The sequence below is a fragment of the Lampetra fluviatilis genome, chromosome 50, assembly GCF_964198595.1.
Source record: "Lampetra fluviatilis chromosome 50, kcLamFluv1.1, whole genome shotgun sequence".
Classification (NCBI taxonomy): Eukaryota; Metazoa; Chordata; class Hyperoartia; order Petromyzontiformes; family Petromyzontidae; genus Lampetra; species Lampetra fluviatilis.
In genome coordinates, this window is record NC_136324.1 from 8508060 (window position 1) to 8580148 (window position 72089).

At 48.0% G+C, this 72089-nt stretch overlaps 1 protein-coding gene across 1 annotated transcript; it reads right to left on the reverse strand.

Moving 5' to 3' along the window:
• Positions 1-18297: 18297 nt before the first annotated feature.
• Positions 18298-56527, reverse strand: LOC144948576 (PR domain zinc finger protein 1-like). Its single transcript, XM_078878146.1, has 8 exons — positions 56444-56527; positions 56076-56137; positions 34986-35231; positions 30091-30210; positions 26190-26427; positions 21263-22764; positions 20654-20782; positions 18298-19374 (listed from the first exon to the last, which is right to left on the reverse strand). Exons 3-8 carry the CDS (start codon positions 35217-35219, stop codon positions 18547-18549), a joined length of 3051 nt encoding a protein of 1016 aa, XP_078734272.1. The 5' UTR covers positions 35220-35231; positions 56076-56137; positions 56444-56527; the 3' UTR covers positions 18298-18546.
• Positions 56528-72089: the final 15562 nt, after the last annotated feature.

Here is a 72089-nt window from a genome sequence, read left to right on the forward strand (position 1 = left end):
CACGACCTTTACATCAGAAGTAAATCATTCTAATCATTACCATAGTGTCAGGAGGAGGGAGTTGTTCGGCAATAGACATCACAGCTCATAACACAGGGGGGTGATAGCTGGAGCAGAATACGCAGAGGGGAAAGGGTAGGCCATATCAGTAGTACTCATTCTGTTTGAGCAATTTGTCATTCGTTCAAGATTCGTTTTTTTTTTAGCATTCACTGCATGATGCCTGCCCCGAGTTTTTATATAGCACCCTTTAGACGTGGCCACACTGCAAGGTTGGTTCTAACATTTGTAAACGCTGTTGACGTAAGCGGACTGTGTGTCCTCCTCTTTTTGTACGCATTCCACTCACTCTCCGCTCAAAAGTCGGAATCGCCACTGAATGTGATGCCACCCTGCCACCGATTGCGCACCTGCCAACCAAGGTCATGTCCTGAAATTTCGCGCGGACTTCAATTGTGCGCTGCTGCGGGCCATTGCAGGCACCGTTATGGGCAATCCGTAACGCTCCGGCGGCCCCGGAACAATGGGTTTGTGTACAATATTGCTGCTTGTTGAAATGCGGTGCTCGTGCCAATATTTGGTAACCCATCAGCATTTGTTTAACAAGCCTGACTGTTGACGGGACCCAGAATGTCCAACATCAGTCGGGGAGTTTTCTTGCTTTATCAAATGCCGCCAGTGAATAATGACGGTCTGGAAAGCCAATAGGCCACTGTACTACTATGCTTTTTTTTGCATTTACGTGTGGAAATACAAAACAAAGTTATGCTTACGCATGCACGTGCCCTGAAAGAAGATCCCTGGCTTCCTTGTTCCGCAAAGGTTTACGGGCAACCCTAAACCGCACCCGCACAATCCCTGGCAGATGCAAACACTGCATGGACGAGTGGAAAATGAAACCCTACTGGTGTGCCACTGTGGTCGCGCGTAGCAGGCCACGGGAGACAGATTCACGCACGTGGAGTGGTGCATCGTCGCAGCGATGCAGTCATCTGGCTCATCAACCGCCACAATGCAATATTAGAGTTGATGCTCTGCATCAACATCAGCAACCATACGAAGAAGAAGAAGACGGATCTATAGAGACCCATACACTCATGTAGAAACCCGTAGACTCATATACAAACCCGTAGACTCATATCGAGAACCGTAGACTCACAAAGAGACCCATAGATTCTTTTAAAAATCCATACCCTCACATAGAGACCCATAGACTCATATAGAGACCCATAGACTCACAAAGAGACCCATAGACTCATATAGAAACCCATAGCCTCACATAGAGACGCTTAGACTCATATAGAGACCCATAGACTCACATAGAGACCCATATACTCATATAGAGACTCATAGACTCATATAGAGACCCATAGACTCACAAAAAGACCCATAGACTCATATAGAAACCCACACCCTCACATAGAGATGCTTAGACTAATATAGAAACCCATAGACTCATATAGAAACCCATAGCCTCACATAGAGACCCATATACTCATATAGAGACCCATAGACTCACATAGAGACCCATATACTCATAAAGAGACTCATAGACTCATATAGAACCCCATAGCCTCACATAGAGACCATAGACTCGCATAGAGACCCATAGACTCACATAGAGACCCATTTACTCATATAGAGACACATAGACTCACACAGAGATGTATTGATTCACACTCGGACCCATAGACTCACATAGAGACCCATAGACTCATATAGAGACCCATATCGACTCATATAGAGACCTATAGACTCACATAGAGACCCATAGACTCATATAGAGACCCACCGACTAATATAGAGACCCATATACTCATATAGAGACCCATCGACTCATATAGAGACCCATAGACTCACACTGAGACCCATACTCACACAGATATATATGAAGGAGGCATCATCGCAGTGAAACACCGCTCCACCACTTCTGACGTTGTTCTCTGGCTCAACCAACCACAATGTAAAATCGCAGTTGTTGCCCTCCATCAGCGTCTCAGCTATCCGGAGGAGAAGAAGACGATGCCCTTAAAGCACTGTAACTAAATTTACCGAAAACCGCGTTTGTAAAAGTGTCCGCTCAGAAAGTAAAAACCACGCCGCAGGTTAAGAAGTTGAAGCCTCTCAAATCCAAAATTGGCATGAGCAGCCAAGGGGAGCGTGTGGGGGGTATTAGCACTGGCGCTGGGAGTGCGGGGGGGGGACGAACACGTGGCGGGGGCAGCCGTGAACGCGCGCGTGTGCCAACAGTGACCTCGACTGAGTCTGCTCATCACTTCTTGCAAGCCAGCACCCACCCCCCCCAAATCCCCCATCCTCCAACCAACCCCCTGCTAGTTGCTAGTTGCAGGGGGTCAGGGGTCACGGGTCGGGTCACCCGGCATGCCGCCGCACGCGTGCACACCCAAAAGCGTCCCGCCGGTGCATTCCTCTCGGCCCGCTTGTCGGCACAGCGGCACACTCCCCACGTGCCCTGTTTACTCAGAGGTCGGCACTGCCACCCCGGGGCCGCCTCGTACCGCCGTGGCCATTGGGGCTTGGCTTTAACAAAAAAAATGTCGCTGGGCTCCGGTTTTTGGCACACGTGTGCACAATCCAAATGGGGAACGGGGCGGGGTGGGTCAAGGAAGCCCGTGCCACGTTTCGTGAGTTATCGCCCGTGCAGGTGTTATTGGCTTAACCCTTTCACTTGTCGGCGTCGGGGTGCGCCGATTGTTCGTCGATGGTGGCGCTGCAGCAGCGGCGGCCATCGTTATTTTGCGCCACCCTGCGCCATCGACGATTCAACGACGGCGGTGATTCGTGTTCATTTTTCGCGAATGGCTTTGGATGGCACGTTCAAAAAAGCCCACGCCCCAGGTCAAGGAGCCAAAGGGACAACTTGGGGTGAAGCTGAGTGTATCAGCTCCGTACCTACGCTGAATTACTGAGGTTCACGATGGCTCGCAGTCCGATCCACAGACTGCTCAGGGTGCTGAGCTTTTACTGATTTTGTGCGCAAACTACGGTCCCGGGAAGTGGAGCGGTGGTGTAGTGAAACGCGCGCACTGCACGACATACCTGGCAATTTGAGTTTGATTCCATGCGGTGGCTGACATCCGTGGTGAGTGATATCAGAACTGGTCCTGCCGCTCCCCGCTGATCAGCGTGGTGGTGAAGTATGATAGAACAACCCCCTCAACCTATGTATGTGGAAGCCTTTATCTTGCACTGGATTAACAAAGGGCTCTGGGTTGTCATGACAGTTTTCTATGCATCGAGGCTTGTAATATATTTGTGATACGTGTGGCATTGTTTTTGTACTGTTCACCTTTTGACGTTCTCTGGTCTGACACTGGTGAGACTAGGCCCGAAAGAAGGCCGTCTCTCGTGTAGGCCAAACAGTTTCAAAGACAATGCATATATAATTATCAGAGTATGTTTTTTGCCTGTTCACCACAAGTATGTGTGGTTAATGCAGACTTGATGCCTTGCAAAAAGGTTTCTATTTTATGTTGGAACATCTTAACACCTCCTGTTTTATTAGCCAAAAAGGGTAAAACCCATTCTTATTTTTTCATACTTTTATACTGGCAAAAAAGGTTTCATTTTGTAATATATTTGTTGGAAGTGGAATCATATGATCATGCTGCGGTATGTTTCTTAAGCGATGTAGAATTTTGGGCTCTAATAATAGTCACACAGTACTGTGGGTTCTTGTCCAACATATACACAAGTTAGTCTATAAACAATCTGCCTCTCGGCAAAGGCCTTCTGCACCAACGTTACATAATAGTTTTAATTTAAGCAGGCAAACACTGGAATGGTTTTGACATTCTGGGTATCATTTGCAATTTGACAGTCAGAACTGGTAACACAGTTATAACGTGTTCATTTTGTAAAATTACAAAACTGTGCTGGTGTTCTTCCTTGACTTTGTTCATAGATTGTTTAGCGAGTAACGGTTTTTTATTTATTTCATGAATGCAATGTAAAAAGTTTTTTTAATAAAGATCTGATGCTGCCAATCAGGTTGTGAGACGTTGTCCATCCCTCTCCCCTATCCACCATTTGAGGTCTCGCCTTTCAAATGAAGCCACTCGCGACCTCATTAAATTATTAAGGAGAGTTCAAATGGAGGCACCAGTAATTACATGTCGTTTAGATGTTCCAGCTATGTGGTTAGCATTATACTGTATGGAAAAACTATATCCTGCGAACACACCCCCGCACTCCACCTCTACCGAACGACGACCACCGTTGCTTCACGTCTGAAAACCAAGCAACGAACACTGACAAAGCCTCCGTGCAAGGTTTCAGATTAATGTGCACGCTTACAATTGTGTTGCAGCTTCTTTAAATAGAGTGAAACCGCGATACAGCCGCTCCTCCAATGGACAGCCAAGTTGAGCGTTAGTTGAGGGCAAAACGCTCACGGTTCACGGAACATTTGTATCGAGTTTTAGGGCTTTATGATTATTATTTTCTTATTCACCCTAAATTCTATCCTGATTTCGCGATCCGCAGCAAGTCACGAGACGAAATATCCGTTAGGATCCCTTGGAAGTGGATGTCGCAGAGCCACTTCTGAGATCCCTTTCAGGTGACCTCTGTTAGAAGGCCAGCACTCTCCCACCAAAACCAATCGTTTGAATTCTCAGGGATCGAATTTGGCCAAATTACGTGTCGAACCAAATCGAATGTCGTTTTTTTTACATGGATACATATATACCGTATACAGTCAGTGGTGGCCGGCCCGAGACCATCGACTCGCTTGAGTTGAGAACCCAGTTTAGTGACGGGCGGCTGCCTTGACTTGAAGTTAGGATCGCAGCGATGACAGCCAGCTCTGACCTCTCAGTCACCCCGGCCACCTCCTTGTTGTACTTAAAACGTGGGATGGTAGATGTGGGAAAACGCGCGAGGCAGGCAACGTTACCGTGAGGATTCCCTCTTTATTTTAGGGTGCCACGGTGGAAAGATGATTACTACTTCGCCTGGTAATACAGTAGGGCGTGGGTTTGAGTTAGCGTGTCTCTCCCCGTGGTCGGGTGGATTTTTGCCTGGGTCCTCCGGTTTTCCCCTCCACATTTAGTAACATGCGTTTCGAGTATCTGGCTCCTATAAATGTCCACGCAATAAGCCACTTCGTTGAGCTATCATTATTACCAGGTGGCTTCTGAAAAAGAGCTACACAGCTCAGTGGGCCTCGCCTGGTAAAATAAAACATATTTTATAGTTTTAAAATAGTTTGAAGTTTCCACGTTAATAAAACATTTTTATTTTGCTTGGGATACATTTGCTTTTAATTCTTCTTGGGGTTTCTGTCTTATTTTGTTTGATAGGAAAAGCAGGCTACCTCTAGAAAACCGGCGTATACAGGAGAACAACAATAAGATAAGATTGATAATCATCAGAGTAGTGAGGAGAATACCCAATAAGATAAGTTTGATCATTTTAGTAGTGAAGAGATAAACAATGAGATGAGAATGATAATCATCATAGTAGTGAGGGGGGGGATGAGATAAGAATGATAATTATCTTAGGAGGGAGGAGAAAACCAATGAGATCAGAATGATAATCATCATAGTAGTCAGGAAAAAAACAATGAGATCATAATGATAATCATCATATATGTCAGGAGAAAAACAATGAGAGCTGAATGATAATGATCATAGTAGTGAGGGGAAAAACAACGAGATGAGAATGATAATCATTATCAAAGTGGTGATACTCATTTTTGTACATTTGGTATTTTACCATTCTTCTAGCACAAAGTTCTTATTTTTATGAACTGATACTCATTTAACAATAGTAAAATCTTGACTTAAAGCTTTCGTGACTGCAGGAATACATATTCTATGGGTCTTTAGGTAAAGCCACGTCGATAGAAAAGAAATATCATGACGTTTCAATCGGTAACACAAGCAATCGTCTTCAGGTGAGAGAGAAAGCTGCTGAGACAAGGTCTTATATAGGCCTGAGATGGGTGCATCAAACATTAACAAGTGTTCTGAGATGCCAACCAAAGGTATCAATGTGTTTGTTATTATATATGCTGGTAATAATATGCTGCCCGTAGGCCTTCTAAGTCCGTATTTTAATATATCCATTTATTGTCCTCGAATGTTTTTGGAATGTTTTGTACTAAACGTTGAGTTTAATAGCAATTCCCTGGGTTTCCAAGAGGAAGTGTAAAAAAGTAGTCAGTGTGTTCAAATCAAAATGCAAGTGTGTTTGTTGAACTTCTTTTGCACCGTACATAGCCAAGCGTATGGGAAGTGAGTTTATGGTTTACGACTCTTAAATTGTTTGGCTCTAACCGGCGACTTTTTGGCAAGGCGTGCTTTAGATCCTTGCTTTGTAACTGTGATTGTATAGACTCTATCGGTCACATTGTAAATGTGTAGTGACATATGACGCCACTACTGTGTCGGGACTGTACGAGCGTAGTGACATATGACGTCACTACTGTGTTGGCTCTGTACGGGGACTGTAGGCGGGGTGTCACAGAGGTCGCGTCAGGCCGTGACACTCTGCATGAACCCAACAGGACACGTGACCGGACAAAGTGGGGCTGGTGAACCCAGTGGGGAGCTTAGTGGTCACGTGGTAAGGGGCCCGGACTTTCCCGAAGGATCGGGAAGGGGTGCGTGGCCGAGGCCGGGGTCGGCCACGCCGCGGCAGTTATAAGCTGGGTGTAAAGAGAGATATTGGCTGTTCAACCCTTGGATGAAGACGCCATCAGTGGTCCTCAAGTCTCCGATCTTTGTCCATGACCAGGCAGCCTGTTAACCTGCCCTGGTCACGTTATGTAGTATTTCCCCCGAGTGCTGGTTAAAATAGGAATGGTGGTCACCACCTTAAGTATAGTATTCAAGTTGGTTGTTACGTGTTAATAAATAGTGTTGTCTCCAAGTTGAGTGTGCGCCTCAATCGAACCCATTACAACTGGTACCAGAAGTGGTAAAACATTTTCTAAGTTGTAGGCTTAGTATTAGTGAGGCGGTATGTTGACGCCATGCAGACAACCCACCAAACTTTCTTCGGGCGACGAAGACGAGGAAGAGACCTTCCCTCCAACAGCCATGGGGATAGCTTCCCCGGAAGGTGCAGGCGAGGCTTGGCCACCGGCGGAGTAGCGCTGCGCGATTCAAGCAACCGCATCGCCGCCATTTCGGAGAGATCGCCGCCCTGCCCACATGAGCGCTGCAGCCGTGCTGGTCGCTGAGCTCGCCGCGGGGGAGCCGGCGACGGAAGATGCTGCCCCGGAGCCGTGTGGCGCCAACCTCGCTGCCGCTGCTGTCCGCACGCGTGATTCCCCCTGGCCATTTTGGCGGGGGCACAGGAAGCGGAGCCCGCCATTTCCTCCTTCCCGCCAAGTTCGCCGCAGAAGATTCTAGCGCTGCAACGTCGACTCCCATTCCTTAGGAGAGTTTGCGGCGGCTGGCGAGGATTTGGAGGCGTTCAAACGACACTTCTCCGCAAACTGCACGCTGGCGGGCTGGACGGAGGCAAAGGCATTGAAGGCGCTTCCCACCACCCTCGACGACGATGCTTTAGCGGCATTTTATGCCATCCCACCAGGAGAGAGGACCACGTTATTTCAGGTCTTTGCACAGATGGCTGCGGTATACGACCTGCTGTCGAGCGTTCGACACAAGTTCATTGCGCGGAGACGGGGGGAGGCCGAGACGCCCCTCGCCTTCCGCAGCGCTCTCCTGTCCTTGGCGCAGGCAGCGTTCCCGAAGATGGAGCCGGCAGGGGTTGATTCTTTGGTCCTAGAATGGTTGATGGTGCTGGTGAAGGAATTGAACATCGCCTTGCCCGATGTATTCAAGCTCACCAGAATCTCAAGCGTCGAACCGGGCTGATGACGTTCACTGCACCCGCGGAGGTGCATCAGAAGAGGATGAGCCGGCCCAGGCCTGCTCCACGGTCGACGGCGGAGGTTGGCGGAGGCGCGATGAAGAGAGGCGAGGTAGACGCGATCATCCTCGCAGGAACCTTCCCTCTTCCTGGGCTGCCAGGACACGTCTCAACAGGATGCCGCACTGAAGTTGACGGCATCCTAGATGCCGTCAACTTCAAGGAGCCCTAAGGCAAGTCGCGGCATACCACACACTCGGCCCTCATTCCCAACTCAACAATCTCATTCTCGTGTCAGTTCGCATCCGGTTGTTGTTCGCCCTCGTCAGATCGTGGCGCGTGAGGGGTCAGTTGTGTTGGGTGATGGCTGGCCACTCCGGCCGGCTCAGTGGTCGCAGATGGCCCACTGTGTTGTTGCCGCGGCGGTGGGATCGGCGGTGGTCATCGGAACGATATAGGGGGTAGAGGTGCAGGTGCTCATCGACACGGGGGCATCCGCCACCATTATTTCCGAATTTATTTTTTATATTTTGCCACGAGGATGTCGTTCCTTGCGCCCTGTTACCGTTTGGTACTTTGCCACTAACGAGGATTCATTAGGCATTATAGGCCAGATAATGGCGACATTAAATTGGCAGGGCCTGTCCTGGTTTCCACCTCCCTGGCTGTGCCCTCTCTGTTAGGGACCATTTTCCTGAGTAAAATGCCCTTAAAAATCTTGATAGATGAAGGATGTTTGGAATTACCCTCGGGCCATCTCATCACAGTCTTGTCTTCCCCCTCTCGAGTGTGCATGGCTGACGTGACTGTCCAGTTGCTAGCTAGCGTCACGGTTAAGATCCCCCCCGGAGTGCAAATGCTTGTTCCCCTGCAGCGGCGAAAACCGCTCTTTATGGGAGGCCACCGTGGGAAGGGTCGTGTTAGGACCCTCTAACAGGGTGGTCCGGGGGAAGATGCTCATGGGGGCTCAGATGGTGATCTATAGGGAGCAACAGCCGTTCATTCAGATCCTCAATGTGAGGCCGGATGCATCGGTTATACAGGCGGGCACGGTGCTGGCCCACGAGTCGACCATGAAGGAGAACGGTAACATTGTGGGGGGAGTGAGGGTCGCGTCAGCCACGGACCAAGGGCAGGTCGGCAAGGATAGCTGGGTGGATGCCCTCTGCTCTGAAAATTTGGCCTTGTCTGATGCCCAGAGGTACGCGCTGTGCACGCTGTTGCTTGAGTTTGCGAATTTTTTAGCAAGGGTAAATTTGACATTGGCCGTATGACCCTCCTAAGCCACCATATTGATACAGTTGTTGCTCCCTGTCACATCCCTTCATCTCCAATCCATGAGGGCCGAGTGTCGGGTGTGCCGGGCGAGCTGGGGTGCGCACCCACTGAGGTTGTTCCTCAGGGTGGTTCTGCGGTCCCGCCCATAGGACCGGAGTGCGTGATGCCCTCGAAGTCGCCGGGTGCTCCTGCTCCGGATACTCTGCTTGATGGGGAGTGACTGTTGACCAGCCGTTCTGTTATCTCCTATGGAAGGACCGCAGCCGTCGGCCCATATTCAAGTCCCCCCCGAGCCTCCCTGGGAGCTCAGGCCCACCTCGCCTGGGGGCCCGGCCACGTGAACTCATTCTAAGACTGGCTGCTTTACATGACTTTCACACACCATGCTGTTGCCTACACCGTCGTTCAAAAGTCACACTCACATGTCAAAGGAGGTCATTGGCTGAAACTGGCTTTTTATTGTACTGTGCGTGCGTCATTTCTAACATGGGTAGGCTGTGCTGGGGGGTAAGCGGGTGAGCCAGTATCATGTACATTTGTTGTTGTAGATTCCCCCTCTTTCCATGTGTTTTACTTTCCTTTCTCCCCCCTCTCTCGGAATGTGTACGTATTTTATATGAGGTATTTATTATCAGTCGCCGGTTACTTATTGATGTTGTTTTTTGGGAGACACACTTTTCTATTCTTCCACAGATGCGTTACAGCTGGGATGGCTGTGTTACACGAGGGGGGGGGGGTGATGTAGTGACATATGACGTCACTACTGTGTTGGCTCTGTACAGGGACTGTAGGCGGGGTGTCACAGAGGTCACGTCAGTCCGTGACACTCTGCGTGAACCCGACAGGACACGTGACCGGACAAAGGGGGGCTGGGGGCCCCAGGGGGGAGCTTGGTGGTCACATGGTAAGGGGCCCGGACCTTCCCAAAGGATCAGGAAGGGAGGTGTGGCCGAGGGCTGGGCCGGCCACGCCGCAGCAGTTATAAGCTGGGTGTAAAGAGAGATATTGGCTGTTCAACCCCGGGATGAAGACGCCATCAGCGGTCCTCAAGTCTCCGATCTTCGTCCATGACCAGGCAGCCTGTTAACCTGCCCTGGTCACGTTATGTAGTATTTCCCCAGAGTGTTAGTTAAAATAGGAATGGTCGTCACCACCTTAAGTATAGTATTCAAGTTGGTTATTACGTGTTAATAAATAGTGTTACCTTCAAATTGAGTGTGAGCCTCAATCGAACCCATTACAACTGCATATGTCCAAGAAAAATGAAACAAACGTTGCATACATTTTCATTGTGTCCATGAGTATGAAACTTTTGTTGTTGTGTCGTAGCAGTATTTCTACGTTCATCCATCCTATCAATTTTCAAAATAACCATTCTCTAAATAAACCACACCTTCTATGAACAAACAAGAGAATTGGAAACCCACTCATTGATCGTTTTACTCCCAGGCGATATCCTGTTGAGCATTTTCCTATTTAATACACTGCTATATATCGTTGTTTCTATGTAAATGGAATACATCTGTCCAGCACCTCGCATACAACCCTACATAGAATTTTCCAAAGGCAGTGCCTCATCTACCACGAGAAGCCAGTGACTTGGCATGAGCTGCTTCACAAAACCATGAAGGACGTAAGAAGACAAAATGACTGTAATGAAACCAGCACGATGATGTAGCTCATTGGGCTGTGGCTAAAAGTGGACATGCTCTCCCAGTGACACATGCCTAGTATGCGCCCCAGAATGCCTTGCTGCCACACAGCATTCCATTTAGGGCGCTTACAATGCAATGCCTCAGGCCATATCATCTGTATGGTATGATTTTGTTTAATGATTATAATTTAGCAATAGTATTGACACTGTTGCATCATGAGATGCGATATTGCTAGCCACGTGCATGGATGGAGCATTTTATCGGTGTAAAAGTCCTCCGTGCCGACCGTTTTAAACGTCGCTTGAGCCATAATCCTGGTGTCACCCGCCCGTCAATGAGCTCCCCCATTCTCTGCCTGGGCTCTCATGTGGACCTATAAATCTGACCACAGAATTTCATTCTTGACGCGTTCAATGTGGCTTGTTGTGACCAGGAACTGACAATCAGCCCGGGCCAACACACGAAACAAAGGAGGCTTGCCTTTCAAACGCACGCGCCCCGCCCGCCCGCCGACTCCTTTTCAACATTCGTGGCTCCAATTTCACACCCACTTTCGGCGGCGGCGATACGCCAAGGTTACATCCCCCTAGTCGCCCCCCTCCGTCTCCCGCCTCCGCGCGTCTCCCCTCCCTTCCCTCTTCTCTACGCTGCCCTTTCTTTCCTCGCACGCTGCACCCCCCCCCCCTCTCTTTTTTTGTGCTGCGACAACTGAGACAACAGGCGAGAGTTCCGAAAAAGGAAAAGGGGCCCATCCCTGATGGGGGGGCCACACACCCACACGCACACGCGCGCGGGCTCTCTCTCCCTCTCTCTCTCGTGTGTCGCCGTGGCCTCCCGGGCTCGTGGCTTGCAAAATAAATTTCCAGCCGAGGTGGCGGGTGGGGTGGGGGGTGATGGCTCACCGAGGCTCGTGTTGAAGCCCAGAGCCAGCAAGACGCTAATGCCACGTTCCCAGGGCCGCTCAATAGCAGGATGGCCTCCTCCGAGGAGGATCGCTCCCGCTGCATCGAAATCGTTTCCGCGGTTCAGTTTTATTTTATTTTTTATTTTACTTTTATTAATTTAAATTTTTTACCTACGTGACTTTACCGAAAAAACCTAAGAATATGAATCCTTGCAGTCACGAAAGCTTCAAATCTAGAATTGCAAGTGCGAGTTCACATTTTAAGTGAATGTAAAAAAATGTATATGCTATATATATTTCATTGAAGCTGCTTCGTAAGTGCCCGTATTTCGTAAGTCGGGTGTTCATAAGTGAAGGAATGTATGATTCACTTTCACCTGGCCAAGCGAGCTGTAGCTGGGCCACCCAACCTACGTATGCTGGGCTGCACAGCTCGTTTTGTCAATGGATCTGTTCGCTTTTCAGCCGATCTATCCTTGTAAATAGTCGTGACAGCACGGGTCCAATGCGGAAGAGATGAGCGGCCAGGCTTCTCTTGCTCAGGCCAGCTTCAGGGCCGTGTCTTCATTTAAAACACGTGGCAGAAAATGACGTGACCAATGGATTCGAGTTTGGGATAGGGTACGATGTTAAATTGTGTTACGGTCTCGAAAACGTTACGATGGCTTCCCTAACCGGCTGCATAGCAGAGCGGGATGTGGGGGGGGGACAAGACGTGAGCTCTGCAAGATCACTCCGCCGAGTTTTCATTCGGACATTGCGTCTGATTCGCGAAATTATATGCGCGTTAGTTTTTATAACAATAATTATCACTATTATCGGTGACACGGCGTGGCTCAGGTCCTCTTACTAATTGTCACGGAAACACAGCGACTGATCCTGGACTGTAATCTACTGGGATAATTTAGCGAGCGTCAATGTTGTACGATGTGTCACGTACGCAGCACCTTTTTGCCAATCCACTGCTGGTTGAGGGCTTCCACTGTGCCACGTGGATTGTGAGGATCGTTTGACCACCGTGTCGTATGGTGGTGGTGGTATTCCATTCAGGCTCAATCCTGATGTGTTACCGAGACCTGACGAAAGTATGGAAGGTTCTCGGTGATTACATCAAAGGCAATACCGTACAATCATCGTGCGATATTTTAGAAGTATGCTTTAGCTTTGGATGCTTTTAACACAAATATCTAATTACATTTCACGGAAGTTAACAATGACACGAGTTACAAGGCCGGCAGACTGGAATATAATGTTTAGTCTTATTTTGTTTTGGTTGTGTCTACAGGTTTTATGCCAGCTTGTCATAGTTTAAAGAAGAATTTAAAAAAAAACATCTAGGTTTCGTCTATTGGTCTGGAGGGTTCTATCCCCTGGATCTGGAAAAAAGTGTGGTTTGATGAATGCGTGCCGGCACGTTCTACAACAACGCAATCACCGAGCAGATGAAAACAGCGATAACTGATTAATCTTGTGTTCAGCCCGGCCCAGCGAATCGGTCGTGCCCAGTCAATGCGAACACGTGGTATTCGAGGGCCTGATCGTACCACCGTTTACGTACATTTCCATGACGCCGTGAGAGCATCGGGGGACCAATCGTTAAAGGCCAAAGGCGCAGCACTGCAATTGCTTGCTCACGCCACTGCCAACGGGAAGGTCCTCACCCGATCGGAAGCTGAGGAGAACCCCTCTAGAGAGGGATTATTGAGCCAACTCTTTTCCACGTGGGCCAGACATCTCGGTAGAAGGAGCGAATATCCACACTTTACTCCACCACACACGACCTGCCAATCGAGTAACTGTGCTGGGTTGACAGAGAATAGAGAGATTGAAGAAACATTGCCTGTTGTTTTCAACGGCCGTGCCGGAAACTCTCACCAGTGACCTCTCAATTGCACATCCAGTGTGCTGCTAATCAGGGCTTAACCTGTATTAAAAGGACTCGTATAATGCACATGCATAATGTGCGTTGACTCAGTAATCTCCACCCCACGTGGCGCAAGAGCGCAGAAGCGTGGTCACCACATCTACGCCTCGATATGAGGAACGAAACAGGTGGACTTCTCCACAAATCTGGCTGTCGCCTGATGAAGCTCATTGTAATTAGTGGCGAAACGTCGTACTCAGATTGTAAATGTTGTGGCTTGGCTCTCCAACACACCGGTGTGCTGTACTGGTGATGAATTGGCACGTTCTGTTTGCGTGACAACCCTTACTAGTTGGCTGTGTCGGGTGGTGGTAGGTTTTAACGACACATTTATATATATTTACGCGATCTAACCCAAAAAACCTCTATTATGTTGAACATTCATTCAAATATTTTCAAATTTGGACAATGCCTGAGACATTCAAGCACTGGTGTGGTAGTTTGTGTTATTCGGATAGCTTTTGGCTGTACAGTGGTCACCTCTGAGCAATTTCGTTTAAAACATTGTTATATTATGAAATAATAATATTATGAAATGATTATGTTGTGCCATCTGACTGGACGTGTGCATTGCGACAGGAGAGGCATCGCTGAGGCTTAGAGGTCACAGCTCTGAGCTGCCAAGGATGAGATCCTTGGTTTTAATCCGGATTTCAAATGATGGTCAGTCTAGTCACGAATGACTCCGTAAAAAAAAATCACGTTAAATTTGGTTATCGGATAATTTCCATCTCTGAGAATTAAAAATATCGATTTGACTGTCATGTGTGTGTGTGTGTGATGGTGGACTTCTTTCGCGCCGTACGTAGCCAACCGTGCTAAACAGAGGTGCCGGGGTAGGACAATAATTCTAGATTTGAAGTTTTCGTGACTGCAAGGATACATAGTCTTTAGTTATTTCGGTAAAGTCACGTAGATGAAAAATAATAATAAAATTTGAAAATAACTAAATAAATTTAGTTATTTTCATATTTTTTAAATTATAAAAATAACTAAGTAAATGTAGTTATTAGAAGTTGTATTTATTTATTTTAAATCTCATCTACGTGACTTTACCGAAAGAACCAAAGAGAAGGTCAATAAACTAAACACAAAGGCAATTCTAAAGAAACGAGTTTTCAATCTCGATGATTTCAAAGTGCATCGTTGCAATGCCTTCCTAATATCTGGAGGGCGTTTCAGACGGCCGCAGAAGCGCACATGACAGCGAGCAAAGCGGCAATCCATTACTCTCAGTGTTTAGATCAGTGGGGGTAAGTCGTACTTTCTCCTGCGCGAAGCAGAGGATAATTGAAGGAATTTCAGACGTAGCTCCGTGATATCCGCTTTCATGGGCCGGTCATCTCATGACAAGGCTCCAAGTAGCTCGAATCAGGATGACGTCGTGGAAAAATAAAACAGCAAAGAAGTTTCAACGAAGTGAAATGCAATCGAGAAAATAGAAACTCTCAAATGTATAAAATGTTGAGCCTCTGCTGAATCAATGTGCAATGACTTAGTTTTGCATTTGATTACAAAAGATTGTAAAATGGGGTTTTGAAAACTGAAGTCATAGAAGCCCTTCTATCAAGGTACATTTTCCAGTCAATCAGAACTTCCCAAACTGATTATTATAACTTTTAATTTTTTTTATGATGATTTGATGCATGTTGTTTCTGTATCAACCCGTGTGTTCAAGGAGGTGGGTGAGGACCCATGACTAGTTCAGATAGCATCCAACAATAAAACTAACAAAAGTAAACTTTTTATTTTAGGGGCCGTCCATAAATGACGTCACGCGATTTTTGACGATTTTCGACCCCCCCCCCCATCGTCACACGGCGTCACAAAAAGTCAGAATCCCCCTCAAATATGACGTCACAAAGCTCTGCCCCCCCCCCCCTCAAAATAAAACACGCTTCAAATCACTTTAAACTTTTGTCATTGTAGTGCGTATTTAATGTGGCGCTGCACTGATGTAGGAGAAAACATTTATTAAAAGTCTATTTAATTAAGTAGAACGTGTTGTCTATATTTATTTAAAGTTGCGCATTTTGATGTGACGTCACATTTCTCAACCCCCCCCCCCTCCTCTCCTCGTCCCACATCGTCACAAATGTCTGACCACCCCCCCCCCCTAGGTGCGTGACGTCATTTATGGGCAGCCCCTTACCAGGTAAGGCCCACTGAGCTATGTAGCTCTTTTTCAGAAGCGACCTGGCTAACAAAAATTGTATCTCAACGAAGTGGCTCATCATGCGGAAATGTATCGCAGCCAAATCTAAAAGCGTGTTTCTAAATGTTTAGGGAAAAACCGGAGGACCAAGAAAAAAATTCACGTGAGCACGGGCAGAGAAACATGCAAACTCGAATTATATAGGTGTTAGGATCGGGATGGAACTCACGACCTCCTGCATACCAGGTGAGTTAACCACGGGCCAGGAATAAAAGTCATGGTGCAGTGTGCATACCGCTGCGTTGTATGGGGGGGTTCTTAGTAACCATGCTTAAGAAGAAGCACCCAATAGCCATTGCCAGTGTAACATTGTGTTTAATTAGTCAATGAGAACAACCGTACAAAATGAATGTCCAGCTGTACAATGTTAAGAAAAAAATGAAAAAAAACAAATTTGCCCCATTGCTGCTGATGGATAGGTAACAGTTGCAATTGATGCTGCACAGTCACGAGAAGTTGTGTCAGTGGTTTGCGCGCGCACGTGCGAGTGTGTATTTGTGGAAGCCGTATGTCAGTCAACCCCACCTCCGCCAAAACGTTTGGCCTGCGTGGAAGAGTAGGCCAAAACACCCTTCAAGAAGGGCTCTCTCGAGGCTCCTGCTAGTTGAGGCTCTTCCGCCAGCAGCGGTGTGATCCCGGCAATTGCAGGGCTGTGCCTTTGCCATTTGCATGTGTCGGCGTGAATGTGCTCTAATGCTGTGGGCCACGTTTGTCTCTCAGTGCAGCTTTTCCTCACTCGTTGCTGGGAACCATTGTGGGCAAATCTTCTTCCGGTCGGCATGAACATCATTGTGAAAGATGTTCCAATTGCTCCGTTGCGTAATATTGTTTCCCCAAACTACATCATTTACCGGATACTGCACTCATCAGCATTCTTAAATAACAGTTACTACCATGACCTTACTTTAATTGCGAACAATACATAAACAACAAAAAGTGTTAAATGAGAAGAGATGTAAGCGGTCATTTTATGTCAGTGAAATCGTAAGCGATTAAACAATATTTTAAATACAGCAGGCATTTGTGATTCATTTTAATGTTACCATATTCTCCGGATAATAAGACGGGTCAGAAAAGTAAGATGCATCAGTAACTTGTGCCCGTTGTCAATAAAGCTGTACAAATGTGGTTACACAAAACAAAGACAAAGATCCCCCGTATAGCCTTAACAGACTGTTAGGACAAGTGCTGTTAGTGAGCACCCATGAAGGCCGGCACGGCACACGAGGGGGTGATTGGCCTTTGTCTCGCCAGTGGCGATGTTTACACATCGCACCAGGTACCCATTAGAGGCTGAGTCGACCTAGGGGAGGCCCAGGCCAGTTCAGATAATCGTCACTGGTGTCGACCGTGAGCAGGAATCAAACTCGAGGTCGCTGGGTTTGTAGTGCAGCGCGCTAACCGCTTCGCCACCGCTCCCTCCAACACACGCACTGGATTATAAAACGCATTCTTGACCTGACTATTTTTCTCGAACACACAGGGGGAGGGTGAAAGTGGTGTCATATAAATCCGGAGAACCACGGCCATATGAAACGTGAGCTGCAGTTGTGCATTTCCGGAGAACTGCGATGTCCCTTCTTTAAAAAAAAACAGTGGCGGCCATCGAGAAAACAAAATATATAATTAGAGAGTCACAATGTACACAGTTACAATAAACATTAAATTACCTAAATCGTGAAAATTATTAGTATATCTTGTCGGGAATTTATTTTTATTGATAACTATCAAAAGGAAACGACCCGTACAGTATCTGCTAAGAATCCACGATGCTATTTAAAGTCCGTCACTTTTTGTGCTGAAGCCAACATATATTACGCTGTCTACCCCAAACCTGCATCACGACAAACCTGAGCTTTGTTTTTTATTGTTAAAATCTAACAACAAAGAGGTATTTGATTTGTAGAGCTATTTCCCCCCAAAAAGTGAAAGCTACCAAAACAGATCAGAGGGGAAAATCACGTGAAGAATAATAATAATAATAGCTTGACCTGCAAGTCACAAAATGCATTTAGAAAACGCCACGGCTGCTACACGCATGTATAAAACTAATGGCTTATATGATAAAATATATATATTTGTTTATTACAGGTAAGAAAAAGTTACTTTAGATGTATGGAAACATTCCACGTGCGCCGATTGTCTAGCAATTTTTAGCTTTTAACGAACAACAAAAAACATCCTCACACATAAGTTACACGTTAAATATCGTCGTCGTATGCGCTTGATCGGGAAACTTTAGAAAAATGTTATTCCTTTTCACTTCCACCATTCAATCGAAATGCGGGCTTTAAGAACGTCACGGTGAGACACTCCTTTGCTTGCATTTCCGGCACAAGTTTAACAGGACTCATAACCGTGGCATCGAGACGACCATCAAGGCCTGACCTTCAAAACGATGTCGAAAAATAATATTACAACAGATGATCAAAATCTGCAACACAACAAGTATTTTAGATTTTTTTGTGTTTTTGACAGGCTGGAGTTGTAAAAATAATGCCTTTGGTGAGAGAAATAATGAAAAATGCCTTTTCATTATTTCATTATACCTGATGATGATTGCTTGTGTTGCAATCGAAACGTCGTAGTCTATTATTTAATTTAATTTATTTTTTTATCTTTAGACGTGACTTAACCGAAAGAAACAAATAATAATTCCTGCAGTCACGAAAGTTCTAAAATTAAGTTTGGTGACAGAGTTTTTCAATCGGGGGTTGTGGTTTCAACATTCTGGCCCTTTTACGATGCTGGCCACATTTTGGTTAATTTTGAATTGCGGCATATCGCCTTGCCCCGAGCCACGGCTCCCACCGACGAGCGACTCATCTTTCTGGGAACCCACACCTCGCTCTGGAGGAATGCCGCCCCCTCCCATCGCCGCGTCCTCCGACGTCATGTCCAACCCAGCAAACTCTAAGAGCTTTTTGACCTCCTCGGACAAGCTCAGGAAAGCCAGGCCTCTGTTCGCCGGGCAAAAAGTGCTCAGGATCTTGCTCTCGACGTCGACGTGGGGATGCATGGACAACTTCTCCGCCTCCTCGCTCACGTCGAAAATGTCGATCTCCTGGTTGACCCCGTCCAGAGGGTCCTGTTCAGACCTGGACTCGGGGAAAGCCTGCAGCTCGGCTGGATGCCACGACACAGGGGACGCCTGCAAGTCCACCGCCGCCGTCGAGCCATTGTGCCCATGACGCCCGAGAAGATCCAGTGTCGGGGCCCTCAACGCAGCCGAGCCTCCGAGCTCCACATCGGCGAAACCTTCACAGGAGGCTCGGGGATGACGCTGCTCGGACGCCACCGCCGTAGGCCCCTGCTGAGATGGGCAGAAGCCGTTGAGGTGCAGGCTCAAGCTGATCTGGTGGATGTAGCTGCGCTGGCAGTTGGCGCAGCGGTGGGGCCGCTCGCGAGCATGCAGGCGCCGGTGGAGCTTCAGGTGGATGAACTGCGTGAACTTGGCCGGGCACAGCTTGCACTGGAAGGGCTTCTCGCCCGAGTGCAGGCGCAAGTGGGTCTTCAGGTTGCTCGTGCTGCTGAAGCGGCGGCAGCACACCTGTGCGGGTCAAACGGAGATGGACGCACATTTTTAGTGCTCTGGATGGGAAACTGGCGTGCTGTACTGCCCTGTGTAAGGGTGTGCAGTACAGAGGTCGCAGGTTCAATTTGGATAACAGGTGCGGCGATTAAAATGATGGTGCAAGTTATTATTCTTATATATAAAATGCTTTGATATATTTATCATGTGTTCAATATCATTAAGGCTATTACCGGTACCAATGAAGCCCTTATATATTCTTCATTGGTAAAAATAAACAAATTGCGCTTTCGATAACGCATCCTCATTGGAACCATGTTACAGTGACCTCCTACAGCGCTTTTTCCTATAGCGCTCCATTTACTAAAAACTCACCCTTAGCGCCATAAGAGATATGCCTGTACTTAATCCCTGGGTGCATCGGTGCCTGTCATGATATGTAAGTATGTATGTTGAACTTCTTTCACGTCGTACGTAGACAAACATGCTAGCCAATCGGTAGTGCAGGGGAAGGATTTAGGGTTGGCGGATGATTCAGGGACAGGGCGTTTGTGTAGGCGAGACACCCATATACAGACAGGGGCAAGGAAGTGGTATCTCTTGGAGGGAGTACAGCAAGTAGGTTTACATATATACCCTGTCATGCAAAATGTTTCTCCGAATCGCTAACAGCCATAGACACTGCTGGACAACGAACTTCCCTTGTTTAATATACTAAAAAAAACATGTAATCCAAGAATAAACTTGAAAAAAAAATACTCAAGTTTCTTTCCAAATGCCAAATAATACTCAATAAAGAACTGGCCAAGTTGAAGCTCGCCCAGCTAAAGGACTCCATGTCTTGCTGTTCAGCCCATGCTTACACGGATGCCTTACTCTGATTGCGCAATGCAACCTCCCTATGAAAAAAAATCAGCCACTAAAAACACACACACGGTCTGGTGTAGACATGAGTCTATTGTGGTTTCCCAGAATATTTTTTTTCTCAAAATTGCTAAGCAGCATCGTGACGTACGTGCCGAGTGTGTCAAGTGATACGTTGGTCATGCATTAGGTTGGCTCTTCGGACTCTGGTCTAAAGACAAAAATGTATTTTTTGTTTTCTCAACAACGGTCGCCCCACACTTTGCACAACTGTGAAGTGCTTTTGCTGGATTCAAACCCACCGCCGGAACCTCCGGGTTGTTGAGGCTTCCATCTTAATAGCGAAGCTGCTTCGCTCCGGAATTCGCGAGCGCTGGGGTCGTCACAAACCCCGCCCCTCCCCCCCCCCTCGCGGCCACGGCTGCCCCGTTACCTGACACTGGTAGGGCTTCTCTCCGGTGTGCACCAGGTGGTGTTTCTGCAGGTGCGCCAGCTGCGTGAAGCCCTTCCCGCACGTCTGGCACTTGAACGGCCGTTCGCCGCTGTGGATGCGCAGGTGGACCTGTCGGGGGAATAACATCCTCGTCACGATGGCAACCCGTGCGGCGGATGCAAGGTGGCTACTGTATCTCCCACCACGTGCAAGCGGCGAAACGTCGGGCATCGTGCCGGACAATACTGCGTGCACGCGAGCGTTGACGCTCACGTTTTTAAAAGTGACGCGTGCATCGCTGCAACTTGTTCCACATTTACACCACTTTTTTTCTCGGTATTTCCAACAAAATGAGAATAAACGTCGATTCTTCTTGTAAAACGATCAGATAAAAATGTAAATGCCATGAAACCTGGCACCACACCTAAACATCTAGGGTGACTGAGACTCACCTGAAATAAGCTGACCGACCGCCTGACCATTCCTCTACATGTACAAAACAACTTTGCAACGGACACATTACGCTTATGGTAAAACACTTTCGTGTTAAATCCCGCAAAAGGATGAACAAAAAAAATGAACAAAAAACAGATGGATGCAAATACACACCTTCAGATTGGAGAGCTGCCCAAAGGTCTTGCCGCAGATGTTGCACTCGTAGATGGTCTTGCCGTTCTGCTTTTTCAGCGGGTATGGCACCGTGTGACCGTTCACGCTCAAGTTCCCTTTTGCCCTCGACTCCAGCGGCGGCGGCTGGCGATCGCACGCCGACTTGGCGCCTCTCCCCTGCTGCTGGCCCTGGGCTTGCGCCGCGTAATCGCCGGGCGAGCCGTAGCCGTAATCCTCCGGTGCCACCGCCGGGCGCACCGCCGCCGGTCGCGCAGCCGCGAGCGCCGCGAGCTTCGCGTCCTCCAGCCGCGGCGAGAAGATGCTCCACGGGTCGCACCGGCTCAGCGCCGTGTGGTCCGGGGAGCGCGGCAAGCCGGGCGGCTTCCTCCTGCACGGGGACGCGTGCCGGTAGCCGCCGTCGGGAGACCTCGGCGGGTAGGAGAAGCCCCGGAAGATCTCCAGCGCAGCCGCGTCCTGCCGGTAGCCCGCGTCCCCGTTCTTGGCGTCCCTTTGCGCGGCGGACAGCGCCGGTGGAGAAAAGGCACTGTTCTTAGCCACGACCAGGCGGTTCTTGGGGCACTTCCCCGAGCCGAAGCCGAACTCGTGCTCGGCGGCGAGAGAGGAGGCCGTGGGGATGGCCGGTGGGGGTGCGACGATGGCGGGGTGCAGAGACACGGGGTGCACCCAGGAGGAGAACATGTCCATCCTGCTCACGTTCATCGGGTAGTTTGGGAACATAAATCCCTGGTACATGAAGGGCATCGTCCTTCCCATAGGCTGCAGGAACGTGGACGAGAGGTACTCGGCTTGCAGGCCTGAAGGGAAGCCCTCCAGCACGTGCGTCCGGCCGTACAGCTCGCTGAGGCTCGGTGCGTAGCCGGGCTTTGAAGGTGGCGCGCTGGACACCGAGCTGTAGATGACTGACGTTCGCTTCGGAGGAGGAGGGAGAACAAGAGGAGCAAGAGGAGGGCACATGCTCTGACTGGGACTCACTCGGTCCGAGGGGGTGGATTTACCAGAGGACAGCTCTCCGGGAGATGGGACGACCTGGTCGAAGTCACACCTCACGCCCCTGCTGCTGCCGGTCAGCAGATCGTGGTGGGTGCTCTTAGGCGGCTTTAACGAAGGTTGGTGGCTCGGTTGACCAGCGGTAAAACTCCTGAGATTCTCGTCAACTTTGGTCACTTCTGCGGGGCATTCCCTCTTCACCTTAACCCTGACCCTGCCAGAGGAGTCCACATGGCTTTTGTCGCTCGTCGTGCAGCGACTGATGGTTTCAGGGTGGGGGTGCCTCCACTCCTCTGCCACGGGCGCCTCTCGATTCTCAGGCCTGTCTCGGCTCTCCCCTCGCTGCTCCTCAGCAGTGCAAAGGGGTGCTGTGCCCCTCTCTTCAGCGGCGAGAGCCGGGGCCTCCATCCGCTCTGCGTCATCGCCTCTCCTGCGCTTGGCGTCTCTCTCGACGGCCGCTGGCGCTGAACGATCATCACTCTCGGGCTCTTCGTCTGCAGGAAAGGGGAAGCGGGGGGGGGGGGGGGACAAATGAGGGGGGGGTGAGGGGAGTGAGAGGGCACGCAGAGGAAACGAGGTGAGACTAATGGTCCAGCACATGCAACACAAACAAGACTCTGGGTTTGGTTGGTAAGATGAGACTTGGGCTTATCGACTCCGGATATCGGCGCTAGCTACTGACATCAACGCTCCACTCTCCTCCATCCCCCACCACACCCAATCACTACATTTCCAAACCACTCCCCACGCACCCCCCCCTCCACCCATTCAACTCCTTCAATTCCTTCACTCCAACTCATGCCACCCCCACCACCCCACCACCCTCCCTGCCACCATCTCCATCCAGCCCCCTCTCCTGTTTGTCTACCGGGGAGGGGCGAGATATCGGGATTTAACAAATGACTCCGAGTGGCTCTATTGCTGCATTGTTTGGGACATTCCTGGGAGGAAAACAAGATCCCGTGGCCCCAGCTGAGAGATTTCGCTTTATCGGCTTTCGCAACTGGCCGAGATCCAGCGCGATTACCGCCTGGGATCGAGTCGCGAGCGCTAATGTCCTGTGAAAGGTTTGTTTTGTTTCTCTACTCTTTGTTTACAAAACTTCGGATGCAAAAAAAAGTAACTGTTGCAGATGTATCTCTACAGCAGAAACTGAAAGGGATGATAGCACAATAAGCGAAGGAAACGCCGCTGACGGAATTAGAGTTTCATCTTCATTTGCTGTTAGATGCGTTTTGAGACGTGGGATACTTTTCAATTGTGTACATTTGTACAACAACAACAACAACAAAAATCGACCTGGATTGGGAATGTGCGCGCGCGTGTGACATTTGGGCTTATCATCAGCTTTACTATTATTGCAGAGCAACTGCAGGCAATCTGTGTGGCGGGGTTAGGGAATTTGTCTGCATTGGAGCCGAAGTCTGGATTTAATAAAGCAACGACAACGTCAATGATGGAACGGCGGCATCCGACGGAGGAAACACACGCTAGCAAAAGACCAAAAGGGGAAACGGAACGGAAAATTAGACCGTACGTGGGCGTTAGATCGCGTGCAGATGCACGGGGGAATCGCAAGCAGCGGTGCCGACATCCGGCAGTGGATAGAGCATGGCCTCAAAGCGAATATCTGTCAATGACGGGTCGCGTGCGGCCGCTGTTAGCGCGCGCGTCCAAAACTAAACAAAAACCTAAACCGGTTAACATCGGAGGTGGGGGGGCGCTGAGGTTCCAGATCACGCCAGCCAGGACGATGCCAGCAACTGATAGTGCTATTGTGTTACGGGGCTTTTTTAGCTAGGGGGTGGGATTCTGGTAGAGGGTTTTAGCGAGAAAGACAGAGAGAAGGTGGGTGGGTGGGCGGCTGGCTGGGGAGAGAGAGCAAAGGGATGAGAGAGGCAGACGGGGGGGGGGGAGTCGTGTGAGAGTTTGAGCCCGGCGAAGTGAAGGCGAGTATTATTAGATTAGAAGGAGAGGCGTGCGTGTGGGTTGTAAATACCTTCCAAAGGCAATTAGTGCAGTTGTTGGGCGCAGGTCGCGTTTTAAGGTTTTAGTGTTTGGCATCCTGCACACATTCAATAGCAGTGTGACACAAACTGCCACTTTATTTTGTATTACTTACAATATCAACGGGGAGCGGTGCTTATATTCCCCGACTAACGTTACTCTTTATTCAATCACAGTAGTGCTGTGTGCTCAGCCATAATACAAGTACATGACTTCAGTCAACTTTACATTGACCTCCTATAGAGGCACAACATTGACAACATTGGTAGTGTTTCCTTGCAAATACGCAACCTGAAGGAGCGAACGATCGTCGCCTGTAACTCATTGCCCCTGAGATTGGCGGTTTTCCCCATTGAGGCACGGGAGAGACGTGACGATAGCAGGCCATGCAACATTTATACTCGGCAGGACCGTCCTGCCAAAGAGTCATGAGACTCGGCGAGGCTGGCGTGAGTAAAAACGAGCGGGATCCATAACACCGAACGCCATCCTTTCCCAAATGGGCAAGAGACTTCATCGCGCGTCGCCTTACCAACATTGCGTGCGGTGCATTACAGAGAGATGGCACGCATCAAGAGTGTGCGCGTGCGTCGGAGGTGGTGACTGAGTGAAGCTTTGCAGCACGGGGGTAAGGCGATGTGCTATGTGGCTGGCAAGGGACCCTTGGAAATGGGGATAGTGAGAGATAACTAGCCCAGCTTTTCCCAGAGGGCAGAGGGAGCCAGTCAGATTAATCACCTGATAAGCCGGCTAAATGCCGCTTCTGTTTGTTTCCTTTTGCTCCAGATAACCCCTTCTCCCCACCACCACCAAGCTCCCCACTTCCCCAACCTTCCACACAAGCCATTACTTCCCAGCCTCTCACAATTCACCAACATCTCTTCGACAGCTCTCTGCCCCCCCCCCACCAGTAACCCCCCCCCCACCTCTAAAGCCAAGATCCCCCGTATAGCCTGAACAGACTTTTGGGGCAAGTGAACGAGCACCTACGGAGTTTAACACGTCGGCTTTCGCGACCAATATTATCCGTAATGGAGCTTTTTTGGGTAGATCGCATAAATATAAATGCGTTGTTAAACCCGCCACCACCCGACACAGCCAATAAGGAAGGTTTTTCACATAAACAAAACATGCCGATTCGTTACTAGTACAGCACACCGGTGTGTTGAAGAGTGTGGGTGGTCATTACCGCACCCACCTTTGTCTCCCGAGTGGCGATGTTTAGACACCACACCAGGTACTCATTTGAGGCTGAGTTGTCCTAGAGGAGCCCCAGGATGGTTTCAGATAATCGTCACTGGTGTTGTTGGCCATGTGCCGGGAATCGAATTCGGGCGACCAGATTCGCAGCGCAGCCAGCGCGCTAACTACTGCACCACCACTCCCCCCACCACCACCACCCAACCCACCCCCACACACACACTCCCCACACACACTCTGACACTGCCCTCAAATAGAAAGGTGATACTTGAGTGTGACAAGATTCATCACGTTTAACTTAATCTCCGCAAATTCACTTCCGCTGTTATTTTTAAACACGTAAGTTTGAAGGCTCGCTGCAGTCGCGCGCATCATTTAATTAGCTGCCAAATAAAATTGGCATTCGTAATTTATGCACGTGAGCCTTGGTTGTTTTAACAAAGGTGCCCTTTTTGAAGAAAGAAAGAAAGAAAGGTTTCACTTATTGATTGCATTGTATGCATTTCAAATCTGCTTTAGCCGACTGGCCTTTGCTAAAAACATTTTACCAGCAAACATGCCGGGATGGATTGAATCGTCAATTAAATGAATTCCAAGTCAAGCGATTCGATGGCCTTCAATTTTAATATGTTCGCGGTGTACTTGTTCACGAATTGATCGACCGCAGCGCTCACCGCATCGCTCACCCACGTCGCTCACCACGCGCGCTCACCTTGCAGCCGGTGGTGTGCCTGGCCCATGCGCCGCGTGTACTCGGGCGAGTACCACACGAGCAGCTCGCGCCCGGGGGAGACCCCGCGCAGCGTGTAGAAGAAGACGTCGGCACCGTGCTGGCACGCCACCAGGTTCTGCTCGCGCCGCGACCGCGCCGGGTTCACGAAGCGCATCCAGTTGCTGCGGCTCACGTCCCAGCCGTCCACAAAGTGCTGCAGCTCCCCGTGCCGGTAGATCTGGTGGACGCAAACGGACGCACGGTCATGCACTCGCACCGGCCACGCCGCGCGATTTTGCGCGGGCACGAGGATCGTAGGGCCGAGCTACAGCGTCTCGTTAATGACGATGGCGGTGATGAGAGATCTGTTGGATGGACAGACAGATGGGTAGATGCACGCACGAACGGACGCACGGACGCGTCATGCACTCGCACCGGCCACACTTTGTAACGTTGTGCAGGCCCGAGGATCGTAGGACCGAGCTAAAGCGTCTCGTTAATGACGATGGCGGTGATGAGAGATCTGTTGGATGGACAGACAGATGGGTAGACGCACGCACGCATGCACGTACGGACGTGTCATGCACTCGCACTGGCCACACTGTGCTCGTAGAACCAATATAAAGCAGTGTGTTAATGACGATGGTTGTAAGACCTGGTGGACGAATGGATGGCACACATCATCAAACTGTAATTTTCCCATTCATATATTTTTTTAATACGACAACAATAATTCCAACCTGTGACGTGCACAGTGTTCACTCCTGACTCTTGCGGATAGAGGCACATTAATGGACCACTTGACAGGCAGGAAGGCAGCCACGCAATGAGCTGGCACCTACAGCACAACAAGCTCTGCGATCCTCCACATATATAAGATGTTGTCAGCCAATAATGAGTGTTTATAATGGGAATCACTATTTTCACCATTCTGCATTCATGCGCGCATTATGAGCGTGATTCTAACTGCACGGTACTTATAAAAAGTAACACCTGCCTTTCATCCTCTTTGATGCGCATGCCCCATTTATTTTCGTAGTGTCCTGAGATGCAGCGGCATCCAAATTGCATTGTGTCGCGTGCTGCACGGCATGCACAACGCCAGTGTAATACAGCGTCTGGCGCAGGAAACCATCGTGGTGGGGCATGCTGTGGCAGACTTAATAGGTGCTCACTAACCCCCCCTTATATGCCACAACAGTCCATAAATGATACGTGTTATTGTTACGTTTTCACCGCGTGTGTACTGTTATTTCACACCCTCTTTTAAATTGCATTGTTTCCCCTTTAATCTGAAGATTATACATTACTATAAATGACAAAGGGGCAAAAGACCATGTGTTTACTCAATCGGCAGCTGATCCATCACATTAGCACACAATGGTCTTTCCTTTCTCCTCAGTGTCTTGCCAACTAGGTGCTGAACGTCTACACATTGATGCCAAAATTTGGCTTTGGTTTCCTCTCTTGCTGACGGGACATTTCGAACCACGGTGGTCCATATGCCCCATCCCATTCATTATTGTCATCTTAAAATACAACTTTCTTTTCGCTTAAATTACACTGCAACTTGTAAGTGCAATAAAAATAAAATAAACTTTTACCAAACAATTATTATTTTACCACGTAAAGCCCACTGAGCTATGTAGCTCTTTATCAGAAGCGACCTGGCCACAAATGACAGCTTATCGTGTGGTAATTTATAACAGCCAAATACTCTAAACGCATGTTTCTAAATGTGGAGGGCAAAACCACAAGACCCAGATAAAAATCCACGCGACCAGGGGGAGAACATGCAAATGCCAAATATACAGGCGTCAGGGTTGGGATCGAACCCATGACCTCCTGTATACCTGGTGAGGTAGTTAACATCTTTCCACCATGGCGAGTATTTTAATTTTCACTTATTGATTCCAATGCACAATTGCGTTCTGATAAGCTGCCAAAATAAAACTGTTCTTTGGGGGAAAAAATAAAGCAATTGCCAAAATAGGACAGAGGTTCACTTTGACAAACAATGGATGGGACCTATACGTCAATTTTGCACCCACAATAGCGCTGCGCTCTTGCGGACGCTGCAGACACACATTGCTTCCTTTTGGTCTGCCTGCCCCTCTCCCTCGTGAGCGGAGCGAAAGCATCTTAATAATAGAGGCCGCATTTAACATTAACGTGACAGAGAAAAATGGCAAAATGTTAATCGCAATTTCCTGCGCCGTCTATCTTTGGCCCCATTTTTTTTTAGGACTTCCGCAAGTGGAAATGCACGGTGCAGCGCAGTCATTGCGTGTTGTGCTTCTCCGCTGTTGACTCTTGCCACCATCCTCTCCATCTCTACCCCAACCCAGCTCCCCTCCCCTCCTCCTCCCGCTCCTTCAAATTCACGCTTGTCTTCCCCCCCACCCCCAACTCCTCCTCCGAGCTCAGGGCCACTGGGTCACGACCTGGGAAATGCGTAGGCCCTGACGGATCAGATTGGACGGGTGTTCCCTTCAATGTCTCTGGGCCGCCGTGTGAACGGAAGCCTCTGACCAGCCGACGCGGGCGGGGGCTGAGTTTGGGGGAGAGCGGCGGGAGGAGGATGAGGAGGAGGGAGGAGGCGGCGATGGCGGTGGGAGAATTGGGTTGTTGTCTAGGGCAGCGGCGTTGTTGAAGGGAGGGCAGGAGAGAAAGCAAAGGGACCGGTGGAACCTACAGGAAATGCGCGCCAGAAATAGCTCGTGCGCACACGGGCAGCGAAAAAAACAGGAAGGCGCAGCAACCTGTTTGTGACGGCGGCAGGAAAGCTTCGACTTTCCCACGCGTCCCCGATCGATCCGGCCGCGCGAGGATGCACGGGGGCCTGACGGAGGCATCCCCAGTTGGGGCAGCTCCATTGTGCGAATTTCACGTCTCAAGTTCTCATTGTTTTTGGTGCACTTCAGGGTTTTTCGTTTTTTGCGGGTCTCAGTTTAATTGCGAGTGGTTTTCCTTGCCGTGCATTTGAACATTACAGTGACGCTCGAAGGATGCCATCGTGCTGTCCGTGCGAGTTGACAGTGTATGCGCTAAGATATTAAAGCGGCGTATTATAACAAATTTAATAATAGCCACAGGCAGGGAATCAAACTCGAGTTGCCGGGTTCATAGCACAAACCACTTTATCTCCGCTCCTCCCCGCCCTACTCCATTAACAAATACTAATACATTTTTGAATTGCACTTTGTATTTTAGGTTCTTTAGTGACAATCAAAAACATTTAAGAAATGTACCCCCACTGCTGAGTCACTCAATTGCCCCTTTTTGTGCACACGCCAATAAGTAAGGGCTAGAATTTTGGCACGGTGGCCATAAAAAAAACTATTGTGAATTCGAATAAAAGACGAAAGTGAATTCTTGGAAATGGCTGAAAAGAATCGCGCGAGCTTCCTTTATTTTCTTTCAGAATTGCCCCACGCCGAAGTGAGGGGAGGGGACCAGCCCACCTTGCTCCGTCACCTCTCCATTAAGTCCCCCCCCCCCCCGCCATATACTTCGCCTGCCAATGCCACGATAAGGAATGGTATCCTCAACGTCACGAGACGGCGCTTTTGTTGAATAGAATCTGGAAGGACTGCTGCCAGATCTCACTATCTCATCAACGATGAAGATGGCGGTGGTGGTGGTGGTGGTGTTGATGATCTGCTTTAATTGTCGTTCATACGGCGTTTCAAAAAGATCAAATATGGCAAGTTACAATCGTACGCTTAATATTGTGAGCCATTCCACGGCATCCGAGGTGGTGGCTGAGTGGAGTCCGTGTGTTCCACCAGAATACACTGTGTTGAGTTGGGCAGTTATGATGGTAATGATAATGGAGTTGATGATGATGGTGATGATGGTGATCGATATTAATGATGGTGATGATGCTGAAGATACTCACTCTCCAGAAGTACTGCCGGTTGGCATTCTGCGGCACGGCGTCGCGCAGGTAGACGTCACCCTGCAGTGGGCCGAAGCGGGTTCCCTTGGGGATGAACTCTCTGCTCAGCACCCCCACCACCTGCATTGACACAAACACAAAGATCCCCCGTATAGCCTTTCACAGATTGCTGGGGAAAGTGCTGTTAGCGAGTAGCACCTATGAAGACTGACTCGGCACATGAGGGGGTGGGTGGCCAGCACCACTCCCGGCCGCCGTTGTCTCTCCCAGTAGCACCAGATACTAATTTGAGGCCGAGTCGACCTAGGTGAGGCCCAGGTACCGATTCAGATCATTGTCGACTGTGAGCGGTAATCGACCACAGCTCGCCGGGTTCGTAGCGTTACCCGCCGCTAACCATGACACAACCGCAACCCCAGTGAAAATGACACACACAGAGACGTACAATTTGTATTCTGTGTGAAGTGCCGTGGTGCCTGTTGCTGACACAATCTCAATGTGCTTGTATTCAGTCCTGTCCCAAAACTGGTTAAACCTGACTTTTGTTTATGCTTCCATCAGGGTCTGCCAGTTATTCTGGTCTGGGGTGGCATCCAGCAGAGACATCCACTGTCAACCGGGAGGACTTTTATATCATAAACATAACCTAAGGAATTCAAAGGGCCTGGCGCATGAGTCACCGAGGTATGGGTGATCGTACAACGCCCTGCATACCGATGTTCGTTGCTGCATGACTTCAGCGATATTGCAAATCAAGGATAATAGTCCTTAATTCTCCAGAGCAGAGGTGGCGTGTCTTCAGTGGTTCAATTTCGTTTATGTTGCCAATAGGCGATGAATTATGTGGTAACCATTTGAGAGGGGTTATCAAGTAATTAACTCCTATTGGCTATCGAGATGATTCGGTGCTGCTAAAATGTTGCCACCTCTGGTGGTACCGATTTTGTTCTGGCCCAGGGACTATATTTCCCAGGTACTACGGGTGTAACGATGCGTTGGTTCATCAATTCAGATGGTTTATTTAAGACTTAACGATACGTGAATCCAATCATGTGCAGGAATTAGTGTGTGTTTTCTTTCAATTGAAGCAGAGAATGAAAATCAATTATTGACGCTAAATGTCACATTTAGGCTGATGGCGCGCAAACAAGCCGATGAGACACCAAAACCCTCACGAGGCAGTAATAATGAGACAACAGAGAATTGATTCTTTCAATAAATCGTGGGGCCGATTCATTACAATTCACCAAACCCTTCGCTCTTCCTTGATACTTTACTGCCAATACATTTTCACTTTGCAATGTTGTACCAGCGAACGTCACTGAAACTACCTGTGGTGCACCGTGAATTATTCCTGTCTTGTTCACCAACCCTCATGCTTTAAGCATGTGATCTAATCCTAGAGAGCAACTTCTAAAGCCAGAACGGTCTCCTGGTGATGTCATGAACGTAAAAAGGGGCCGCGCTTTTCCCATACAAACGGCTCAAGATGGGACCTCCCTAACACCTAAAGTATGAACTTCAAAAAATATGTCTTCGCCTTCCTGCAGGCTGTTAAGTTCTTCGCTAAGGCCCGTGTATCATGTAGCTTAGTGGAACACAGACTGCTGTTGTGACACCAAATACCCCCCTGTTTCTGCTTTTTTATTCGTCCAGTTTTATTTGTTTAAACACAGCACACCTGGCCAATGTACGGCGCACACACACAGACCAGGTGCTTGGGATTTAAGCTGCGCAATACCAATTTCGGGATGAGCGTCGTCGTTGCCGAGTGAAAGGGTGACGTTTCTTTCTTGACGGCAGTATTTCGGCTGCCGCTCAACCACCAATATCAGGCCACATCACCGATAAATCGGTAGGCTGTTGATGTTGTTAGTGAGCGCAAGAACGAGCCTAAGTACTGCCAGAGAATGGGGTGGATAATGGCAATTATCAGCGCCGAATTCCAGCACTATTTGTAGCTAGTCAGACACGCAAATTTGTTTTTAAGCGGACTGGAAACAAAACGACGCACGCTCAAAGGTGCCTTAAGACAACAATGCACAAGAGGAAGCCTGAGCATGCTTTGCATGCCCATATGCGACATCACCATTCTTGCGTCCATTCTACACACGGCCGGTGATGGCCACCTGCTAAGTGCCACCTCTTTTGATTTAGGCAGCGGCAACAATGCGGTTGGAGGTTTTCTCAGTGTAAGTCCCTCCGGTACAATGATGGCTATACTATAGTGATGAGTTCTAAGAATGTTGAAACCAGTCATACAGCCGGTGGTTATATCAGGCTGTGTGCCGCCATTGCTGGGGGTTGTTCATTCACCGGGCCAGGGCACTCGTTTTTTTTTGCATTTGGCGAGTTGCAGCATCCGAGGCAGGCCCGGCAGCGTACAGGTGCAATCGCAGAAAAACTCTGAACGGCACCGCACGTCCCCCTTCCAACCACGCCTTGACGCGGTCCGACATGCTGAAGCCGTTCTGATTTTTTTCGCTGTAGTTGTTATCAGTGTCGTCACACCTGCCCGGTAGCGTGGCTACATTTCGGTTAAAGTCCCAGCCGTTGTTATTTCTGCCACCCACGTATTTAAACAGGGCCCTTCACCTCCGGTTTGCGCCACGTGAGCTGAACGGACAGCTGCTGCCACCCTGGAGAAAGCCTCACTTCTCCGTGCCCCCCCCCCCCCGCATAGATTTATGAGCGAGGTTGCTGAATTGGCATTTAGTGTCCCCTCACACTGAACGGTAACTCCTGACCTCACAGTCCAAACTTGTCTGGACTCACTTGCAGTTCCACACTTGCCTTCAAGGTTACAACAACCTTGGTGACATGGCTCGCGTTTCTTTTCTCGAGTGTTTCACCACACGCTACCGTGTGCATCTTTGTGTCCAGAGAGACTGACGATGTTTGCCCGCAGTGATGCGTGGCAAAAGCTCGAGAGAAGACATTCTCAAGCACACGGCCGGACCCAGAAGGCCATACTTCGATAACGAGTGGCTACGAAAACCTATGCTTTTAAAAGTAACCACCTTTACCTCACGATGTCGTTCTAGGCAACACCACGCACCAACAGTGGCTGTTAACAAAAAAAGTGACTTTACACTTTTTTTTTGTACAAGACGTGACGATGTTGTCATCGGCGTGTGGCATGATGACGTAGTTACGTCAACAGACAAAAAACCTCCGGGGCAATGAGTGAAACGAAAACAGGAAACCGAAAAGCAGCCACCATCATCGTTCACTCCTCTGTCCGCCACGCACGTCGGGGAAGCAGCAAGGCAGTGAAAAATTAACACTCAGCTCGCCCACGTGCGTTTTCGGCTCGTACTGCGTGCTGTTCGGCACGATGTCCGATGGTTCCCTCCACCTGCTAGGAGCTTCTTTAGGAACTGTGGCTATCGGCACGTGGCACCAAACGACACCGCGATATAACTCTAATTCCGTCAGCGGCGTTTCCTTCGCATCAGGCACCTCTCCCGTAGAGTAAAAAAAGAGTCACGCTTACAACTGCATTAAAAACTAAATCACATGGTGAACACAATGAATGCTTTGTGGATGGGATCAACAGATGGGATTGTAACCAACTGGAAATGCATGAACTGTCGGTAACCCTGTGGCTGATTGAAAGAGGCTAAGCTATAGTTTTTTGTTGGTAGAACTGGCCACAAATTGAGCGGGCGACTTCGGAATTGGCAGGAATTTGCGGCTAAGGGTTTAATAGGGTGGCAGAGACACTGGGGTCGGCTGGAGGTCAAAGCATCGTCCAGGCCATTGGGAGGGTGGCTGAGGGCAGAGTGGGGGTCCTGTGGGAATCAGACGGATGCCCCGAGGACAAAGTGCAGCGTTTCCAGCTTCAGAAAGCCCCAGAGTGTAACGAAGCTCTCACCTATGGAGAAGCTTCAAATGTACACTACATCGCGCAACTTTGGACTCTCTGAGACTTCTGTAATAGCTGCTGCCAAGGAGGTAGTCCAGCGTTGTTGTTGTTGTTGTCGTGCTTGCACGCTACACAACGGCACAACTTGACTCCGAAAACACCTCTCCAATTTCTCAGACCCGAGGTCTCTCTTTGCCCGACATGCAGAGTTTGCAGGCTCTCCAATAATTATCCCTGCCAAGTCTTCCCAGAGGCCTCTTTCTTTCTCAGATCTCAAACCTAACATTGTTATCCCTGAAATTACCCTTTGGCCTTCTTGGCCAATCCATCATAAATCAAGCCGTTTTCCTGCAAAGAATGCTAGGTTCCATAATAGGGGTTTATTTGGGTTAGATCGCATAAATATAATTGCGTCGTTAATCCGGCCACCACCCGACTCAGAAAATTAGTAAGGTTTGTTACGTAAACAAAATTTGCTAATTCGTTACTCGTTCAACCCACAACATTTAGAATTCGAGTACCATGACATTTCGCCGTTAATTACAACAACCAGCCTCATCAGGCGACAGCCTCCTCCTGTTTCGGTCTTAGAGGCGCTACATGTGATGTCCTCACTTGTTAGCCAATCAGGTGCAAAGACCAATGCGAGGTTATTATCCACGTTCAGTCAGTCCGGCAACGAAACCAAACATCCACTGGTGGTTTCATTAATGAACACCCTTAAGCTACTACATCCTTTCCACATTACAACAAGAATGAACCTTGCTAATTTAATCCCTTGTTCTTTTAAATACGTTTGTCTTCTGCCATTTATTTTCAAACTGTACTCCCATCCTCACGTTGAGAGATGAATAAAGGTCCATTCCGAACTTTCTAAAAAAAAACAGTGAATCCCTACACGCTAGGGTCAGGAGTGAGGTCTCTTGAATTCTATCTGGGTCGGCGTTAGGAGTGAGGTCACCGGGGTTCACTGTGGGCCAGGGTCAAGGGTGAGGTCGCCGGGGTTCACCGTGGCTCAGGGCCTCACCTGTCCCGTGTGTGACACGTGGAAGCGGAGGTTGCGTGGCAGCGTGGCCTCGGCGCGCGGCGCTGCTCCGGGGAGAGGCCCCGGCCAGGGCTGGTCCTGCACGATGTACGTGCACGTGTCCTGCAGCTCCCGCTCGGAGCGCCCGGCGGCGGCGCCGTCCTCCTCCTCCTCCTCTCCCTCCAGGGGCTCGTCCGGCGCGGCCAGACGGGGCGGCTCCCGCTCACCCATCACCATGCGTCCTCACCGCTGCAGCAGCCGCAGAGACAGAGAGAGAGACAGAGAGAGAGACAGAGAGAGAGACAGAGAGAGAGACAGAGAGAGAGACAGAGAGAGAGACAGAGAGAGAGACAGAGAGAGAGACAGAGAGAGAGACAGAGAGAGAGACAGAGAGAGAGCGCTCGTTAGCGACCCGAGCGTCAAGCGGGGAGTACGTGCGAGTGGCGTGGCTGTCGAGTGTGCAGGCGGTGCAACTGCACTCGCGATCGTGGATGAACCGGGGGGGGAGGGGTATAGATGCTGGACTATGAAGAATGGGGATATTGGACAGGGAGCCACGTTTTCATTTCTCGCCCATGCCAACCACGCCGAGTCACTACATCACGTGCGGACACTCACCCATCGCTCCCTCCCTCCTGTTTCATCTAAATTCCAATCACCTAATCGTTAACACCATTGCAATTTGTAAAATTGTCACCATCGATGTCATGTGCGTTGTGGTTACTGATAGTACTGTCATCTCCATTGTTACCAGAATCATCTCAACGTCATCTTGACATTTCCATTATGATCATGAGCAAATCTGTTGCCATTCTGTATACCATATAGAAGAAACGCTAGTTCACTTAACTCGTGTATAATTTCAATTATATACCCAAAGCTGCTCATGTTATTATAATAAATGCGCCAAACAGAACCGTTGTTTTTCAATACATTTTTTGCCAACTTAGGAAAACAGCTTTAGAAAATTTCTTCATGACTTACATCCCAGGTTTATTCACACGACTGTCAAACGCCTTTTCTTAGGCCATTACATTGCTGTGATTATCATTCCAAACGCAATAAATATCCATCATTCGTCACAGCCGATTATATAAAACTCTCTACAGCTTCCTTTCCATCCCAAAAGCACGAGTCATAACATCCTTTACTTTAAACATGATCTGGGGACTCTGCCGTATTAATAATGAGAAAACAACAAAAAGTATTAGAGTTCATCTTCATTCACTTACATTAAACCCGGCTTCCTTGGCAATTATCAGGTAATGTCACAAGAGCCAGCAGCCTTCGTTATTAAAAAAAGTAGTTAAATAATTTAAACAATATCCAACCGTGGAAAAAGAAGAAAAAAACCCCTCCACAAGTCTCGTATGCTCCTCTGGGCGTTACTCAATTCTCAAGTTCTGTCATCGACAAAAAACCGAGCGCTTTGACGATCTAAGTACGGAAAAATATATGTTTTGCTTGCAAGCGCAGGGTGGTGGCGTGGAGCTTTTTGAAAGGGTGAAACCACAGAAGGGGCTGGCTGGTGGTGAGAGACTGAGCATTATTGAGGAACACCAGCATGGGGGGCAGGAGGGAGAGAGAAAAAGGGGAAACAGAGGGCGGGGGGCCTTCCGCTGTCCTAACCGCGAGCTGCTGCCGCCGCTGCTGCCCGCCCCACTACCCACCAGAGCGGTGGCTCTTGTAGACAACCGTCACGGCCGCCCCCCCCCCTCGTAGGGGAGACCGCGACTCGGCTACGCGCTCTGCCCACGCCACGCCACTTTGTGGTTTTCCCCAGGCCACGACGTTCCCCGGGGCTCGGTGACGTGGGTCTCCAAGCGAGCTGCACAGTCGCAGCGCCAACAAGAGCCGCCCGCGTCACCGTCAGAATGACGCCAGTGAGACATCGCTCGGGCATCGTGTACCCGGGCGGTTTTTACATAAAATCTGTGTCGCAAGAACGCGATATCTTGTCTCGGCCAGATCGGTGCGGTTGCCGCAACTATTTTTTGTGTGTTTTAATGGCGTCTAATTTAAATGTCCCCATTTGTTCGGTACGCTTTAGTGAATCGCCGTCTGTGATGCACTCCGGTTTTTATTGGACAGTGTGCTACCCGCTAACCAGCTCTGCATAAACATGTTATATAAGTTCACCTTTGTTTAACCTTCACATGTTTTGTATTAGCGAAGTATAAAACGTTTCAAAGACTTTTCAATATTTTCGATTAATATTGTTCCGTTGGCATCGCCGGAAGATTTTCAAAAAATGTTTAACTTCATAAAAATTGAGAAACTGATGGCCATTGTGTGTTTTTTTGTAAGCAATGTTTATTTATGGGGAAAGGAGGATAGTTTTGGCACTCAAAGATGTTACTGTTGGGATGGGACGTTCGAAATTATTTGGACGCTGACAATTATTTAGAACACTGTCAGATAAAACCATTTTATATTCACATAAAATTGTTACATGTATCCTATATACACCGTATTGTGAAAAAGAGCATACAAGTTAATCGGATTCCCCCAGTATAACTAAATAATCTGATTCTGAAATCAGTGTATATTACCCATCACGATATGAATCCGAAACATGGAAACTTATGAAGAAAATTAAAAAAAAGTGCTTTAAAGTGAAAAAAAGATATGGCGAGATACATGTTGGGATTCCACAATGAGATGCAAAAAGAAGAAGAACAACATGTGGATCAGGGAGCACACACAAAGTCGGCATCATTTTGACTGCTGGGGCAGGACACATCATCGTGAGGAAGGGACGGTGGCCATTGATCAAGACTGGTGGCGGAGTGGCAGCGGGTCTGAGAGGAATGGCCGCCACGGACACGCGGCGATGAGGAGGACAGTTCACGATGCGCAGGGGGCGCGATGGAGTTGCGGCGTAGCAATGACACCTCCGATGAGCACGGTAGGCTACAGACAGTGTGGGATGGTAATGGTGTGGGAAGGTCTCCGTCGAGCAGTAGATAAGACTGTTTGGCTCATGATGATAGAAAAACGGACTTGTGTGTATGAGAGACATTGCAAGGAACGTGTCTCAACGTGATTTAAAAAATGTATAAAATTTTGGTAATCTCGATACGAAATGTTTTGACTATCTCAGCGAATAATATAATATTATACGTAACTCCCAAAATGTCGTCAAAGCCAAGCCAACAAGTATATTAAAATAAATCGGATATGAATATGAATCTAGACTTCGCTGAGGTTGGAAGCGCTTCCCTACATCACGGCACAGATTGAGCGCCAAAGCGATCCGCCAACGGCGACGAGCTCTGCAGCAGATTTCAAAGCGGATTCCGCGGCACGTTGTTTGCATTTAGGAGGCAAACAGAAACGTCCCACGTCTGCTGTTTCACATCACAGCCTGCGAGCGGGCGTGCACAGGGAGCACCTATGCAGCGGCTTGCCCCGGTTCGATTCCCGCTCATGGGGGGGGGGCGGGGGGGGAAGCCGCCCAACACAGGTCCTGGGCCTCCTCTAGGTGGACTCGGCCACAAATGACCACCTGGTGCGGTGTGTAAATATCGCCACTGGGGGAGAGAAAGGCGGTTGGGCGCGGTGATTGCCGCCCAACCCCTGGTGGACCGTGCCGGCTTTCATAGGCACTACTCGCTGACAGCACTTAGCCCTCAAAAGTCTGTCGAGGCAATACGGGGGATCGTTGGTCTTTGTGCGAGCGCAGAGTAGCACAAGGCCAAGGACGACCCACCATCGTCTTGTAGCCCTAGCCCACTTGTAGCCCTGTGCAATAAAAAAAAGTATCTTGGGGCGAGCCCCCATTACGATTTATAAAATCCCACAGTGCTGATGACGGAAGAGATCGGAAGCGATATAGGCAAGGGGATAAAGATGTGGTGAAAAGAAAAAAGGGGAAATAGAGACGATAATACAGATGTCGTGCGATGAAAGGGAGATGCAGACAAGAAAGAGAGATGAGAGAAATGAATGGGCATGTTTTATGCCGTATTATTAGGTGTATTATTACGAGGTGATATTTGAAACACCCTATTTTATTCATGAATGTATGTATGTATGTGTGCATGTTGAGCTTCTTTCACGCCGCACGTAGCCAACCGTGCTAATCGGAGGCGCGGGGCTCCCCGTGCTACTTGGGGCCCACCACTTTGGCTTGGGGATTTTCTTTCTTCTCGCGCCACGGCCGCTGCTGTGGCCTCGGTGAAATGGAACAACTTTCGCTCTCTCTCCCTCCCTTATCTCCCTTCCTGGCAACGGCTAAACACTCCACCTAGCGTGTTCTGAGCACCGAGGGGGAAATATACCGACAATGGCACAGTGAGTCTGGTTAAATGCGGGAGAGGGCGCATGTGTGCGTGTGTGTGTGTGAAGCCACGCTTCACCAGAAGAGGACACACACCTGAGTGCAAGCGTGTCCATCTATTTGTGTTGTCCCTGTGGGCGCAGCTCTAGTTCGGCCAGTGACGAAATGTGACGTAACAGGCGGTAATGTCAGCCCGTCCCGGGGGATTTTTTTACAGGACACAAAAGACACGGAAAAGGAGGCTGCCAGTGGCTCATCTTTGCTAATGCTTTTTTGATGTTGTTGAGAGGCTGACCGGTAAGGCAAAGACGTCAGCCCAACGTTTAATAACACCCACGCCATTCCCCATGGCGTAGCGCGGGTTGAAGGCAGTTTCCCGCGTGAGGGCAGAGCAATGTAAATTCACTCTTCAGCCCAGCGTGGTCTTCTATCTGAAAGCTCCACCATGAGTTGAGGCATGGACCTAAGACGTTTCCCAACCAAGGGGTGCGCAATGCATTCCTAGTATTGCAATTGTCTTTGATTTTGTCTATTCATTTTCATTTAAATCGCACCGTTTTAGTGCATTGCCATGTTACGGCAGGAAATCCGTGAAGAGAAGTGTCCAAGGGTGTAGAATTCTCACCTCGTTATGTCGACACAGACGCGATCGTAATGTTTCCAGAATGAAATCTACTTTAGCTGTATTCCATCGGTCGCTCTCTTTGCCTGCACTGACAGGCAAGCTTTGTTTAATTATTACTGAACCAATACAAAAAATACAAGGTTATCTCTTAGTACCATATTCACCTTAAAGGTTATTGGAACATATTCCAATTGTGAATAAAGCATTATTGATACATCTTGTCATTTTCACGATTGTTATCCGTCAACCTGTTCATGGTTTGCACTGCAAGGTAGGTAAACACAGCTGAATCATTGCTGCTTAGTTCATTGGCCAGAGCAGAAATTGGTATTCCCTAAGTTAGCACGACGTGAGTAGCACCAATGTATGTACAGTCTAATGGCTAATATAAATTACTCATTTGAATACGCCACAAACTTCAAATGGTCATCACATGTCAATGCAATGACCAAGTTATAGGCCACACTGTAACCACTGAAGTTATTCCACATCCCGTGTGGTGCCCACAAGTGAAATATCTGGACTCGGCCTCGAGGGCTGTGTGGACATGCGGCGAAAAACCGAGCACTTTGCAGGACGCAGAGCGGACATGATTCATTGAGTTCCCTATCGCATTGGTGCAACCGATTCTTGTAAAATCACTGCAACCTCACATCAGGAAATTGGCAAATGTAGATAACCGCGTGTGCACACACGCGCACGCGCGAACACACACACACGAGCGCATGAACGCGGCAAGAGAACGGGGGTAATGAACACGGTATACCCCGTATGCTGTGTACTTCAGGATATTAATTTACAGCAGAAAATGCCGCAGGCCACAGCAGCAGATGCTGTTCGCGATAATAATAAAATGCATTGTACAGCCCTTTGTCAATCTACCACTGGATGAAAGACTTTCATAAAACATCAGCGCAATGACGATTCCGAGCCTACCCAAGCCATTATTTGACATGATCGCGTCACGCTCGGAAGTCCCTGCGTATCCTGACCCAACAGTTTTTTTGCCGTTTGCCGCAGAAGGACGGTGAGGGAAACGCGTCGGAAGATTCTTCACACGGATCCATTTTAAATCGCGCGCTTGATGATTGGTCGTAATTCAAGGACGAACCCAAAATCGTTGGGACCGCCTTGGTAAGCAGTGCGTACACACACACATTAAATGTATGAACAACTCACTGGAAAACGTCTGCCCCTTAGCCAGCACATTGCGCACTGCGTTGGTAGTGCACTAAGTATGAGCACGACACATTGTCACCCGTTGATTCAATTAGCGGCGGGACGATGAGTCAAACTCAATGAATCAACTAAATTCTTGGGGGCACCCTTTCAAAAAAGAAAAGCACACGGCCGCCTGTACCTATAGAAGGCGGCCCCAAGGCAGGAACCACCCCCTACAATCCATGTCCAGGGTAAACGCGGCTAATGATCGATGGTTTGTTCCTATCCATTATCAGCTAATGGCTGTAGATCAAAATATTTAAACTGCTTCTTTTCTGAGTGTTGCGTTCAGGGCCATTGTTTGCAAGGATTACCCCAATACATATCTAAATTATACATATACACACTGCTGGCACAAGGCAGCGTTAGCTATGATAGAATGTAGGTGCTCATTCACCGGCATTTACAATTCGTAAGTTGCATCTTGGTTCAATATCTCAATATATTCACAATTTAGCACTTCTGCTCAAAATGTGTTCAACTCCCACCAATCGCCTACAATGGTGATCTTTTGCTTTTGAGCAAATAATACAACCCCCTTGCAAGCAAGTCCCCCTGATTCACAAATTATTTGTCGTACACCCTCCTCCACCCTACACAGCCCAACCAATAAAGTTGTCACGTGAACAATCGTCACCAAATTGTCGACCCAACTTTGTAAATGTCGTGGATCGCTCTCCGTTGGTGCTGCTGAAGCAAGTGACGTGTGGGTACCGTTTTATTCATCACGTGACAACTTTATGAATCGTCCGTGTTGGGTGGAGGAGGGTTTCAGCACACACATGTTTTATTTACTTTCGCGGCCATCCTGACCCATGAAAGCAATCACGACTCATATTGGTCATGAAAGCGTAAGTGATATATTTACAATTCCCTCCCCCCGTAATACATCCGATCTCAAAAGATCTTGGGGGTTAAGCGGCGTTGAGCCTTGGTTAGCATTTGGCTGCAATTACTTGACGCAAACTAAACCGCTCCTCGATACTTTTGAAGGCTAAATGCGCAGCCCGCAATCTGCTTTGCTCACGTCACCGCTGCCAGCACGGGGGCTTCTTCGACAGCAAGAATCGTCAGAAAGTCCCCCCCCCCACCCCAACTCGGGGGCATTTGGCCTACTCTTCCACACTGGCTGGTATGTCTCGCTCGGGGGCGCCTTCTGGCTCGCAGGATCAGCACGCTAAACCACGACCGCACACGCGCCCCGTTGCGCGCACACGCGCCGCTGCGCTGTCAACAACAAGCAAACAAATAAAAGAACGGGGAAAGAGAGAGAGAGGGAGATGTGAGCAGAGGCTGCAATGCTGGCGGCCGGGGAGAGCAGGAAGCTGCGTGGTGGCTACGATGCCGATCACTCGGGGACGACGTTGGGACCACTTCCTCCCGGGCCCGGGGCAGCTGATGACGCACCAGAAATAAAACCGGCGTTCGCGCTCGCATCACCGGTTTATTTATAAAAACGCATTGTACATGGAGGGAGCGGATGGGGGGATGGATGGATGGGGTGGTGAGGAGGGGGGGGGGCGGGTGGCGGCATCCTGTGATCCTACCTCCAAGCACATGTGCGCCCTACTTTTTTTTGTTGAAAGCAGCAAAGGAAGTTTTAAAGAAAAGAAACCAGGAGGGAGGTGGAGAAAGGGGGGGGGGGGAAGCCAGCGTCGGTGTAGAATATTGAGCACAAATAAATGAAGCCACCGTTTTCATATAATTAGGTGAAATTTGGGAGCATTGGCAAACCTTTTCATGTCTTACGTGTGTATAATTATTGAAATGCAAGGCTCAGGTGTGGCTTCGATGTAACTGCGACTGTGTGTGTGCGCGCGATGGCACAAGTTGAAAGAAATGTTAATTAAGAAAAATCAGCAACCTTGATCATTAGCACTGCTGTGCTGCTCTGTTTGTTGTCCACACAACTACAGCACGCGGATGCCTTGGCAATGGGTCCCGTGGAGCGAAGAGAGGACGGAAATATTGACAGACTCAGAATTGGAGCCGGACTTATAAGCATTGACTTGTGGACTTGGACACCACTGCCAATAACGGGACCTCGATGTCTCTGCTAATAATATGAATACTAAACTCAACCCTTTGTTAATCTGCTTGCTTGATTAAAGGCCTGCTCACGCCACCCCCACCGGTGGGAGTTGTTTCACCAAACTTCTTCACGACGCTGGTTGGTTCCAGTTGGTTCAGGAATCAATGGCCACTGATGTTTGCCGTGGCCGGAAATCAAACTCAAGTTGTCGGGTTTATCGCGCAGTCAGCTAACAATGGCATCGACACTCACTGCACCCCATTGCCTGCTTGCACTCTAATATGTTTATTTTTAAATAGTTTAAAATACATACCTACACGACAAGCAGTTAAGTATATACATTGCAATTATACACCGTATTGTATATCTGTGCTTGAGTGAGTTTGTATGTATGTATGTATGTTGAACTTCTTTCGCATCGTACGTAGTCAACCGTGCTCATCGGAGGTGCATAGCTACAGTGGCTTCCTAATATCAGAAGGAAGAGCATTCCATACGGCTGCAGAAGCACATCTGAAAGTGCGCGATGCAGTGACCATCCTTGTTGGATGAATCACCAAAAGGCGCTGCGAGGATGACCGGCGTTCACGTGGTGGTTATGTTCCTTGACGAGATCAGCAAGGTACTGTGGTCCATTGGGGATAAGCACTTTGTGAGCAATGAGTGCGACCGAGTTTGGTGGATGATGAGTGAAGTGATGGGTAAGCGAGTGAGTGTGTAATAGCAAGCGTGGGTTGCATTGTCGGTGGGCGAGGACTCTAGTAATTTGGTGGCTGAGTGAGTGAACTGACAGATGGGATGGTAGATGCTGTGTGGAAGGGGAAGTGAGTGTTTAGGTGAGGTGGTGGATGAGCGAGTGAGCAAACTGAGAGATGGGTGGGGAGTTGAGTGTTAGTTTAAGTGAGGGTGGTGGATGAGTGAGTGAGCTGGTAGACGGATGTGGAGGTAAGTGAGTGAGTGTGTGAGTGCAGATAAGTCAGCACGGCCACTCCGCCGCATGTCTTTCCTGCGTCGGCTGAGAGGACGGTGGCAGATTGACGGAAGAAGACCGTCGCTTCCTTCCGCAAACTCGCCAACAAAGCGAGAAGCAGGCTTTGCGGTTTCAAAGTTCCGCGTGTCTCGCTGAGCAAACACGCGCCCAAGCAGCGCGCAGACCAAGGGTGCTCACGTGCAAAACAAAACAAAGAACACCCACCCACCCCTGTATAGCATGTGACAGACTGTTGGGGCAAGTGCTGTGAGCGGGTAGCACCTATGAAGGCCGGCAACGGCACACCAAGGAAGGGTGGGTGGCCAGTACCACGCCCGAACGCCTTTGTCTCCCCAGTGGCGACGTTTTTACACACCGCACCAGGCACTCAACTCAGGCTGAGTCGACCTAGGAGAGGCCCAGGACCGGTTCAGATAATCGTCACTGGGTGTTGGCCGTGAGCGGGAATCGAAGTCGGGTCGCCAAGTTCGTAGCGCAGCGCGATAACCACGTGCGCACACACACACACATACACTCACACATACACACACACATACACACACGTACACACGCATACACACATACACACAAGTAACCTGGCCCCTCTCTGCAAGCCACGGGAGCTGTCTGTCACTCTTTAAAGAACATTTTTACCAATCCCTCTTATTTATACTATCACCACACACACATGGCATCGCAAAAACGTGAGGGATGGTGATTGATTGGTGAGATCATCCAGCAGTAGATAGACCATGGTTGATGATGATGATGACACATAGCACAAAGCTGCACATATTAATATCCTGCACATGCAAGATCGTTTCTATTTGCTAAACAAATGCAGAGACTGGAAGTGTTCTTCGAGGAAGAGATGTTTGCAAACTTTGATGTTGATTTACATGCAAACTCCTTCCCGAACAAAAAAGAATGCACGCGTTTCTGTGCTTGTCCCTGCGGCTCGCATTTCATTTTCCCCGCGATGAACAAGATGCGGCACACACACGCACAGACACAACACGCGTGAACACGCGTGGTGTGTCTGTGCGCGTGTGTGCCGACACTTCACGTGGCCTCGAAGTGCACCTAGCCTGGCACCAAGCGCCGCGGTGACGTCACCGGGGGTTCGTCGTCGTTTCTGCCTTGACGAGGCGGCGCTCTTTAACACGGAGACTTTCGCGACCGATATTATCCATAATCGAGGGGGGGGGGGGGGTTGGAGGGGGATCAGATCGCGTTACGCGTTACGCGATCTGATCCAAAAAAAAAACTCTATTACGAGGCGTACTCTGTGAGCAAACCGCGACTACGTGACCTTAGCTGTGCAAAGAGGGAGTGTGTGTGGGGGGGGACATAATTTATCCCTTTGCTATGCGCACTGTTTGTGTTCGCGTGCAGACAGGCGCTAAGTCAGGGGGGCCTAAAGGTGCGCCTACAGCCAGATGGAACAAATGTCTTGCACACAATAGCCTTTGTTTAGGCCCACTGAGGAATAGAGATCCTCACCCAGGGTGGGCATCTCCCCTTAGTCCAGGTGGAATGAAGGCTGGCACCAGCCCTGTCTATTCTCAGATGGGTCGCCACCTCCACCCCCCTCCCCATCACCACCATCCCGTCAGCACCAGACGCTCTCTGTCTCCACAGTCCGCTGTCTACCCCCCTCCCCGCCCCACCCCCCTTACCCCGGCGATTACACAAACAAACCATCACCTTTGGGGATGGTGGCTTTTGTAGAGGGAAAGCCCGGGAGGTGTGGGAGATAATGCTGTGTGAACATTGTCACCTATTCAAATGTTTGGGGGGGAGGGGAGACCTGGGGGACTGGGGGACGGGGAGCTTTGCTACAGAGGCCTCTGAGGGATGCTGAGATTTGCGTCGACGAGAATAAGTGAGTGGCAGCATTTGAAAGCTGTCCGGACCAACGAGAGCGCCGCAAAGGCAAAATGCACTCGGTGAGATTTGTCCCCGCCGGGAGCTTCTCGCGAGCCTCCTTCAGCAGCTCCCTGTTCGCTGCTTCCCCCCCTGCCCGCATCTCGGCCAGCCGCTGTGTTCTCGGGAGGCTCTCCCAGGAGCCACCACGCCAGCGACAATCGTGAATCGTGAATCCCGCACGGACGCGAGCGCTGTCGGAACATTCGTCGCGCTGCGCGTCGGGCGGGAGGGGAGGCGGCGGGCGGTCGGTTCACGTTGGGAGTACATTTGCACATTTTGTTTAGGGAAAACGATCCAGTGTGGCAAGCGAAGGTCCGCGTGCCTCTCGAATGCCTATTCATGCTGTTGCCCGTCGTGGCGTCCTTGCGTCCATCCGCACCTGTGCCGTTGTACAGCGCAGTCATTTGACCATTTGCTGACAAACGACCCCAACTAAAACAGCGTCGCCCGTTGCACTTAAGTGCCTAAAAGCGATCGCTTGTTTATTTAGAGAATGCAGCAACAACAACAACAAAACACGGTTAATTCAAAATGCGACGGCTTGAGCCTGCGCTCAGATTTGCCGACGGCAAAAGATGCCGTTTCTGCCAGAGAGCCTCCAATCCTCTGTAAGACAGGCACTGACCTACATAGACAACTTAATCCTCATTTCCCTACTGATCATCCCATAAAGGCCGCCTCCGCTAAATATGCCTGATTTCTGAACGCCGGATAAGGGGGGCTTTTCCGTTGCGTTGACGGGTCTGCTTGGGGCAGCCCGGGACAGCCACCCCCACCGCCCCCCACCCCCAACTCCGACCGTCGCAGGTTTTAAGTCCGTCTGGGCCGATTTGCTTTTGCCCCAGCGCCCCGTTAGGGGCCGCCTGCCTGCCTACCCCGACCGACCAATAAAAAACAAAGAGGGGGGGGGGGAGGAGATTGCCTACAATTTTTTTTAAAATAAAATGAGCTGCACATTTACTTGACGAGTCTATAATTTGCAGATGAAGATTAGCTCCGTAGATTTAAAGACGCTTTAATCGGCCGGTACGGTAAAGAGTGGTGGGGGGGTGGGGAGGTCTCAAACAGATGCTTGCTGCGCCAGGTAGGAAATCAGATTGCGCGGGATTGTATTTTCTTTTTTCTGCTTAATGCAGTGGAAGCCAGTCCGCTCGATAATGCTCAGGCTTAACAAGCGCGCGTTATTTTCACGTCGAGTTAAACAAAAAGGTTTTGTTTTCTTACTGGGGAACGTTTCGACGGCGTCGACCGAACGGACGGGCCGACCTGCCCTCCATCCCGCTTCCCATCATCGTTTGCCCGCTGCGTGATTCACAATACGGGCGATCGTTTTCCGAATATCAACAACAACAAACAAGAAAGAGCTCAACACATTGGTCCATGACACAGTACTGCTCTTATTCCTGGCACGCGATTGAGTATGGTATTCTCTGTGTGTCGCCGATGATCTAGTAATGGCTTCCTTTACTATGAAACAAAACGAGTCACGATGTTTTATATCAGATATATGCCTTGTTTTGCCAGCAGTCTAATCAAAGCTAGCATATTTATACACACACACTGATGCGTGGAGCGGTCTCGCAGTGGCCAGCGAACTGAACCTGGTGGAATCACTTTTTTCGTATTTAGCTAAGGGAGAAATACAGTGCATGAATTTTTTTTTCCAACAAAACTTGCAGATAACACAAACAAAAATTGGCATTTTGACGCAAATACAGCACTACTGTTGCAAATTAATAACACCGAGTCTTTGATTGTCCTCCTTTCTTTGATAATGCCGCGTAACAATATTGTTCGTAGGAAAAAACACTGTGTAAGCCATGCAAACCAGCTCAATGGCGGGCACACAGGTCATTATGTTAGCCAACCAGATTCAGTACGCACTACATCATATTCATCATCAGCACTGCATAATTTATCTGCAAAATGCATTCGAGATGCAGAAGTGTCAAATTGGTCAGAAAATGGAAAGAGTTCAAATAACTACTGCACACAATAGTATAGTAGAAACTACTGTATGCGCTTTTACACAATCTCATTATTGTTATCATGTTCACAGCCTGATACACACATACTAATTTGATTTTTTTTAAATGTGAAAATAAAGACCCAATGGGCAGGTGAAAGACTTGGGTAAAAAATAATTAGTGTAACATATGCAGTACAATATTGACATAAAACGGACAAAAAAATATTAATTGTAAAAAAATATATAGCTTTATCGTAAGTTAAAGTCTGAATTTTGTACAAATGACGGTGCTATGTGCTAATAACAGAGAGGATTGTTAGCCGAGAAACATGATTAAAAATAGCTTTACAAAATATTAGTTTTATCATTCGATGTGGTAGCTTTCTCGACCACAACCAAATAAATCACATGCGGTAATCACTATTAATCTCTCAAGAACACAAATTGTTTCTGAAAAAAAGTATAATAATGGGCGGATTATTTTTATATCACTCTGCATTAATGTCGGGGAAAAAACATTGCCCACAAAAAAAAACTCTGCTCATCCGCGCGGCAGTTTAGATTGAATGAGATCGATCTTGAAAGGATGCATTTTGTGAATAAGTACGTTAACTTGGCAGCAAAACCACGAGGAGACTTTTCCTTGTGTATTTCGCCTCATAAAAGCCTAGCCTGTGTAAGGTTACCGAAATTATACGATACAAATACAGGGCATTGCTATTTCGTGTCAATATACAAAAGGTGACTTGGGTTCCTCTGTTAGGGGCCAATTCTAAGAAGCGTTTTAAAAGGGAGGTTTTTTTTTTCAGTATCCACTCTGTGTCACCAATGTTCTAAGAATGGCTTCCTTAATTATCAAATGAAACCAATACAAATTTACAGCCCTTTGTCAATGCCAGTGCTGGACGAAGGCATTGGTGGGCACTGTTTGGCCATTCTTCACCGCACATTTCAGCAGCGCTGGCTGAGTTTCGATTCAGTACTCCCGGGGATAATAAATAGTACACACAATAGCATAACGTCGCGTGAAAATAACAGCTCGCTGAATATAGGATCGCAGCACTCGATGCGTGCAGTGTTTACGTTCTGAGACGCGCGTCACATGACATCTTGCCATGTGTGCGCTCGTCATCGAAACAAAGACGCTTCTGCGGCCGTCTGAAACGCTCTTCCTTCCGATGTTAGGAAGGCGCCGGAGAAATGCACTTTCAAATCTAGATGTAAAACACATTTCTTTCGAACTGCTTTTTGTGTTTAGTTTGTTGTTCTTCCCCCGCACATCCCACTCGCACGGTTGGCTACGCACGGGGCGAAATAAGTTCAACATACATACAAAGCGAATGAATGAGAGGACGAATGGTTTATGACTTGTTCTAATTACCTGCCTAAGCATTGCCACCAGGAAACCTATCGTACTGCCTCCTGTTCAAAAGTGCACGGTGTTCCCAATTGAAATCAGTTTTCAAAGGCGGTGGAAATCAAGGAGACTGAATTTCCACAGTTAAATAATTAATAGTTTCTCCAACGTTTAAGTTACGTTGTTATATTTGAGTTTGAAACGGTAAATTGCGTCTCGCGTTGTCGCACATGAACGGTTATCGTCGTAATAACCAAATATATATTTAGAATTTAAAAAACCCGCACGGTTTTATTTCACAAATTGTGGGTTTGACATTTTATTTTGTAGGCCTTTTGATCGCCTTTCGCAAACTTACTTTTCATACCGAGGCCTCCTTTTGAAAACATGCGACACACGGCTGCAGGTTTAAGGTGGGGTGATATTCTGTTACACAAACAAGTTTCTTAAAGCGGTTCTTCAAAGTCGATGGCTGGCTGAGGCCTTTCCAACGTCAACACACCACCGCCGTCACCTGTGGTTCCTTTCTATGGCGATCCGTCTTCACGCCACTTCGCCTGATCTACAGGAGGTCGTGGGTTCGATCGCGACCCTGACGCCTGCTGTATATTTGGAGTGTCTCTCTCTCTCTCTCTCCCCGTGGTCACGTGGATTTGTCTCCGAGTCCTACGGTTTATCCATTCACGTGTAGAATCAACGTGCATTTCGAGCATTTGGCTGCTATAAATGTCCACGTGATGAGCCACTTTGTTGAGCTATCATTTTGTGGCCAGGTAGCCCTGAAAAGGAGCTATATATCTCAGTGGGCCTTATTTGGTAAAACAAGAATAGTAGTTAGTTATCACTCAACCTCTTCTCTGGCCACGCCTTTGCGTGCATTCCCTGTTCGCCCGATAACTTTCATCCCATCATTAGCGTTGTCCGTCACGTGTGCCCTATGTCGCTTGGTTATATCGTCCCATTGCTTCTGCCTCTACTCGTGTCCCTTTGACAATAGTTGTGCCAGGAGCCCAGGTTTCATTTTATTCTCTGATGCCAATGTGTCTTTCGTTCTGACCCCTTCAAATAATTTCAAAGATGTGCATGTTTTCAGACTCTGTAAAAACAATAGTGGGTGTGTATATATATGGGGAGCGGTAGTGCAGTGGTTAGCGCGCTGCACCTTGAACCCAGTGACCCGTTATAAGTTTTCACTCACGGCCAACACCAGTGACAATTATTTGAATTGCTCTTGGGGCACCCCTAGGTCGACTCGGCATCAAATGAGTAGCTGGTGTGGTGTGTAAGCATCGCCACTCGGGATACAAAGGCGGTCGGGCATGGTGCTGGCCACCCACCCTTTCGTGAAACCATTCCGGCCTTCATAGGTGCTCAATAACAACACTTGCCCAAACAGTCTGTTAACGGCTATACGAGGGATCTTTGTCTTTCTATATATCACATTTTGTGTCGTTTTGTAATTTTTTGGTGCGTTACAGCTGGTGGGGTGAAATCGTTGAGAGAATTAACCATTCCAGCGGTTTTATGCTTTGACCGCTTATCGAAAAATAGTCGAGTGGCTACGAGATACACTATCGTCAGGGAGCAGCCGTAGCCGTGAGCGCAGTGATGACACCGCGATTGCGTTCAAGTTGCCTAAGGTTCACTGCATTACATCATGTATGGGGTACGACCTTTGTGTCGTTTATCGGCCGTTGCATGCGCGCGTGACGTGCTGTTTAGTTGCACCACACTTGTAAAAAAAAGAAAGCACGTAAAACATTGCGTGGTGCGTGTGTCATAAAATGTAATGTAAAGAATAAAATATTGAACTTCTGGAGAATTATTATTTTTTACTTTGGTTTGGGTGCAAACGAGTGCTTTTAAATATTGTAAGATCAATGTTTTCAGCAGGGGCCAATGCAGCAACATCTATTGTTGTACTGCACTACGCTCCAATGTCTATGCTCCACTGCTTTACCAACCCGCACTGACCAACGTGATGAAGTATGTTCATAACCCCATGACCCGAACGGTGTGGGGAGGCCCTCATCCAGCATTGGATTGACGAAATGGCTCCACGTGTTCACCCTTGCTCACAGCTTGAGTGAAGTAAACGTGTTATCATATACACAGATGCTGACATTTCACACCGGCACTGCTGTTGGTGGCAATCGTAGCACTGAAATGTACATATGGTGATCTGCTTTCACACGGTATGTAGCGTGGAGACAATGTTACTTTTCTCTTAAGAAAACTAAATCTGACTCGGATAGTCAAGCAAAATCTGACTGGGATACAAATTCGCCAGCACTTCAACAAGTTGTTTTTTTTTGTTCAAGAATTGCCCATATGTTAGCGACAAAGAATTATGTTTCGGTCCGTAAAATGAAAGTCCAAAATCCGGTGGCTTTGAACTTTATTCATAATCATACTTCTCTGAGAGTACATTCCTACCGACACCGTTTCTGAGAAGAGATATATGGGTGCTATAGGTGAGCTCAGTATAAGAGGCAATGATAGAAAGCTCTTGGAGTATCCGGTTTCTGGTGACGTAACTGCTAAATGATCCCTCTCATCAGCACAAAAAAGCGGCTTGGAATATAAAAGTAAAAAAACAGTAATTCAAATAATCCAGAAAGGTCTCAACTTATTCTCAAGACTCTTTGAGAGGAACCCTGCTTGGAATGTTTGTCCAATTCCTTACTCGGCAGTTTGATGTGTAAGCGGAAACAGGAGTATGCAGATAAGACTCACTCGTGTAATGGGATAACGCTCAAACATCCAAACAAACACAACAGAAACCTACTTTCAGTACTGTCTTATACTAGCCACCTCGTATGCCCCAATATCTTTGTTTTAATCACTATATAATGTATTACACTGAACAACTCATCCATCGCCACAAAGACATTCAAACAAGTCATAATTTTTAAAACATTTAAACACCTTTACATTTTGTTTTAAAATCCAACCCTAACCTGAGCGGAAGCCATCCAAAGGCTGCCAGCAGCAGCCTATCCCTGCATTGCCCTGTCCAAAAATGATCTCCTTGTGAGCCGTTTACAGGCCTGTAGTAACATCTTCACCGTCCAATGACTTAATCGCCGGCCTTCTAGGCGGCACGGCAGATGTTTACTGCCCATTCCATCATTAGACGCGGGCCCCCATAGCTTTATAGCCTAAGCGGAGTCAGAGGAAGAGCATTGTTAACATTTCCCAGGTGACAGAGTGGCGACTGGGGATGTTATAAACTGGCTCCTATCAAATACCTTTGGGATGATGCACACAGTTTGCATAACTATAAAGTTGTTAGCGTTCGCAAGGCAATGACTTTTATTCTTTTTCACCGCACTGCCATTGTAGCAGGGCACAATGAATGAGTGAGTGATTTAAATATGCAAAACGTTTCGCACTGTTGTACGTTTCATTTTCGAGTGTATTGACCTCAGCGGTGTCGGTCAGTCTGTACTTTTATTTCAACTCGGGATAAAGGCCTGCAATTAAAATAAATAAAGACCTGCAGTTAAATAAATAAGTAGAGGTCTGTATTTAAATAACTATATAAATGCCTGAATTTTTATGACGACACCCTTTTAAGGGAACAATATGCCATAATATAGGACAGCTACATTATAATGAGCCATGATCAGTCCACTGCTAGATGAAGGCCTTCCTAAAGCAGCATATGAAACGAGTTTGCACACTTTATAAGTGTGCCACGCTTACTGCGAAAATGTTAAATTAAACGAATTGAGTTGTAAAATAATTACAGCTTTTTGCTTGTGACCTGCATACATAGTACAATGTGAAATAGTTATGGAACAATTTACTACTTTTCTCTTGCAACCATTACACATTCGTGAACAGATACCTGGTGTGAAAAGATACGCTTTAAGTTATGAGATGTCACAAGGTAAGGGAATATGGACATGTCTTAAAGCCGTTTTCAAAGTCATAAGCGATAAAAATAATATTTTAAAATGTAACTTTGAGAAAAATGTGTTTACACACAGAACACAAAATGTTTAAACAGACTACGTTGGTTGTATTGGTTGTGCGTCATACGTGCAATACTGGATATATAAAAAATCTCTCCAAACACACATCAGCGGTCATCACGTGTTAGATCAAACCAGATCGAACACGCTGAAGGCTTGTTATCAACAGTATTGGTGTTTTCTCTATCAATACCATCTTAAAACGTAAAAACACGGCACACTGCCACCCCAATCCCGTTGAGGACAACCTCGATGTGGCGCAGGGCGAACCCATCCAGTGTCGGGCAGAAATAAACTGAGACAAAACCAGTCAATCCCAAGATATGGCGTAATGTGTCTGTGCCAGTCGTCTCACTGACATGTACGAACAACGAATCCCCCCCCCTTCCGCGCCCTTAATGCTAAATAATGAATGCTGCCAAAAGTGAACGATTCGCGTCTTTGTAGATGAGTTCCCTCCACAAACAGCTGCGCACGCGTGTGTGCGTGTGGGTGTGTAGTTTGTGTCGGTCGTTAACGAGGATCTCGGAAGCAGAAACGGCCGAGGCTGTTTCACGAACGCCACAACACAAAAAGGCGAGCGAGTGAAGCTTTGCAAAAGCGTGCTGACAAAATAAACAACAAACTCAACCCTCTGTTTAAGATCATAGTTTGCTGGTCTAAGTGTTTTTGATATCGACTTATTTACACGTATCTTTTGTTTTGTTGCTGATTTTTTCGTATTGGCTCGTTATTCTTTTTTTCATTTATAGGAATCCAAGTGTAAATTACGCTTTTTTTATCGGCCAAAAAATATGTTTAACCTAACAACAACTTATTGTGTAAATGATGTGTCATTATTTAGGCAGGCACACACAAGCATTGAACCCTAAGCCCGTATGAAATGTATTCACTGATTTGTTCCTGGTGTAAAATATATTATAGCAGATATAAACTGGAAAATGTTTAAACACCACAACAGATGCAATACTAAACAGATCAATCACCTGGCAGTCTATGTTCAAGTTGAAAAGTTAAAGGTTGCAGGTAACTTTTTCGAACTTTTATGAAGTTACATTTGCATAGTTATTGCTGTTTCATAAATTTCTTAGTCAGCCAGTGCTTTTTAATTATGTATTTGGCGTATCTATTACAGTGCTATTTCTTTTTTCTTAAATGATGTTCAGTTATTAGTTTACAACAAAAACAAAACACGTTTAAACTGGCATAGGTTGCAAACTTAAATGTTTCCGCATATTACGTTGAGGCATTTAAATTTAACGTTCGAAAGAATGTGATAAGTGCTAACACACAATCATCCCACCCCATTAAATATTGAAATACCACATTGGCGAATTTACGAAATGAACTTCACACTATTTTGGGGTTGTTTCTTCGTCTCTAAGGGAACGTGCGTTATTGTAATTTTAAAAATAGACACAGAACCCAATCACATACGTACACATAACATACGAATTCTAGACTTTTTCACATTTTCTTGCTGTGGTTTTCACACCTGATGACGATTGCTTGTGTTGCAATGGAAACGTCGTGATAATTTCATTGTTTTATTTTTATTATTGTATTATTTCCCTTCTACGTGACTTTACCGAAAGAACCAAGAATATGAATCCCTGCAGTCACGAAAGCTTTAAATCTAAATTGAATCCTATGCTGTTCAATATGTAACAAAACTGCACTGTGTGGATTGTAAACACTACACGTTATCTCCGACGATGCGTTACGTTCCATCAAACAATTGTCTCCATTCTAGTTCAAGCGCACACACGTGAACATAAATCCTAAATTGATTGAACTCGCTGAAGTGGCTAGCATAGCAGATATCGTATCAGCGAAGTCGGCGACAGACAGAGTACAGGAAGTAGACCCCTGACTCTGAATCCTCTGAGGCTATTATTAGGCAAGCCCGGATTGCCGTCACGATGTTTCTGCGTCGTGTGCACGGCTTCTTTGCCCTGAAGTGATCACAGATCGAGCAGCTGACATGTATTATTCACGCGCACGGCGGCGTGACTCACGGCAGGCAAATTCGCTGGAGGGCGATGTAAATATTTTGTAAAACGCGCGGGGTTGGGATCGAACTTCGTGTTGTGAGGTTAAAGGCAGACGCCGTGGACTGTCGCCTCGTCACGCTCCGGGCGCGGTGTGTGAGGAGACCGCCGAGTGCAGATACAGCCTCACAAATGTGTGGTACTTAGTCCGTTTACTAAGTCCACGTAAGTATTTTTGCAATTACAGCAACAAATAAACCGTCGATTTTCATTACCAAAAAACGCGCAACCTCAAGTGTTCGTTAAAATTGTCAGCGTCAATGAAGGTCGTTACATAATTTCCCCGTGGATTATAAGCTCTCTCGCGCTGTCCAATACGCGTTTACGTAAACAAGGGAGCGAGCTTACACACACACTCACTGAATTGTTGATGACAAGTGTTCTATTCCTCCAGATGAATGAATCCCCACGCGGTGTTGGCGATCTGTTTTGAGTTTGCAAGCGCGTTCGAACTAAATGCAGGCTTTTCTCGTAGTTAACAACGTAGGCTTTCGCGACCAATATTATTCATGATGAAGGTCGTTGGGTTAGATAAGCTTAAATGCGTCGTAACCCTCCGCCACCCGACACGGCCGGTAAAAGGCGCCAATTAGTGACGACCTGAGCCCACAGGTGTGTTGGAGAGTAACATCCACAACGTTTACAAGTCGAGGGCTCCCTCACCGCGCTTCACTCACCTGTTGCGCCGGACGAAGACGGGTGACGAAGGCGGACAGGTCTTCTCCGTCCACGTTCTTCCCTGTCACGCGTGAAAACAACGACATTTTCATCAGAACCGGGCGGCCCAACGATTGCTAAATTGTGTCCTTCAAGTTCAGAAGCAGCAGAAGAAGAGGAGTACAAAAATGCAGCAGTCAATTTTTGTTTGCACCGCCGATCGGGGGACCCGTCAACTTTCGGCACGTCTCGCCTGCTTCAAAATCGACGGCGATATCCTTGGGGCAAGACGCGGCTGTCTCGTCCGCCGGGGCTGCTGGAGACTCAAGGCGCATTCACAGCGCTGCGTGTGAAAATCTCAACGTCGTTGCGCTGCTAGACAACTCACCTGCAAGTGCTGCCGAGTCCCCTGTGTTTAATCTGTGACCCCCTCAGAAGACCCCCTTTTTATCCCCGTCTTGCCCGTCCTCTATCTCGACAGCGAATGCGTGCCCACTCCCCAAAGCGGCCAACCTTTAAACCGGTATTCTGCCTCCGACCCCTCCCTTCGCCTCCCCCTCAACTCCCCCCCCGCCTCTCTAAACCAAGCCCAGGGCTCTCAAGCAGCACCCACAATGATGTTGATGACGCACCCCCCACCAAGCTAAAGGAGGGGGGGAGGAGGAGAGGGGGGGCTCCTCCCACTCACCCCCCCCCCCACCTTTTACGTCTCAAAGGCCACGTGACTCATATCGCACCCAGAACACTAAACCCAGAAACCTTCTGGATCCCCCCCCCACCACCTCATCCTCCCTGTGACACCAACTGACCTATTTCCAATTGCGTATCAACCTCCCAGTTGACACATAATAGTCGTGCTAACTTTTCCTGAATCATCAAATGGACATGCGAATGGGGTTTTTTTTAATGAGCATTTCCTTTTTTTTTTACTCGGGATTTTTCCCCTCCCACAAAAAAACTTTAGCGATTGAATGGATGTCATTTAGCCAAGCCAACATTTATTTTTGGCGGCCAACTCCTGTCACATTTTGGCGTCAATCAAAACACGGCATTCTTTGCGATGGAAGGCGTTAATTGACTGTCAGTTAATTTCGCGTGATTTAGTTGCCGGTGATTTTGCCACCAAAACACAACGGCTTCATCAACATTGACGCACTCATTATCTTTTTTTTATTCTTCTCTAACGACAGTACTTTGCTTTTGGTATGTCCCGGTGTCGTTACCGCAGCTGGAATTATTGGTAACCATCAACACTTTTTTATACAATATGTTAATCATGAGAATATCTATCACACGGAGCTTTATATATTAGACGTCATAAAATGCGTGACACTTGTTTTTATATATAAACATGTAATATATGCACCTCCTATATTTGCATACCTGTTTAATTACTTTGGGTGTAGCTGTGACGTGCGGATTGACAAACTGCGCCAAGAACCCGATGACCTGAGTTGTATTCCGAGCCATGGATAACATCAACATCAGATGATGCGTACAAAGGTTTTACATGGTTATAATTTTATAATTAGTTACACGAACAAAACATTGAGTAACTGTATTAGCAGTGATGTACAAACACGAGTCGACTGCTAAGTCAGGCTCCAGATATAAGTCACTAAAACATATTTCTGTACTATTTCAAAAACGTACTTTATTTAATTACCATATCGTACATCACCAAGCCTCTCGCAATGTCCACGCACATGAGGACCTCCTCACGCCGTGCACGTCATGGGGGCTCGTTGGCCATACTTCACCGCGTTTGGCTAGCGCAGGTTGGCAGTCAGGAGGCAAATGCGATGGAGCATAGAAGTACGGCACAACGGTCGCTGACGATGCGCTGTCGTTCGCTTGCCATACACGTCGTCCAACAGCGGACTATGGTGACGACCTCTCGGTACTCAGTGCGAAAGAAGTTCAACATAAATATCCAACCTTAACGCTGAGATGTGACATTACGGGTGCATTCCAGGTGATTTGGTTAAAGGCTTCACTAGCATACAGATTTATTATATTTCCGACGAGTTATAGTTTCGGTTTTCAGAACCAAACGTGAAAGACAGGTTGGTGTGTCGAAGGCAAATGACTCTTCAGAGTGGAATGTTTATATATGGTTATTTCAAGATGTCTTGTTCTAAACTTAGAACTTTTGACTTCGTGTAAGGTGTGTGTTGACATCGCCACCTGGGAGAGAAAGGCGGACGGGCGTGGCGCTTGTCACCCTCCACCTCTTGTGCCATGACACCTCATTCGAGTTGAACGTCAGCCGAGCCTCTGTTAACGCCTGATGATGCTGGCTGTAAATCTCAACCGAAACGTCGGATACAATTGTTGGAAAAAAAATCCGCTCGCTTGTGGACATTCCGGCTTTTTGCTGAAAAAAACCCGAATCGATTGGCACAATTGCCCTCGTGACTAGTTAGGCTACGTCGGGTGGCGGCGAGTATAGCTGAAAATTGGCATGACACCTCCACGAACTAAGTAGTTCTTAATCACAACATTGGTCGTGAAAGCCTCCGTATAAACTGACCTGTTGTTGTTTACAGCTGTATTTGCCTCCCCACTGCTTTCATCTAGAGCTGAGGCTGTTATCCGATTGCTTAAAGTAATGGATTATTCTGCCGATTATCAGTTCCATTACTCGACGAATCAGACAACACGTACATATTTGGAGAGGAAAAAAACGTCTTGCATATGTCCCTTGTGCCGCTGGACAAGAGGTGATGGACGGAGCTTGGTGACATCATCAACATCATCACGTTTGACGTGGATTGTAAGTGTTTCCTGCCTTTTTGAGAAAGGGTGTTGAGAAGGCCTTCATCCACCAGTGGATTGATCACGGCTAACGATGATGATGATGCACTGTGTCAGTCGGTATGCTTTTAGTGATTATTTTTTGTGTGGTGAGATGTTAACTCCCTCGCCTGGTATGCAGGAGGTCGTGGATTCGTTCTCGACCCTGACGCCTGCTGTATATTTGGAGTTTGCACGTTCTGCCCGTGGTCGCGTTAATTTTTCTCCGGGTCCTCCGCTTTTTCCCTCCATACTTAGAATCAACAACACGCGTTAACAGCATTTGGCTGCTACTATAAATTTCCACGTGATAAGCCGCTTTCGTTCTGCTATCATTTGTGATAGCCAGGTCGCTTCTGAAAAAGATATCCATAGCTCAGTGGGCCTTACCTGGTGAACAAAAAAATGCTTGATTGCGCGTGCACACACACACACGCGCACAGAAACAGCAGTGCTGGGCTGCCACCTAGCCCCTCGACATTGCAAGTACAGCATTGCGTTTGAGCACTTGTGGCCATGAGCAACAAACCGGTCTTTATTACGCCACTCTCCTTTAAATCAGGCGACACTGTTGAGATTCATTGCGTAAGCATTAAAAGGTTACTTACAGAGTAGATATTCATATTCTTGGTTCTTACCGAAAGAACCAAGAATATGAATCCATGCAGTCACGAAAGCCTTCAATCGAAATTTTACAGAGTAGATATTTCGAGGAATGGTTATCAGACGTGGCCTATTGCTAGCGCAGTTGCCACTTGTTTGTTTGTACGTAGAAGTTGACGGTTCGATTTCAGCGGCCACCCCGGTGATTTCTGTGGCTGTATTAACCGTCACAATTCCCACCGTCTCCTTCACAAGCGGACGTTAAAGATCCCCTGATGCCAATCACAAGGGCAGGCCATTGTGTGTGCCGGCGGCAGAGTTCACATTTGCCAACCAACACTTTTTTTTATTTGCGCCTGCAAATAACTAAATTTGGATTCCTCACACAGCGGCAATTATCATTCCCTCGTGGCAAAAACGAATGCCTCATGTCACTCTTGCAAATGAGACTATTCTGGTCTCTTGAGTTCTCATCTGTTTAGTTTGTTCCCCCCCCGCGCCTTCGATTAGCGTGGTTGGCTACGTACGATTCGAAAGCAAGTTCACAATACACACATGCATGATTCAACAAAACACTTGAACTTGATTGTGCGCAATTGTAATACGCATGTAGAGACCACACATTTTTTTATCTGGCATGTTTTGGCTTAGATGTGAGCACACTGCTGGATGAAGGCCAGCCTATGTTGTGTCGCTCATGGGAGTTGTTTCGGTCATACTTCATCGTTCTGGTCATTGCGCGTTGGTGAAGAGGGAGGTGCTCAGGACCAGTGCAGATACCACTCGCCACAGACTTTATTGTGGCTAGAAATCAAAATAAGAATCTTCGTCTATCCTGGAGAAATCCGATGAGCTATAAAGATCTTTTTCACAGGGGCACGGGGTCAGAAAGTTCAAACAACAAACAGTGCAAACATCGATAGGAAAGCAAACTTTAGTAAAGAAAAGCATATCACAAAAAGTAAGTACATAACATAGCTAAAGTATATATAAGTTCAAATTTCTTAAGTGCATTATTTCCCAAGCTTGGGCAAAGCAGCAAAACAACAGCAAGAACAGTCCCACACCACACCAAGACCACAAATCGAGCTCAGTGTTGGAGAGTAAACCTACAACATTAAACATTCGAGTACGACGTTTTGCCAGTAATTACAACGAGCGTCATCAGGTGACAGCCAGGTTTTGCCTGATGATGCTAGTTGTAATTACTGGCGAGACGTCGTACTCGAATTGTAAATGTTGTGGGTTTACTCTCCAACACACCGGTGTGCTGTACTAGTAACAAATTTGCATGTTTTGTTTACATGACAAACATTACTAATTGGCTGTGCCAGGTGGTGGCGGGTTTAACGACACATTTATATTTACATGATATAACCCAAAAAACCTCTATGATAGATAATATTGGTCGCGAACGCCTACTACGTGTTAAACTCATATTTAAGCAAGTGCAGCACATTTTTTTCTCAGAATATTTTGCCCAATTTCTGAATTGAGAATTTTTGTTACGTGTGGAGAGGAAAACCGACATTGCAGGTGGAGCATCACTCACCTCTCATGTAAACAGATCAGAATGCCAACTGCGCTGCCACATTCGCGCGCCTCATTGCCCCTGCGAGAGGCTATCACGAACATTCCAACACTCCGCTGAAATGCGTGATCCGCCAACAACACCGCCAAGCCGCTGGATAAAGTGCACGTTACCGCCACACTGCTTGCATTACATCATAGGGCCCTCTGACATCCTCTTCCCAAACTTGGCTGATAATGTGTCACGATGTTGGTGGATTGGTGGGTGGTTGGGTCGGTGGGTGAGTGGATGGGGGGTGGATGGGTGGCTTGGTGGATGGTTGGGTCGGTTGGTGGGTGGGTGGTTGGTTGGTTGGGTGGTTGGTTGGTTGGGTGGGGGATGGGATTCTAGGCGGCGAAACAACCATCGCTGCTGCGGACGCAACAGCGGCGCGCTCTCCAACCGTGGGGCTCGCTCAATCGCGTGTGGTTCAGTTGGGTCTGGATATTTAATGCTGCAAAATCACCAGGTGCATGGCTTACATAAAGCGGAGATTTCACGTCTGTGAGTGCTGCTGTCACACTCGCTCCGTAATTGGCTCCAGCGTGGCGGCTTAACTCTGTTATAGGATAAGCGAGTTTGTTGTTGAAGAAAATCCCATTAGCGGAATAACCTCAATCTCCAGTCTTGCGGATGGGTGTCTGCTCGCAGGCTGCAAGCAATTTGCTGGCTTTCCATTTCCCAGTGGCACAGGCAGCTTAACGAGCAATGGCCCACATCCGAGTGGATAAGTGTCCCAGTGATGGCCTAATCCGTGGCACCGTAAACGTTAAAAAATATCTTGCTTTAACCTCCAGTTTTAATTTGGCTATTTTAAAATGCAATCTCTCTCGCCTCGGCGAGTGCAGATCAATTAGCCGCTTGGCACGCGAGTGTGTAAATGAGTGCACGTGGATTTTCTTTTACCGTTTAAAAATCTTTCACCGCATGGAAAAGTGAAAGCATCCACGTTACTTCTGGGTTCAACAATATTATTTATCATTAATCTAACTTGACACGTGTTTTATACATCAATTTAGGAAGTATGGAAAACGAACATGTGCAACAGTTGATTGTTGCAGATAACATATAAATATTTAGGATGCTCGTGATGTATCAAACTTGTTAAGAGAATCAAAACTTTAAAAAACAAAGCTTTTTTCCGTAGGATAATAGCAAATTCGATTTTTAAAGACACAGTATGATAAGGATGAACTCTGCCGATGACAATATAGTCTATGTTATTAGCACATGCTCACATTTTTTCAATCAGATCAAGTGCCATTCGACCTATTTACCAGGCATGGCAGACGATGGTGAAAGTCACGCTGGGGTGGCAGAGCGGACAGATGGCGCACACTATCGTGGGTCGTGCAACTAACATAACGACCTAGCACTTTGCCGACCCTTAGTTAATTAGCCAATTGTAATCAACCCGAACAGTGCCAGTTTTATTTCCCCGTCATCGAAGAGCAGTTGGGGGCAAAAACTGTTATTACATGAAACACTCGACCGTTATTAAATCTCCGGCTCAGACTTAAGACAATGGGCTCGATAATCTGTGCCGGATTGAGGTGGGTCTCCGAGGATAATCACGGGGATTTAGCGTTTAGTGGCAATTTACTATCAATGACTGAGTCCCACCTGGTCACCTCCTGCAGGCGGCCTTAACAAATAGATCGATACAGGCGCCATGCGGCACCACCGCTTCACAGGGCAACCCGCGGTTAATCGGCATGGGCCGGGTAATGATGCGGATCGAAACAAAAACAAGTTTTTTTACTATTTACTTTTTACACTCTTCAATAAACAGCGCCGGGCGTTTGAGTCGTAGGTACGAGTATGGGGCTGCTATAAATGTCCACGTGACGAGCCAATTCGGTGGAGCTATCATCTGCGATGGCCAGGGTCACTTCTGAAAAAGATCGATACAACTCAATGGGGCCTTACCTGGGTAAAAGAAAAAAATATATAATATATATAGTTTGTAGGTACGATGGTTCAAGCGCTAATCCTAGAGCACAATCCTTTTCGCAGAGATGCGGCGTCTTCCGGCAGTGACAAATTATTTTGGCACGGTGTGTGTCGTCCCGTAATGATCTTAAACCGGTGGAATCACCTTTCTATCGCTGATTGTTATCAAGATTTTAAATGTTGTGGGTTCACTCTCCAACACACTGGCGTGCTGAACTAGGAACTAATTGGCATGTTTTCTTCACGTTACAACCCTTACTAATTGGCTGTGTCGGGTGGTGGCGGGTTGAACGACATTCATTTAAACGTGATCTGAACCAAACAAAACCATCTCGTGGATGATTATGCTTATTTACCAAGAAAAGCCTCACTTAGTCTCAAGACTTGTTTTCAAGAGGGTGGTAGTGATGTTGCTGCGGCTGCTGTGTGTCATCCCAATCATTTTCAGCATCGTGATGTTTGGTCAATATCTTGTACGTGTTATATATATTTTTTTCTTCGTGAGCTGATGTAGAAGACTCTGAGGGTGGATTACCGGTGAGGGCGATGAGCGTCTTTCATCGGCCTCAGATGGGAAATTGACCGCTGAACTCTTTACATCACAAGGGTGATTTGAGCTTCAATTTTAACACAATCTTCTCCATTAGTTCATTACCAACAAATGCACGTTTTGTTGTTGTTATTGCCACTCAACGCGAGCCCAGTGCGAGGCACCGATCACAGTACAGGAGGGGGATGGGGGACGTGGTGCGGGGAGACAGAAACTCCGTGAGCAAAAAAAAACGCCGAGACCGGCGCGCCAGCGGCTTAGCGAAGGGGGGGGGCGTGGAAATTCGGGCTCTCTGCTGCCACCCAAGTGGGTACCACCGAAAGCGAAAACTTGTAACAAATGCAATTTAAGTGTGTGTTTGTATATATTTGATAAAATACACATCACAAATTAAGAACTACAAGCTCATCGCAGGGGTGTCCGTCTCTTGACGCCATGAGTTCAACGACAGAGGGCAATTGCGTTTGTCTCCAGAATTAAATGTGAATTTAAAAGCACGGCTTGAATGCGAGCATTTAACGAAACACATCAGCTGATTGCGAGAGCCACGTGACGTGCCGTGACAAATACATAAAGAACAAACACGCACAAATTCCACCTTCAGATATTATTAGAGTCGATCGGACGAAGGTGGCTTCCGGACTATAATTGAATACGCTAAAGGGGGCAAACTCAGGGCTGGTTTCGACCTTCTGGATCTCATCAGCAGGGCCAGGCATATTATGCACATGCATGGAACATTGCACATCTGTCGCATTGCACACTGGGGTGGATAATGCATTGTGTCGTGTTCAGTGAGCCGCGGCTCACTTGGCAAAATTGCGATGATATCAGCAGGTCATCGCCACCATCATGTACCAATCTCATTTCCAAAGGCTCACAACTCTGTGGTAGTGGAATTGGGCTCCCTCCTACACACACCCAGGGTCTCGTGATTGCGCCTTCTGTTTCACGGTAAGCGTTCTCGCGCCGTGCCCCCTCTTGTAGCTCATCGGATTTCTCCTCCAGCATCAATACATATTTATGATTCTGATTCTGCTTCGTTTCCCCGATTGTCTGCCACCGACCGCTTCTCGTGCTGGTCTCCTCTTCAAGTTCACTTGTTTTACTTCACGGTGAATGCGATGTCTCGAATTTTTCCTTAAACTTCGAGTCAGCGATGTCCACGCGGGTTGTCCCACGCGTGCATGTTGTCTTTTGCACACACACACCTTTGAGAAAAACTGAAATTTTTACTAAAATTTGTTTTTAAATGTCAGCGAATATGTGTGTACTTCAACTTTTTGTTTCTCGTAGGCAAGCTGGGCAAGTAGCGTCTCTGCCAAAAAGGACGAATGGAAAGACCGTCGTGGGGGGAGGGAGGGGAGAGGGCGGTGGGACGGAGAGACGAAGTGGTAGTAGGGGGTGAAGCGGGTAGTGGGAGGGAGGGTAGAGGCTGGTGAGGGGGAGGGATTCGGAGCGCAGGGGGCATGGGTGGCCAGCCAGTAGGGAGTGGGGGGTGCAAAGCAGCAGCGTCGTCAGCAGACGGTCAGTTTTTCTAGAAGATTAGGGTGAGAGACAGCCGCACAGCTTGTGCCACGGCGACAGCCACTGGCTGGCTCGGCCCCAGCGCCCCCCTGCTGCTAAAACCTAACTCCAGGTAATGGTTGAGGGATGGGTGGGCAGAGGGGAGAGGTGGCTGCTGCAATAGGTCTGGGGCGCCCAAGCCCATTCTATTGTTCCGCTGATGGATCTGAGTGTGGCTACAGGCGAACTGATCAGCGGAGGCCAAAGCTGTTTGTTTTTTTGGAGCAGAGAAGACCGCCCCCCCATTGAATCACCTACTCGCTGATGAACCAAATAATGAAATAAAGAGTCTGAAGGCTTTGCTCTTTATTGTCTCGGGTATCTGATCCGCAGAGAGCTTTCTTCCCCCCACCCCACCACCTTTTTTTGGGGTTCAAACCTTTCTCCAAGATTGCAGCTAACGGAGCGACCCTCGCGCGCTTCATCTCCGCTCTCTCACCTGAACTCTGCTGCGCGTGCGGGCGAGCAGGCGGGGGGGAAGGGGGCGCGAAGGGGGGGGCGAGTGGGGGGGGGCGAGCGGTGGGGGCGGGGGGGTGAGCGGGAGGGCGAGCGGGGGGGGTGCGAGCGGGGTGGGGGGGTGAGCGGTAGGGGCGGGGGGGTGAGCAGGGGGGGCGGGGGGGTGAGCGGGAGGGCGAGCGGGGGGGCGAGCGGGGGGGCGAACGGGGGGGGGGGGCGAGCTGGGGGGGGGGGGGGGGGTGAGCGGGGGGGGTCGAGCGGGGGGAGGCGTTCAATGATCGCACGAAGTGGCTGAAATGGCCGAGGCTCGTCGCATCGGGTACTCGATGGAGAAATCGCCTTTGGTGGTGTCAGGGGACAACGTCGCTTGAGCAAAGGGAGACGTGGAAAAATGAAATAGCGAATGCCATGTCAATCAAACAAGGGTTATGTGTAAATGAAAAACAAGTACATCAGATAATGCAACCATGGCATCTGAATGTGTGTTTTCTATGGGTGGAGAGCGGTGGTGTAGCGGTTAGCGTGCTGCGCTACGAACCGATTTCCGTTCACGTCCATCACCAGTGACGATTATCTGAATCGATCCTGGGCCTCCCCTAGGTCGACTCAGCCTCGAATGAGTACCTGGTGCGGTGTGTAAGCATCGCCACTGGGGAGACAAAGGCGGGCGCGCATGATGCTGGCCACCCACCACCACGTGTGCCGTACCTGCCTTCATAGGTGCTCGCTCACACCACTTGCCCCAACAGTATGTTAAAGTTATACGGGGGATCTTTGTCTTTACTGTGCGTGGATAAGGGTGAGTTTGCACCACTTACGAACGCTTTACAAGTTCGATTTCAGGGCACGACTAACATCAGTGGCGAATGTCTGCACTTGTCTAAGTTGGCCTGTGGCTTTAAACGAGTGGCTGGTGCAACGTGGAAAACACCGGCGCTCAGGAGACACTGCCCTGGCCACAACACTTGCTTCATGCCAGCCTCCATTGATGCTCGCTAACAAAACTCATACCCTGATAGTCTGTGTCAGGCTATACAGGAGATCTTTGTCTTATGCACTTGCAGTGGTATAGCGGTTAACCCACCGTGGCACCATCCCATGGACTCAAGTTTGATTGAGCTGCATAACGCTCATAGCGATTGGTATCAGAATCTGGCTTGGCTTTTCCCTTAGGCTGTCTCGGACTACAATCGAATGGTGCCAACGTAAGTCCCAGGGAGAGAGCCTCAACAAATGGGCATGTTGTTGTTCGCGTCACCCCTCCGTTGTGCCACGCCAGCCTTAATGGACTTCTCACGTAACAGCACTTTCACCGCAAAGTTTATATGAATCCATGTGGGACGGACTCTGTGAGACTTGTGCTTTACACAGACACACGCGCCTTTGGTGTGCAAGAGAGAGAGAGCGACGCTTGAGCAGGCAGGAGGCAGCGTGTGCTCCTTTCGCCCCCCCCCGCCCCACGCCCCAACAACTCTATTCACCACGCCGTTATCCCTGTGCAGCTGCCCTCCCCTCAAACCAAGCCCTAAATAAATGTTCTCTGCAGGAAGCTTTAAATCTGGGCGCGTCACTTAACGGCTAGAAATTACCTGATATGCACATGGGAGGTGATGGAAGAGCGCGGGCAAAGGTTAAGGGTTAAGTGGGGGGCGCGCGCTATTACCCATCTCTACGATGTGTCTTTTTGCCCCCCTCTATAAAATACCCTAGCTATGTGTGTGTGACGCCTGTGGAATGGAACCCATAAAAATGGACAAGGCTAGGTTAACAAACCCCCCCCCCCACCCTCAAAAATGTTATTTAGTGGTGGACTTGTTTTAAAGTCGCTGCAAATGCAGGCGCGGCGGGGGGGGGGGAGTAATTTGTATGAATTTGTTGCGCACTGATGAATGGGCAGTGCAAATCAGCCGCGTTCGCCATCTGTGCCTTGGCACTGCGGTTTACCAACCTGGGGTACCGCAGGCCATTGGCTGTATTCCACAAGGCCGTGGGAAGTGGGTCCACGCAACGGTTGTAGATGCTACAATGTTTGTATTTTATTTTTAAAGCCGGATTAATTTTTTGTTACTAACCGATACAACACAACTATTTAGATTAGGCGATGTGTGTGTGGTGAACTTCTTTCGCACCGTACGTAGCCAACCCTGCTAATCGGAATGATGAGACATTTGTGCGTACGCGTCCATAAATTATATCATCATCATCATAATCTCAGGCGCTGATGTCGAGAATTCTCGTTTTACCTCAATGTTTAATTTATTATTTAATATTTCATTCTATGTATACATAAAAAGTCTTGTTCGTGTAAATACTCATAATAATGTCAGCCCATTGTTCAATCCACCGCTGGATGAAGGCCTCTTCGCACTGGGTCAATAATGGGGGCTGTTTGACCATACTTCACCACGTTGGTCAGTGTCGGTCGGTGTAGCTAGAGGCACAAGACCAGTGGTTAAAAATAATCACTCGCCACTGATGTTAACTTTGGCTGGGAATTCAACTCATCGTTCAGTTCATCAACCACAGGTGCACAAGCTCAAATAAGATTAAACTCACCTCTTAAAAAAACCTTATTCATTACATGTTGATGGATTTTTTTTATGTTGTATCAATTATAAACTGTCTATTGTAATTGTCAACTTCAATGTTTCCAAGGTACCACTACGTGAAGCCCGAACTTCAGCTAAACTTTTTTCTGAGGTAGGCCCATATCCAAAAAAATTTGCTTTTGATCGACATTTTTCTTTTTTAAGGCTGCATTAATGAATCAATTTAGCGTAACATTCCATGTACATATAAACTGTAATTGCACATTCATTACAAATACTGTGTTCGTGAGCAGTGACCTCAAAACACCGGAGGCACAAACACATTTTTTTTCCCTTCGACCAATCGCTGATTATTTATTTGCACAGACACCTGATCCAAACGTTGGCCTGCTCTCCCTCTCTGAACACATCGAGCAGAGCCGCCCCCTCCGTCTCCCCAACATCTCCGTCACCTTCATTCCACATCGCGCGCAGCCACCACCAATAACCACCAAAGCCGGCTCCCTTTCACCCCCCACCGCCCACCCTTCCCGGCCTGCCCGCACCCCTAGAAAATGCCCCCCACCCAAACCCCCTCTCTCTCTCCCTCTCTTCACTAATCTGAGTCACGCAGTGCGGGCAGAGCCAGTGACGCGACACACAGGGAGGGGGGAGGGAGCACTCGCAGTAATGATGTAGCTGGGAGCATCTCCACACACACACAACACAGCCTCCTATTTATGGCCTTAAACAAACAAGGAGATGTTTATCGGGGTAAATAAGCTTCTCCATCAGGCCCGCTCTCTGGGGACAATGCCGACTGCACCTACGTGCAATGGAGGTGGGCGTGCGATGCTTTTTGTGGGCGGGGGGGTTAACGTCTCTTTGAGGGGGGGGGGGGTGTTTCACAAAACTATAGAAAGCAGCAGCAGCAAGAACAACAACAACAAAAACTTTCGTCCGCAATATAAAAAAGGAACAAAAGAAAAAAGGTTTGGGCGGTGAGCGCGGGCATGCCACCGCTTGTGCACCCCCAGCACCCCCCCCCCCCTGCACCTCCCACGTCTTCCAGGTGTTTCGTAGGGTAATTGACGGTGGTTAAGGAACACAAGAAATCATGAGGAATATCGGCCAAACGCTTTTTTTCCATAATAGAGGTGGGGTTTTATTAAAAAAATTTGGGGGGGGGAGGGTTAGATCGCGTAAATATTAATGTGTCGTTCAACCCGCCGCCACGCGACACGGCCAATTAGTAAGGTTTTGTTACGTAAACAAAACGTGTAAATTCGTTACTAGTCCAGCACACCGGTGTGACGGGGAGTGAACCCACGACAGCGTTTACAATTCGAGCACCGTGACGTTTCGCCGGTAATTACAACAACAACAACAAGCAGCATCATCAGGCGGCAGCCAGAGTTGTGGAGACATCCTCCTCCTGTTTCTGTCTTAAATGCTTTTTGTTGTAAACACTGCAGTCAGCTTACCGACAGAGTTTGCCTTCTTTGCGCTGTTGCGTGGCAGCTCAGGTGATTAGCTTGTGTTCGCACATTTATAGACCCTTTAATGAGATAGGTTCGAGCATTTATAGGCCTTTAATGAGATAGAGGAATATCCCCTCCAGGTCCGATCATCTGTAAGGATTTAGGGAAATTGGAGATGTGGTAAAATGCGAGATTTTGTTCGCATGCTTGGGCCACTTTGATGCAGCCAGCTTTCTTCTGGGGATGGACGCGCATTATTTAACGGGGGGGGGGGGGGGGCGTTCATTGGCAGCGATGCACAAGAGCACACACAGTACGACAACTCGAAACGTTTAATTGCCAACAACACTGCCCTAAAGAGGAACGAAAAATAGTGAATGACAACGAGAACTCAACACGTTCGTCCATTAAACGGTGACCTTGATAATGTTTGATATAATAGGCAACGTTTTGAGTAATGGTCCTCGTTTATAGCTATGAAGGTCAGTTTCCATATCTGTTGAACATTTCTTTTGTATTGGACTTGTACCCATGTGTGTTTACATACGAGTGCGATAACCACCCTAAATCCGTATTGTTTCTGTAACTTCATCTCAATGTTCCTGTGAACGGATATTTAAGTCATTGGTCAGAGCCAACTTTTGTGACAGAAAATGTATTTATTTTATAAAATATTGATTAGTGTTTTCAATTTCTTCCGTATTTGCTTAATTGTTGGATTTAATTTTTTGCGTGATTGCTTTTGTGATGTTGGTGCAACAGGTTATTATAGCAAATGAGACCATATCCTAGTCTCTTGAGTTATCTCACCTGGTTAATCAAATTAAACCTGAAACTATTATTAAATATAATCAGGCAGCCAAAACGCATCAGTACATTATCCGCTGATGCGGAATGTGAGAGAATGACAGGTTGATTCCTAAAGCCAGGAATTACTACCTACCATACTGCAAGAGGGTAGGTCTAGTATTATATTATCCCATGACAAAAAAACAGATTTGAAAACGGGTGACCACTAAATGATATTTTAAATATTGATTCCTGCCCCAGATGCACACAACACAAGTGGAATGTTGTACTTGACCCTGATCTGGGCTTCACCTGCGTTTACCCAGCCCGAAATTTAGCACCCGATAGCTGGCACATTACCTTTAATCAACATTAGTGACGAGTGGACACCAGGTGGCCGGGTCAACACAGTGCATAGGGCGCGCTCGCGAATAGCCATCACCCCAATAGTCCGTAACGGCTCACCGTCACATCTTGTCTCTCTCTTTTTTCTCTTCGAAACGCACAAAGTGAACCTCTCGATTCGATTCATGGCCAGCTGACAATTAATCAGAGCCAAGTTGACTCGTGCGGGCCCCCCGCACACCCGTGAATGTTCCCTTACGAAACATTCAAGAGCGCGCACTAGAGGGAATGTAACGCAACTAATGCTCTCCTTGCACGCAGCTTACAACTCTGGGACAGACGGTCGATGGGGTAGCGGGGGGCGGGGTGAGCGGGTGGACGATGCCCGCGAGTCTGGCCTGGAGTTGGGGAGGATTTTGGAGGGAGGATCGAGCAGTAGGGGTCGGTGCCTGAAACTGTACCCGCGTTCCTTTGAAAGGGATCAAGTGGTGTAAAAATACCGAGGCTATTGAGCGTGGAACAATGGGGGGGGGGGTCAGGCATGCGTGGCTGGCGGGAGAGGCGGGCGCTGTTTTCTCTCTGTCGTCTCCTTCGCTCATGCGACGACTGCCCGACCTAATGGGTAAAGCACCGCTACCGTTTCAGATGAAATGTTAATGCATATTGTCAATAACCCTTTCTCGACCAGGATAGAATCCTTGAGAATTTGTACACGACACATTTATATAAACTCGTTTGCAAGGGCGGGGAGGTGGGAGTGTGGGGGAGAGGAGTGAAAGAGCAGCAGCACATTAATTTTACTTAAAGTATACAGAGAAGACACTCAAATCTACAAATGTTATCAAATAACACCGTATTATCCGGATTATAAGACATTCAGTAAGGTATTTAAAAAATATATTAATATTGTTAATAATTAAATAAATCCCCCGTGTGCGGGCTTTTTTTTATAAGAATAATAAATAAATGTTGCCGAAGCTGTGGGTCGTGGTTAATGATGGTGACGGCTATACGGCAGCTTGAATTACATCACGAAATTGCACAACTGCATTAATTGCAATTAAATTGTGCAACATTTATGACATTATGCAACTTTGACACAAAAACCACTGCTGCACTGTACTTAACATGGGTATCACAGCAAAATCTTAATTGACTTGGGTTCATTTCTACTGTACTGTAGTAATAACGTGTTGTGCGCTGCTAATACAGTATAGCAATTTGCATATACACTGTAATTTTTCCAGAACTTTGCAAAGGTTTCTCTACATCTCAACGGAAGAATGCGTGTCCAACGTCAATGCACTCCATTGCAAGATCGGCGCCAAATGTGCACAGCGCAACACCTGGCGGGCTTGACTGAGTCAAGTGGAAAACGCGTGGCGCAGCGAACCAGT

Excerpts from the sequence above, each read along its gene's own strand:
- LOC144948576 (XM_078878146.1), bottom strand. The coding sequence starts at position 35,219 with ATGGTGATGGGTGAGCGGGAGCCGCCCCGTCTGGCCGCGCCGGACGAG. Across the intron at positions 22,765-26,189 it reads GGCACACCACCGGCTGCAAG|ACGAAGAGCCCGAGAGTGAT; the intron begins GTGAGCGCGCGT and ends CCTTTCCTGCAG. Across the intron at positions 19,375-20,653 it reads AGAAGCCCTACCAGTGTCAG|GTGTGCTGCCGCCGCTTCAG; the intron begins GTAACGGGGCAG and ends TGACCCGCACAG.